General features: G+C 42.2%; 1 protein-coding gene and 1 pseudogene across 2 annotated transcripts; one reads left to right on the forward strand and one right to left on the reverse strand.

Moving 5' to 3' along the window:
- The first annotated feature begins 1,960 nt into the window (after nt 1–1,960).
- Nucleotides 1,961–30,081, forward strand: Asns (asparagine synthetase (glutamine-hydrolyzing)). Of its 2 annotated transcripts, XM_057782080.1 has the most exons (13): nt 1,961–2,121; nt 5,698–5,969; nt 8,968–9,205; nt 12,574–12,759; nt 12,972–13,073; nt 13,436–13,563; nt 14,762–14,888; nt 17,953–18,059; nt 18,747–18,847; nt 19,676–19,757; nt 19,844–19,999; nt 20,447–20,680; nt 29,516–30,081. In XM_057782080.1, the coding sequence occupies exons 2-12, from the start codon at nt 5,721–5,723 to the stop codon at nt 20,654–20,656; spliced, it is 1,686 nt and encodes a 561-aa protein (XP_057638063.1). In that variant the 5' UTR covers nt 1,961–2,121; nt 5,698–5,720; the 3' UTR covers nt 20,657–20,680; nt 29,516–30,081. The 2 variants fall into 2 exon arrangements, with proteins under 2 accessions (XP_057638063.1, XP_057638062.1); XM_057782079.1 differs by lacking the exon at nt 29,516–30,081 and having other exon boundaries at nt 20,447–22,456.
- A 23,587-nt stretch (nt 30,082–53,668) lies between these two features.
- Nucleotides 53,669–58,166, reverse strand: LOC130864145 (protein SET-like; annotated as a pseudogene).
- Between the last annotated feature and the right edge of the window lie 13,923 nt (nt 58,167–72,089).

The raw sequence follows: 72,089 nt of genomic DNA on the forward strand, positions 1-72,089 counted from the left end.
ACAAATGTAACACACCTTTATATAGTTAAATATTCCACAACAAGCCTGGTTTACACAGCAAGCTCCAGGCTGTCAGAACTATATAAAGCAGTGGTTCTCAACCTGTGGGTCTCCAACTCTCTGTGTGGTTAAATGACCTTCCACGGGGTCACATATCAGATATTCTACATATCAGATATTTATATTACAGTGTATAACAGTAGTGAAATTACTGTTATGCAATAACAATGAAAATAATTTTCTGGTTGGGGATCACCACAACATGAAGAATTGCATTAAGGGATTGCAACATGAGGAAGGTTGAGAGCACTGATAGAGAGACCCTGTCTCAACAAACAGAAAAACAACACAAACCAAAAAACAATTTTAACTCACAGAGATCTGTTTGTCTTTGTCTCATGCCTGACTAAACATTTATTATTTGTGTGTGTGTGTGTGTGTGGTGTATACCGCAGAGCCTGTGTAGAAGTTAGAAGAATTCCCTCTCGCACTGTTTGAGTGCTGGGGAACTCAGGTTGTCAGCCATGGCTTGGCAGCAGATTTCTTTATACCCTGAGGCCATCTTGTCAGCCCTCAAGTGCTTTTAAATGGGAAGTCTCCCTCCTCAACTCCCTAGGCAGATTATAAATAAGAGAAATATCTAATTTTAGAACAACATTGCAATGTTTAAACAAAACCTGGAAAAACCTTTTAATTCCAAAAGGAAACTTCATACCTAATAAAATATCCCAGTAGTTAGGCAGTCTCTTGCCCTTTATTAGCAGAATAGCTTGGATAACCCAGCTATTCTGAGTCATCCCCAGGTACAACATAATAAGGGAAAGATGTGGGAATGTGGATGCCTCTCTTCCAACGGCCCCAGTGCAAACGTCCCCAGTGTGCGGCTATTTTGACCCTCTAAGAGATAGACTGACATTCTAGGAATGGAAAAATAAATTTCTCTCCATGGCTACCAAAGCTCTCTCAATACTTTAGGATGTAGACTTTAAGGTCTACCATTTAGTTTCTATGTTCTTTGTTTTAAAGATGAGAACCTAGGAATGGGGTGTAGGTCAGAGCCAGATGACTTCTGTAACAATGCAACCTGTGTTTCATACCTAGACCTTACATACATACATACTACATACATACATACATACATACATACATACATACACGACCCAGCAAACTCCATAAAACAAAGAGAAAGACTATACTCCCCGCAACAAAACAAAACAAAACCCAGAATGAATAAAGACAGTTATAAGATGCGCATATACTATTCTAAGTCACAGTGAAATCCAAACAGAAATTCAAGTCCTTTCCTAAAAGCGATACATCAAAAACTAAATACAAGAAGTCAAATTGAATTATATATGTTTAGAATCCACCCGGTGGTATTCACTTAGCTGGGGAACCAAAGAGGGAAGTCATACATACAAGCAAGGTCAAAGCTGTCTACAACTAGACCACAACCACATTCTTCAGCTCTGCATAGCGAGAGGAAATTTTCACCTGCCTGTAGGGAGAGCATAAAGAATCCTCGTTATACATTTAATCAAAGTGTGTGTGTGTGTGTGTGTGTGTGTGTCCGTGTGTCCTTCCAGCTATTCCTATCTGCATTACAGTCTCATTATTTCACCAAGTATTTATGCATCCACATCTACGTATTAGACACTCTGTTAGAGCACTGGAGACCACAATTAAGAAGGCGGAGATCTACTGCTGCGGGAGCGATGGGACACTGTACTCAACTGATGATGAATCCTTAAAATATCCCAAGTACAGAGGCTTCTAATTGGTCGGGTAGGTAACCTGATGTAACCGGTGAGGCGTCGGACTCGACCTCTGAGGTGAGCCTGCACACAAGGTCACAGCACCTAACAGAACAGAAGCACACAGAACGTCTCCTAGCTCTGGTCCCCAGGGTGCCTCTTCGCGGTGACCTCAGTCCCGCCTCGCGTCGCACGTCAGCATGCGGGCCACTCCCCTGCGCACTGGTTGGGTCCCAGCGACATGATGAAACTTCCCGCACGCGTTACAGAAGCCGGCGGTTATACGGTGAGAAGCAGTCCTTGCGGCTCCCGTTGTGGCTGCGCCGCCTCCTCTCCCCCTCCTCTCGCCCTGGCCGCTAGCGCGCAGGTAAGCGGGACCCAGATGCTCGGCGCGGTGCGCTCTGCACGCCCGGTAGGCGGGAGGATGTTCTGTCCGCTCGTGCACGCGTGTGCTAAACACACGGGCCCCGCGCGGGACAGATGCTGCGCTGCAGCGGGTGCCAGGGCGGGGCTGGCGCGGGGCGATTGTTGCGCACCTGAGACTGAGCAGGCCAGGAAAGCTCTCACAAGAGCGAAGTGCCTCGTGAGGCTGGGCCGCTCCAGACAGGACACAGCGGTGGCCTTAGTCGGGACATCAAAATGTTATTATGTTTTAATGTATGACGTCTGAGCCTGAAAAACTTCGGCAATCCGAGGGCCTTGCCTGGGACCAGCTGGAATCCTTCAGCAGCCACGGTTGGGCGCCCCAGCCTCCTTCTGGGGTCTGGTTGTCGCAGGATCGAGGCTCTCCCTAACTCTAGAGCCGGGGTCTCTAGGGTTGACTGTCTAGATCCGGCTCACTGAACTCCCACCCATCTTGCTGCCTGTCTCCCTCCCCCACTTCAGCTCCATTCGTGCAAGACCGGCCGAGGAGCCATCTGTTTAAGGAGACTGGCGGTCAAGTGCAGAAAAAGGCAAAGGGATTAGCTTGCTTTTTCCTAATAATGGGTAGCTATTCACAGGCCTGGTTTCAGATAGATGTAACTTTTAAATACAAGGACAGGCTTTATTTTTCTTGGCCCGTGGGGCTTACAGTTCTTAACAGTTAACTCTTATCGCTGATTGATGCCAGTACTATAATATTAATTAGAAGTAAGACTTGCATGTCCACAGATTAATTATTGAAATCTTCAAATAAGGAGATCTGTTGAAGTTTAGGTAGATTTTAAATGTTCAGTGCATGGAAAAGGCGCTGTCCAGCCATGGAGCCTCACGACAGGCACTTGCATGCACTGACCTCTAAACACTGGCTAGTCTGAACTGAGATGCGTTATTAACTGTGAAATACATCAGATTTTAATGATTTTGAAAACAGAACTATTGATGTTTTAGTTGTGGGCTTTGGCCTTTAACGTCTGAATTATCCCTCAAGCCTGGTTTTAGTGATTTGGGGAAGGCAGTGTAAAATATAATTAATTTTGATTATTTTGTATTGATTATTTTGTTTGAGGTATGTCGTGTTAAGGTACGTTTAAAATTCATTTCAGTGCTTTCTTTTGCCTTTTTAATGGGGTTTATTAGTGTATTAAAATTGCACACACGGCTCATGTGGACAGTCACAGGGACAGAAGACAGTGAGGAAAATGGGGCACAAGGAGGGCCTTTCTCTGCATGGAAGACTGATTCCAGTTACAAAAGAAATGCTTGAATTTCCTTATTCCTGCTGGAGGGAGGTATTTTAAACTTCTCTTTCCACTTATAAGTGCCTGGCTTATGTTTGTCGTAACAGACAGCGCATTAAAGAGCCTTTGAATGATCCTGATCATCACAATTGATTTTCAAAGCCCACTGTAAGCCCACTTTTCTTTCTTTTTCCTCCTTTTATTATTTTTGTTGTTGTACGAGACAGGGTTTCTCTGTAGCTTTGGAGCCTGTCCTGGAATTCTCTCAGTAAACCAGGCTGGCCTTGAACTCAAAGAGATCCACCTGCCTCTGCCTCCCAAGTGCTGGGATTAAAGACACGTGCTACCATCACCCAGCTTCCCCCCCTTTTAATGAAAATCAATTCTTTTCTCATACAATATAATTGAAATACAGTTTCCCCTCCTATTCCCAGTTCCTCCTCACCTCTTCTTCCATCTAGATCCACTCCCTTCCAGTCTCTCACTAGAAAAGAACAGGTTTCTAAGAGATAACAAAAAAATAATGAGATAAAATATAATAAGATAAAACAAAAACCGTCATATTGACGTTGGACAACACGAGCCGACAGGAAAATACGAGTTCCAAGAGAAGGCGCACGAATCAGAGGTCCACTCATTTACACTTTAAGAGTCCCGTGAAAGCACTGAACTGAGAGCTGTAATTTGTACGGACAGGGCCTGGTGCATAGGCTCTGTGCTGCTGCTTCCATCTCTGTGAGTTTGCATGAGCTTTGCCCACGTGTTTTAGGGCCTTGTTCTCCTGGTGTCCCCGGCCCCTCTGCCTCCTCTTCCACAGGGTTCTCTGAAAGGAGGGATTTGATGGAGACATCTTGGTTAAAGCTGTGTGATTAACCCACTTTTCATTGGCATTGAGTCAAACATTGCATATTAGCAGCCATCGCTCCTAAATCTGGATTTTCCCCCCGGATGTCCAAACCAGACCCATCCTCAGCACAGCATTGTGGAAGGAACTGCACACACTTGCACTTTGTCCTCAAGTTGCTTTGCTTGATTCCATTTTTTTTTTAATCTTTTGAACTGGATTTGCTCAGTACTTCAAAGCTTTGATAGACTGAATATTTCTGAAGGGCTGTTCTGAGTGGCTGAGGTGAGCATGTGTACTGTAGGGTGTTTGTTCCAGGTTATGTTGCCATTTGTTGCATTCTGTGTAGATACGGTATTATTTCCTAGTTGGAGATTCTTTATTAAACTATTTTGAGCTAGTGATACTTGCTTCCTGACCTACAGGGATCTAAGTTGCCCAGTCCCTAATGTTGCTTCATCTCTATGTATCCTGACTATTTTGCTCACTAACCAATGCAGCTTTGAGATAAATATTTGAGAATATTTTTGTCATTGAGGACGTTCTGATACTCAACTTTTCTGTTGTTGAAACTAGACCTCATGTAGCACAGGATGGCCCCGAACTCCTGACCCCCAAGTGCTAGGATGATGTACCACAACACCTAGACATGGCAAATACTTTGTATCCTCAGCTTACAATGGTTGTTGGGGTATCTGATAGGCAAATACTTTGTATCCTCAGCTTACAATGGTTGTTGGGGTATCTGATAGGCAAATACTTTGTATCCTCAGCTTACAATGGTTGTTGGGGTATCTGATAGGCAAATACTTTGTATCCTCAGCTTACAATGGTTGTTGGGGTATCTGATATCAGGCTAATTTTAAATTCTTCAGCACATTTAGATAAGTCACTTCGATGTTAGAAGTTGTGCATGCTTGAGATGTATTAATACCACATGCTATTTATTTCCTTTCTATTTGATTGCAGAAAGTGCAGATAAAGCAAGGGTATTTAATTGTAGAGGCTTCGGAAGAGGCTGTCCTGACATGGAGAACCTCCCGCATCTTGGGTTATTTTTTGAGTTTCTCAACTGGAAAATGCTGAGGTTGGGATCCCTCCTAACTCAGAGCCAGCCAAGTCTGCCACTGATCTTGGGAACGATCCTGGGCTTCAGAGACACAATGTGACCTGGGTGTTGTTGGGTGTAACTCCCACCAAATCTAAGGTGGGAGAGATGTGGGCTTTGGCTGGCTGCTAAGTTTATGTATCTGGTTGAATATAAAGATCACCTGTATTTTTTAATATCTGTAAGCACACTAAGTCAATCTTATCTGCCGGCCAACCTAAAGGAAATTTGCTGTAGATAAAGATGGATTGTGTCCAGTTTTTGGAGAGAGCGGTGTAGGTTTCTGGAATCAAGAGTTGATCACTTAATGAGAACCCTGCTTTTCTCCAGAGCGCCTGCGGCTCTCCGGCAGCATGTGTGGCATTTGGGCTCTCTTCGGCAGCGACGACTGCCTCTCCGTGCAGTGCCTGAGCGCAATGAAGATTGCGCACAGAGGGCCAGATGCGTTTCGTTTTGAGAATGTCAATGGATACACCAACTGCTGCTTTGGATTTCACCGGTTGGCCGTGGTTGATCCCCTGTTTGGAATGCAGCCCATACGAGTGAGGAAGTACCCTTATCTGTGGCTCTGTTACAACGGCGAAATCTACAACCACAAAGCGGTAAGCAGAGTGAAGCTGGGGGTGCCTGGCTGTAATTAAACCTCAGACGTGCTGCTCATGCCGTTGGCATTTTGTGTCGTGCTTCTTGCTTTGTTAACTTTCTGTGTTCTTCCCTCGTTTGCCCTGGTCATGTAGATATGTACAACACTGACACAGAAAGTTAAAATGACTTAGATTTTTAAAAACATAGAAGTGGGGATGCCTATTCAGGTTTTAATATTTATTAGGGCTGTGTTATGTTCTGTGTTAGGGACAGAGGTCCAGCAGTAAAAGGATGGTTGGGTCTATACTGCAGTGGAGCTTCCTCTGTTAGGAGACAGTCCCTGCACGTGCTGTGAACTTTCTGAAAGAGCACGTGGAGAGTGAAGCACACGTGAGAGCTGTTCACAGGAAGCCTGGATTGGGACAGTTGCCTGAGGAAGCAAGACTAAAACTGAGACCTAATCGGCAGAGGACACTGGGCACAGTTGGGAAGAGTGTTGCACACAGGAGGGGACGACATGAGGACATTCCTGGAGTGGGAAGCAGTCTGGGATAGAATGAATGAGTACGGGAAAGGAGGGGCCAGAAAGACAATTTGGCACTCCTAGAAGCGGGGCGGGCGAATCATTCCAAGGGCAGCAGCAACCAAGGACTTAAAGGAGGGATAGAATGGAAAAGCTGGGAGGGGATGTTATTTGTAGCATTATGTAACACAGCCACTGAGACATTTATTGCAGTTCCACACTTAGTAGGGGCCAAATGGTCAAAAGGTGGCAGAGGTGGTGAAGTCTGCGGTGAAGTCTGTTAAGAAAGACTTGGCAGTATTAAAACGGAAACAGCTGTCTACTCTGGTGCCTTGGGGCAGGAGTGGGTGAGGGGATAGAAATATTGATCCCAGAAGCCAGACATGATATGAACCTCTCAATCCAGGATTATTTGACTAGTTTCTCATAAGGAAAAAAATGAAATCTGATGTACGAGCTTGCACAAATATAATCCCTTGCGATATTTGCAAGTGCATTAACCACTTCCCCAACCTTGAATTGTTTCAGAGGAATGTGCGTGGAAACCGATAATTGTTACTCTCTGCCTGTATTTATTTTAACTCTTCAGGCCTGCGCATTCTTTTTAGACTGAATTATTCTAGTACGATACATCATAATACTTTTTCTCTAAACTATGTAACCATTTGTTTCTTAAGAATCAGAACATTCTCCTAGCTAACATTAATAGCAAACTTAAGACTCTATAACATCTAATATCCAATTCATGTTTAAGTTTCCTCAAGTGTCCCTGGACTACATTTAGCAATGTTTATTTTTATTTTTGGTTTGCTTTCCTTATTACTTTGTGTGTGTGTGTGTGTGTGTTGTGCATGTGCGTTCTCGCGCACACATGTTTTAGGGCAGATTTCCATCAAGGTTTAAGCATTTAGTTATAATGTTTCTTGGTAAAATTTGATATTTCTGTGCCTATTCTTCACAGGTAGGGTTTCTATCCTAGCTGTTGGTTGGTCTCATTTCTGAACAAGAGTTTTTATTTGCCAGTTTGCTTGCTTGTAGGAACACTTTCAAATTAGGCTTCTTAGCTGCACCGTTAGTCAATTAGCAAATATAAAAACCTGCTGTAAACAAAGCTAAATACTTGGAGATGGTTCAGGGTCAGAAGGGAAGGAGTGAGGTGTGAGGGATTCAGGTATCATTAAGTCAGGCCAGTCTGAAGTCAGACTAGGAAATATCTTGGTTTGTTTGAGGCTAGGAAACCTATCTTGGTTTATTTTTGAGAGCATTGCTGCTTGTTAATATTGTTAAGAAATTAAAAGTTAATTTCTTAAAAATGTGTTCTTTTAAAATTAGTTTACGTTGTAAGTTGTATTTGCAAGGACTTTCTGCTGTTTTTTAAAATTAGATATCTAAGGAGACTGCTAGAAACTTGTCTAAGTTTAATCTTATATATTTTCAGAAATACAGCATTAAAGTTCTGTCTTCACCTCCTGTTTTGATAACATGAAATAGGATCTGCTGGTCTAGGAAACAACAAAGAGACCAGGGGCCTACAAGTCCCATTCCAGTGTGATTCTAGGGAGGTGGCAGGATGTGGCTGCGTATAGGAGTTAGAATTAGTACTTGGGAATTGATAATCAAGCTGCTTCTCCTTTTTGAATAAATTACCATCGGAAAAGAGAGTGGTCTGATACTCAAATTCTAAAATACTAATCATTTGCAAGTGTCTTAAGGTGTTTCCACCCAGAGAGGTAGGTTTTCAAGAGCTAGGACTTCCTTGGTAGTCCCTGAGTTGGGAAGAGTGGCCAGATGGTAGTGTTGTAGAGGCGGCAGCAAAAGCCTGTGTTTTGACAGCTCTGTGCTTGCTTTACACTAAGGACCACATGTTAGGGCTGGAGAGACCCGAGGCATATTTTCAGGCCATAGATATGCATTTCATCGCCTTCCTGTGGGCGTATGAACTGATGATAAAGCCCATGATCATGTGTCTGTCCCTGTCCAGGGAGATCTGGATGCTGTTCACCCCTGGGGACCAGCAGCTTAGGTTTGGACTGTGTCACTGTAATGGAGTCATTCATTTGGCAGCAAAGAGTGGCAACAAGGAAGTAGCAACTAGTTTGTCCTTTTCCTGTATATCTTCAAGGTAAAAGGCAGTAAATCACCTGCAGATTATTGTTTGGGGGCTAGGGTCCTGGAAGCAAAGGACGACTGTGTGTTTGCAAAAGTACGCGTGTAACCACAGTGAGACCATGGTGCCCTTGGACCCCTTCATGTGTCACTGCCCTGATGCCTTTCCGCGGTACCCTGTTTACAGAATCTTTATTGTCCTGGGTTCAGCTTTTGTTCTGAAGAATTTAAAGAACTGTGAGTTGAGACAAGGCAGATTTTGATAATGCCACAGTTTCCTTTTAATCATGAAAGCACATGGACCGAATATAGAACACAGAAATTCCAGGTCAGGATTATCAGTGGGTGCATAGGACGCTAACATTTTGTTTGCTCCACTTCCTAAGCTGCAAGAGCGTTTTGAATTTGAGTATCAGACCAATGTGGATGGTGAGGTTATCCTGCATCTCTACGACAAAGGAGGAATCGAGCAAACCATCTCCATGCTGGACGGGGTGTTTGCATTCATCTTGCTGGACACTGCCAACAAGAAAGTGTTTCTGGGCAGAGATACCTATGGAGTCAGGCCCTTGTTTAAAGCCATGACTGAAGATGGATTTCTGGCTGTGTGTTCAGAAGCTAAAGGTAATCATGGAGTTTTATTATTCTGGGTTTCTGTTTCTTCCTGGATCATATTGAAAATTCTATAGGTATCAATGAAAAATTTTACAAATGACGTAGATGGATACTCAGTGTGAAGAGGATTTGAAATCCTGACCACCTGTCTCCTACTCTTTCTCTCTCTCTCTCTCTCTCTCTCTCTCTCTCTCTCTCTCTCTCTTTCTCTCTCTCTCCCTCCCTCCCTCCCTCCCTCCCTTCCTTCCTTCCTTCTGTTATACCCAAATCCGTGGGGTCCCCACAAAAGCCAACAAAGGAGACTGAGTCCCATATGTAAAAGCAAAGAGCCTTTATTTTAATCAAGTTTGCAAACTCAGTCTTTCCGTACATCCATCGTATTGGAATATCCCGAGAGCCTTGAGCTCAATTAGAATTGGGTTATTAGAGTAGTAAAGGTGGGGGTGAGGGATTTCTGAGGTTCAGGACTCCTGATTGGCTGACATCTGTCTAGGGGTGTCCTGGAGTGTCCTGGTAATTGTGTACTGGCAGGTGATCCTATCTACAGTGGTTGGAATGTCAGACATTTCCTTTGAATGGTCTGTTCTTGGGTGGGGGTCGGGTGATCTCAGCTTGTGGTTACTCCTGAAGCCAGGCATTGCCTCAGGGTAAACTACTGAGACTCAGGCCTCTTATTAAATTTATCAATGGCCAAGTTCTACTCTGGCAAAGAACTTCCTTTGGGTGACCTGTCCATATTTAGTTTATTATGGCTGCCCCCCTCCCTTCCTCCCTCCCTCCCTCCCTCCCTCCCTCCCTCCCTCCCTCCCTCCCTCCCTCCCTCCCTTTCTTCCTCTCTCCCTTCCTTTCTTTTGTGTTTGTGTGCGTGCTCGCTCATGCATGCATGTGCACATGTAGAGCCCAGACCCGATTATGTCTTCTACCACTCTTCACCTTAATGTTTTTGGGTTTGTTGTTGCCATTGTTCTTGTTTGCTTGTTTTGTCTCACTGTGTAACCCCGACTGTTCTGGAACTAACTATGTAGACCACGATGACCTAGAACGCATAGATCCACCTGCCTCTGCCCCCTGAGTATGGGGATTAAAGGTGTACACCACCATGCCTGGCTCCATCTTAATTTTTGAGGCAGAGTCCTTGACTGTACTTAGAGCTCACTGATGTCACTGATTTAGCCAGCCTGGCTAGTCAGTGGGCTCCAGGACCTCGCCTGTCTGCCCAGTCCTGCACTCCCCTGCACTGGAGTTAGAGTTTACAGAATACTGCTACCAGACTTTGTGTGGCTACTGCGGATGTGAACTCGGATCCCCATGCTTGCTTGGCAGGCACTTTATGGACCGGGTATTTCTGCAGCCCCTGACTGTTCTGGCCACCAGGAGGTGAGCAAGTTTCTTCTGCATGCAGAGTAGTTCTGCCATGGTTTACAGATAGAGCCAAGTGATCATGGACTTGGTCACCGTGGCCCAAATACTTAAGCTAAAATAAATATTCCTTTTAAAATGTTTTATCTTGGGTATTTTTACAGCAACAGGTACTTTGCTAACACACATAGCATTTTCTGTCAGCAAATTTGGTAAACATCTTTTGTCTCCACTAGATAGCAAGTTTTCTATAATGTATCCTTGCCATTTCTTGGATTCTTTGCCACTTAGCTTTCAGATTTAACATTGTTCAAAATAGGATCTTGGTCTGTGAAAGGATCGTCAGCACACTAGTTATAGTTCGGTCTGTCAGCAAGCAGCACAGGGCATTGTGCATCAGTTACCTAGAGTCCTGCTAGAGAAACCTAGCAAAGAGAATACAAAGCAGGATGGACCCCTGCTTCTGAGTTCGAGGCCAGCCTGGTCTACAAGAGCTAGTTCCAGGTCAGCTAGGACGTTACACATTTGGACTTTTGGCCCTAATGGTCCCTTGTTAGGGCACTGTAATCTCACCAGCAGCTGGCTCTCTGAAGTTTGTTTTCTGTACCCTTAGCTTTGTCCTTTCCAGACTGTCTCAATTATCTTTCTATTGCTGTGGTAAGAGGGAGGCCATGACCAAGGCAAGAGCTCCTTTGGGGTCATAGATTCAGAGGGTTGAGTGCCATCATGACGCATAGCATGCAGGCAGGCAGGCAGTGGCTAAAGGCTCACATTTTGATCCATAAACATGGCAGAGAGAGCTAACTGGAAAGAATGTGGGCTTTTGAAACCTCGAAGCCCACCTCTAGTGACATACCTCTAACAAGACCACACCTCCCAATCCTTCCCAAAAAGTCCTGCCCACTGGGGACCAAGTATTCAAACGTGAGCCTCTAGGGCCATCTCTTTTGAAGCAGCATACTGACTGAATGGTCTCACCTGGAGTGCTGTATCTCTTTGCCAGCTTCTAAAAGCTCTCAACACAGTTCTCTGTGGAAGACTCAGCGGTGTCTGCCTCCTTTGCAGAGTGGGCACTGTTTGAGCTCTGCCAGCTGATGAAAACACCAGCTTCCATTGGGTCTCTAAATTCTGTGTACACAGACTGGGCTAAGAAACTCATAGTAAATTTTAACAAGTTTCTGTGTGAAGTGGGTGTTAACTATTTACAGCGAAACACTGGCTTTTGTGTCCAATCATGGTGTCAGGGTAGCAGCTGCCTGGGCATGAGAACTGGCTGAAGACACGTGTTATGTGTGGCTTTCTCAATACATTATATGACAGCTACTAAGAGGGAGGTGCTGGCTTCCGAGCGCCTGAGGGTCATTTTTCTTGTTAAAGGTATGGGAACCATGGGTCTTTTCTTCAAAATGCCTCAGTGATGACGGAAACACTTGATGAGACACCCACGGCATTAACACTTTGATTTCTCTAGTTTCTCAGATTTATATCTCTTCTTGTTTGCTTTCTGGTAGGAAATAGACTTTCCCTTTAAAAGGTTTCATTCGAAGATTTTATAGGCATCTAAAAAATAGGTTTTTTTGATTAGAAATTTCAGGTAGGGAAAGGAGGTGGAAGCTGAAGACGAAATGAAGGTAGCAGAGCCACTCAGTGTGAATAGGATTGTCTCAGAAAATGTTACTGAAACAACTGTGAAAGCATGGGTTAAAAAGTCAAGTCTGGAATATCTTTATCACACGCCATATTCAGAAATTACCCTGAGATGAATTCAGTCACTTTCCTATTGCACCAAATAATTACAAGTCTATGCAGGTTGTGTTGTGTCTCCGCGCCACTCTGACTGCTTCAGGAGACAGATAGGTGATAGGTTTGGGGTAATTATTTCCTCTCCCACTGTTTTATTTGCCTAGTGGATATATACTTGTGTTTAAAGGGGAAGAGAATTAGAGGATATCAGCTAACCATGAAGGCTGCGGAGAAGCACTCAGTTGCACGCCTTACTGTTTTGCTTGCACATGTAGGGCTCGTTTCGTTGAAGCACTCCACAACTCCGTTCTTAAAAGTGGAACCCTTCCTTCCTGGACACTATGAAGTTTTGGACTTAAAACCGAACGGCAAAGTTGCATCTGTGGAAATGGTGAAATACCATCATTGTACGGATGAACCACTGCACGCCCTCTATGACAGCGTGGAGAAACTCTTCCCAGGTGACTGATGTCCCGAAAGCACCTGAGCCATTCACACTGTCTGAATCATTTTGATTCTGAGATCTTGACTGTAAGATCTGTTTCCTCTGATTCGGAGGTGGTGAGATCGCCGCCGTGCCGGCCATCCTGCTGGTGTAGGGACTGCATGCCTCCCCTCAGCTAGCTCAGTCTCAGCTTCTCTGGGGATGCCCATTGCCTTTCTGTGTTGCTAGGTTTCGAGTTAGAAACGGTGAAGAGCAACCTGCGGATCCTTTTTGACAATGCTATCCGGAAGCGCCTAATGACGGACCGGAGGATCGGCTGCCTTTTATCAGGTGAGGCCAAGTTAAAGAAACAGACCGTCATGCTGGGATTTAAGTGAAATGATTTGTAACTGGCCCTCGCTTTATTACAGATGTGTTTAGAGGCTGTATTTGTTTGTGTAAGAGCTGGTTGGTACACATTTCCTTATAATCCTGTGTATTGATTTTAAACCACTTTTTGATACGGTTACCACTGTAGGGACCAGTACAATTTATGTAATATATTCTTCACTCACTAAAATTGATTTCAGTTTATAAAACTTGGAGCTCTTGAGAGCTAAACTCCACCCCACACACTAAGCAGGTGTGTAATCACCTTTGTCCAGTCGGATCTCATGAAGGCACATAACCATCAGCCTGTTCTCATGCTGCAGGGGGCCTGGATTCCAGCTTGGTTGCCGCCTCCCTGCTGAAGCAGCTCAAGGAGGCCCAAGTGCAGTATCCTCTCCAGACTTTTGCGATCGGCATGGAAGACAGCCCCGATCTTCTGGCCGCCAGAAAGGTACATGGCAACCTGCTTATTGTGTAGTTAGAACTTACTCGTGTTTTTAGCTTCAAAATCAAGCAAAAGGGGTCCCAGTTTGCCTGCTGTAACTGGGGTAAAGGTCATGACCAGAAGCCACCTGGGTAGGAAAGGGCTCGTTTGACTTATGGATGCCGAGTCACAGTCCATTGAGGGAATCCAAGGTGAGGCAGACCTGCAGGCAGGCACTGAAGCAGAGGCCATGGACCACTGCCTGCTCCTCCTGGCTCCAGATTCCTCACCTTAGTCCCACCCTGAGTCCTTGCCTTGGTAATGGACTATGACTCAGAATATGTAAGCCAAATAAACTCTTTCCTCTGCAGGTTGTTTCTGGTCACGGTCTTTATCACAGCCGTAGAGAACAACCTAGGGTAGAAATTGGTACCAGGATTGTGGGGTGTTGCAGTGACAGACCTGAGCACGTTGTTTTGGGAAGATTGTGGAAGGCATTTGGAGCTGTGGGCTGGAGAGCTCAGAGTTTGTGTGCTGATGTGGAAGGTCAGACGAAAATGCTGAGAGCTCGGCATGCGGGGGGGGGGGGGGGGGGGCGGTGGCGTGGGAAGTGAGAGCTCGGCACGTGGGGGGTGCTGACGTGGGAAGGGAGAGCGCGGCACGTGGGGGGCCTGGCATGGGAAGTGAGAGCTCGGCACGTGGGGGGAGACCTGGGGTGGGACGGGAGAGCTCGGCACACGGTGGGGCCTGTCATGTGACGTCTCAGAGGGAAGTTTTTATGATACCTTAAAATAAGGTTCTGTGGCTCTGGTGAGCTGAGGCTGAAGGTCAGTTGTGACGAGACCCACACCACTTAAGCAAAACCTTTTCTGAGACAATAGTGTTATTTCTGTTTCTGCTACTGACCCTGGTAATTATTTTAAGTAGAACAAAAGTGATAGACTTTTGTCCATTGGGTACTTTTGATTTTTTGGGACAGAATTTCTCTGTGTAGCCTAGGTTGTCCTGGAACTCTCTTTCTAGACCAGGCTGGCTTCAAACTCATAGATCCACTGCTCTCTGCCTCCTGAGTGCTGGGATTAAAGCCGCACTGTCACCGCCCACTGCCCAGCTCTCTCTCTCTCTCTCTCTTTGCTGTGCGAATTCAGGATGCCTTGAGAGGAACTGACCTACTTCACTTTCAAAAGTAGGACTTTAAAAAGCATGGATTTTTTTTCACAATTAGGTGGCAAATTATATTGGAAGCGAGCATCATGAAGTCCTTTTTAATTCCGAAGAGGGCATTCAGGCCCTGGATGAAGTCATATTTTCCTTGGAAACCTACGACATCACGACAGTTCGAGCATCTGTAGGTAAGCAGTTTCCTTGGAAACCTATGACATCACGACAGTTCGAGCATCTGTAGGTAAGCGGTTTTGTTGTAGTGAAGAGCTTTAATACTGAGAAAGAAGGCAGTTTACAGTGATTTTGGTTTAAGAAAGATTGTCTAAATATGAATACAAGCAAAATTCCTCTAAAGCTATAAATATATATTTTTAAAGACCACGTAAGAATGCCCTTTTCAACTGGAGGAAGTGCTTTCAATGAATGTAACCAGGTCTTTGGAACACTGATATTACAAGGCTAGCTCAGCCTTAAAGACTGCTTCATAAAAACAAACAACAGTCCACGTTTACCAAGCACACACTGCATGCTAAACTTTGTGTCCCACATTTCATGTGAATTATGTATGGCTGCCTCAAAGCCATTCCATCATGGCAATGCAGTGGCCCACACCTGATGGTTCAGCGCCCAAGCGACTGAGAAGGAGGGGGATTCCTGTACATTTCGCGTTTATGGCATCACTATAGGATGGATACATAGTTTAGCTCGCCTTCCTCCCGTTTTCTCTGTATAAAGTGTCTTGGGTGGTATAGCTGAGTTTCGCCAACCAAAGCCGGAAAACACGGAGAGCAATGCTGTGTATTTCTGGACCTGTGGGACTTTGTTGGTGGCATTAGTCTGCAGTGCAGAGCAGGACAGCAGCTGTGCAGACTGTTGCTGGCGTTAGTCTGCAGTGCAGTGCAGAAGCTGTGTGGACTCTGTTGCTGGCGTTAGTCTGCAGTGCAGTGCAGCAGCTGTGCAGACTGTTGCTGGCGTTAGTCTGCAGTGCAGTGCAGCAGCTGTGCAGACTGTTGCTGGCGTTAGTCTGAGCAGGGCAGCAGCTGTGTGGACTTGTTGCTGGCGTTAGTCTGCAGTGCAGGGCAGCAGCTGTTTACCTAGCACTTATGTAGCCAGTATTGCACATAATCTAGAGGTGGTTTAAGGTACAAGAATGTTTCGCAGTGTTGCAGGTTCAGACCTCAGCAATAATGCAAGTGCTTCAGTGAAGTGACTTTTTGTTTGCTTGTGCATATAGACTATGGCTACAGTATACTGTGGTCTGCTAAGTACCTTGATTTAGGATTATCTCATTGCTGTTGGTCATCTAAGCTGTGGGAAAATGATGTGGTGTTCAATTTGCTCATCAAAGCAAATTGAAGCGCGTCTTTTATAAGAAATGAACTTCCTCTTGAGTCCCCACAAAGCTGTCTTAGTTGGGGTTTCTCCTGCTGTGAAGAGACACCGTGACCACAGCAACTCCTACAAAAATACATTTAATTAAGGTGGATTGCAGTTTCCAAGTTCAGTTCATTATCATCATGCCATAACATGGTGTCATGCAAGCACACGCGATGCTGAAGAAGGAGCTGAGAGTCCTGCATCTTGACTTACAAAGGAGACCTCAAAGCCTGCCCCCACAGTGACACACTTCCTCCAGCAAGGCCACACCTCCTAATAGCGCCACTCTCTATGAGCTTATAGCAGCCAATTGCGTTCAAACTACCACAAAAGCCAAATGCAGTAAAATGAGATGTGCCTGTATATGTGTATAGATTATGTGCAAACACTATCATTTTATAAGAAGCTGAGGTATCTGAAGATTTGGGTAGCTGAAGAGAGGCCCCAGAACCAATCCCATATTGAGGGAACAGTGCTTTAATTTTTTTTTTTTTTTTTTGAGACAGAGTTTCTCTGTGTAGCCTTGGCTGTCTTGGAACTTACTATGTCACTATGTCACTATGTAGGCCAGGTTAACCTCAAACTCAACATGATCCACCTGCCTCTACCTCCTGAGTGCTGGGATTAGAAGTGTGTGCCACCACAGTCCAGCATAAGATAGGGGACAGATCTACACTGTAAAACATTTTCCTTAAGGAGCTCTTATGTGGATGCATTGTAAGTACCCTGTCATACAGCTTACCAATTAGTTATTATTGTCATGTAAGCTATACTAGTTTTAGCTGGCGAACTCATTCTGAGATTAGAAGGGGGCCACACATCAGATAGGTTCAGTGTTACTGAGCTTTAAAATGTTAGCTGAGTGAGTAGTTCACTTTTAAACTCACTTTGGAGTACAGTAAACCAATACTGCAGTGATTTGGCCTTCTGAAACATAATTAAATAAGCACATTTGTAACATGTCTGTGGTTGAATTTTCATGGGGTGGAGGCAGAGTTAGGAAGAAGAATAAAGATGAGATCGGAGGGGACGGTGGTGGATCGAGAAGAGAAGTGGGTGCCGAGCCAGCGTGTTCAATACCACACAGAGCCTTAGTCCAATGTGGAATTTGGAAGTGAGCACTGATAATAGAAAAGAATAAAACAATTAAAACTAAGTCATTTTTGTTAGTCAGTCCATTTTTTTGTTACTCTAATGGATAACCCCAGGCAAACAACTTTTTAAAAATGAATTTGTTTTTTTTTTTCTCAGTATTTTGTAGGTTGAAAGCCCCGCAGCATGACACTTTGGTGGGCAACATGAAGGAGAGAGATCGTAGTGAGATCAGAGGCCAAAGAACAGAAAAGCGTTCTGTTTAGACAATTACTCAGGAGAACTAATTTGGTTTCCTCTGGGAATCGCCTTACTGCCTTCAGAGGCGAGATTCTTGAGTACCCCGGTTGCTCTGAGCAGGCCTCACCCACTCCCTCTCACTTCACCATGTACCACACAACCACCCAGAGTCCTTGGGAGAACAAACTGCATCCAAAGTGGTGCACTCCCCTAGCTCTTGCTGTAGTGATGTTAGGAGGAAGCCATGGTAGCTAGGGATTTGGGCACTTCAATTCAGCAAAATTTTGAGGTAGAAAATCTTGCTCTAAGAACATCATTTCAGAACCTGTTTATAAAATATTGCCATGGTTTCTAGGCATATTTTATTGCCTAAGTTGTATCATCTGCGTGTAAATGCCTCCTAAATATTTATGCAATCACTTTGGAAGCTGCTTATATTATCTAAGTCCAACAAGCCGCTCCAACCTGCAGTTGTTTCTGAAAGCCAACTGAGGCTTTCTAGAAGACACGCTGACATCAGTGCCAATTTCTCTTTCATTTAAGGCATGTATTTAATTTCCAAGTATATCCACAAGAACACAGACAGCGTGGTGATCTTCTCGGGAGAAGGGTCAGATGAACTTACACAAGGATACATATATTTCCACAAGGTGAGCACTCTGGAGAGAGACGGTGGCCATGCAGGCTGAGTTAAGAAAAGCCAGGATCACTTGACTGTTCTCTATACTGTCTTTGTAATGAGTAACATTTTTGTGTGTGTGTCTGAATTGATGGTGTCTGTTTCTTTTAGGAGAAAGAAGTCTCAGTAGTATCAGATACTTTTTGTTCTTGAAATTAAACATGAGAATTGCTTTTATTTTTTTATCTATCTATCATCTATCTATCTATCATCTATCTATCTATCTATCTATCTATCTATCTATCTATCTATCTATCTATCTATCATCTATCAGTCTATTTTTGTATTTTTGTTGTTGTTTTGTGCTCACTATGTAGCTCTGACTGTCCTAAAACTCACTATGCAGACCAGACTGTCCTCAAAATCACTGCCTCTGCTTCTCTTGTGATGGGATTAAAGACATGCAACACCAGGCCTAACTGCTTTTGTTTTTTGTTTGTTTAATTGATTCCCGTGGAATTGTGGCTGTTGATTTCCGCACTAAGCACTTTGGAGGTGGACGGATCTGTCTTATAAAACGTTGCTGGCCTCTGAAGTCATATACTCTACCCCTTCCTTACCTTGTTTTCTGTCTTGATTATCTTGTTTAAACGTAAAAGGGAAAGATAAAGGCCTTCTGTGTCAAAGCAAAACCACTCACCTTTCCGTTCCCTGATAGGCTCCTTCTCCCGAGAAGGCAGAGGAGGAAAGTGAGAGACTGCTGAAGGAGCTCTACCTGTTTGATGTTCTCCGAGCTGACCGCACTACTGCTGCCCACGGGTAACCTTATATCCAGTTATAAAGTGAACGGGGACAGGGAGAAACTCAGAATGAGATCAGTTGCTTACTTTTTGTTTCTTTCCAGTTGGCTGAAAAGTATGATTTTTAGTTAAACTTGTCCCTAAATAGCTGGGCTCTGCCCTGGGTACTAACATTGGGGTGGGAGAAAGGGTCTTCTGAGGGTGTGTCCTTAAATCATAAAAGTAACGTGCCATTGACCCAGAGGGAAGGCTGCAGCTGCTCTTTCTGAGCCTTTTAGAGTGTCCTCGAGGGGCAGGGAATGAAGATGCATGAGGCTTGATAAGACTGTATACTAAAGATACATTTCTTTGGAGCCATTTCTTCTTGGCTAGAGTTTTCACGTGTAACTGGGTTTGTTGGGGAATAGAAGACTCATATTGTGCACAGTAAATACCTGTTCAATAATGTAGCTTCTTCTACCTAATCACATTTAGTTGAATAGGTGGGAATCATATCTGCATATCCTGACCAGAGTCACGAGGACTCTATACATGATGTGACATTTGCGTATCTTCAAGGCGAGGCCACTCGTGATTCTTAAATCTCCTTCTCTCAGAGAAACAGTTATTTTTTCCGTAGGCACAGAAGGAAAGAGATAGTTTCCAACAGGAAGCTTCCCCACTAAATGCTGGTGTTATGAGTACAGACTTTAGTAAGCATCCAGTTGTGTAGAGTGGCCGTTAGGAGGCCGGAACATGCCTCTGTAATCTGCGGTGCTCAGCCTGGTGCAGCTGCTGGGATGTACAGGGCAGCTGCTGGGATGCACATGGCCCCTGCCGACCAGCTTTGTTTTCTGTTTTCCTCCAGTCTTGAACTGCGAGTCCCGTTTCTGGATCATCGGTTTTCCTCTTATTACTTGTCTCTGCCACCAGAAATGAGAATTCCAAAAGTAAGTGAATCAGCCCTGGATAAAAACCCCAGACGCCATTGGCTGTGCTGGTGACTTCGCTGACTTTGCTTTTGTATTCATGTCAGAATGGGATAGAAAAACATCTCCTGAGAGAGACGTTTGAGGACTCCAACCTGCTGCCCAAAGAGATTCTCTGGAGACCAAAAGAAGCCTTCAGTGATGGGATCACCTCAGTCAAGAACTCCTGGTTCAAGATTTTACAGGACTATGTTGAACATCAGGTCTGTCTTTGAAGATACTTTCTGGAGCAATATAACAATATAGATTAACAGAGATCTGGGATCTCTGTTTTGTATTTAGTATGAATAGTTGTGTCTATGGGAGACTCACAGTTCCTACCAAGAGCTCCTTCTACGCATTACAGAAGGATTAAGGGAAATGAACTAGTATCCTTAAGTCGAGGTGACATAGTAATTATCACTGACCCTTTTTGCATATGTCTGGATACCCTGGGTACAAATAAATCAAACATTGAGCCTCTAAATACAAAATATGCATGAGAATTTGTAAGCACTCACTGCATCTGTTTATTAGAGCTCGTTTCAGCGTTTTTCAAACTACTGTGTGGCGTAGAGGGTCTTGCTGACTTACAGTATGCCTTAACTTTAGTGTGTGTGTAGCAGAGCAAGTGCAGAGCAAATGGGTGACATTCCTAACTTATCTTATAGGTCGATGATGCAATGATGGCCACGGCAGCCCAGAAGTTTCCCTTCAATACCCCCCAAACCAAGGAAGGCTACTACTACCGGCAGATCTTTGAGCGCCACTACCCAGGTCGGGCTGATTGGCTGACCCATTACTGGATGCCCAAGTGGATCAATGCCACCGACCCTTCCGCCCGCACTCTCACCCATTATAAGTCAGTTGCCGAAGCTTAGATGCTCCCTGAACTCTAGTGCGAAGTAAGTGTTTCTTCTGACTCAGAAGGTAGAGACATTGAAACCAACACAGAAATGATGCAAGCCAGCCACCAACCACTCCGGCTTTTGTGGGCATGGAAAGAAATAAAAATATTACATCTGAAATTCTTCTGGTGGTGGATGTTAACACAACCTCATTAGAGGCAGCTAGAGACGGAGTGGTGGCTGCTGTTTCACCGCCACGTGGATGGCAGTGAGCTGAAGGGGACAGCTGATGATCTTCGCATCTCAATTCTGCCTACCCTCCCAGCAGCTGGCTAGGCAGACATGGATGTGAGTCCTCCGTGAGACCGCATGACTGTTCTGCTGTGTAGGATAGCAATTCAGCTTTTTGCTTATGTATATTGTGGTAATATCCCCTCTGAAGACTTGTGGAGTTGGGGTTAAACTTCTCAAATAGAGTCAGATGCTAAGTTAGGTTTTTGAGGGTCTCTGTGGAACTGTTAACACCAATACACAACACTGGGCATTATGAAACTAGTTCGCATCACACAGCTTTTTCCTCTAAAAGCTTCCTTTATAAGAGCAGGAGCGGGCCAGATATGGACCCTGGGCCATTGTTTATTGATGTTTATTCCAGAGGAATATGTAAGTGTGGTTGGGAAGTAGGAAATACCACTTTGAAACAGGAGCTACTCATTCGAAGGCTTCCTGAGTGCTTCAGAACCACATGCCGAGATGCATAGGGCAGATGGGTTTAGCTGTTAAAAACTTTTGAAAAGGAAACAGTTGGTGCAAGAATTCTTAATGGTGTCAGGTATTTTGGTGCTTGACTCTGAGCACCGGGGAGGCTGCAGCAGGATTCGGAGTTGGAGGGTTGCCTGTCTCAATGAAGGAGTGCTTGACGGGAAAACTGTTGCGGCCAGCTGTAGGCCATGACTTACCGTTTATAATTGTGTCTAAGGAACTGAAGATGAAGCCTTACTTTAGGGTAATATGATGCTTATCTTGAATTCATAGATATTTAAGTATTTGAACTTAGCTTGATTTAGCACTATACGTATTTTCTGCTAAAGTTTATCTGGCCCGGCTATGTGGCATCACAGATGATCGAGAATGTTTACATAGGGCACACCGCCAGCTTTGAGAATGTGGGAAGGCTTCAGATTTCAGCAACAGTGTCTAAGATGTATTATCTTCAGATCCCACTCAGAACTCCAGCACACATAGAGATAGTTAAGCCAAACAGCACCAAACTTGTGTGAGAACCTTTTTGCCCCTCTGCCAAATGCCCAAGAAAAGTGTACTTTGATTCATAGTTTGAGAAGTTCATGATTGGCTTGTTATGGTCACTGGCTACATTATTTCTCTGCCAGTGTTGAGGCAGAACATCAGGGCAGAAAGACCAGTGTAGCACAGCTGTTTACCTCATGGCTGCGGAAAGCAAGAGGAACGAGTTTAAGGGCAGCCCCTGACGATATCTCCAGTGACCCAACCAGGCCTCACCTTCAGAAGCTTCTGCCTTCTCCCAGGATTGCCGTTCAGCTAAGGAAGGCATCGATGGTTGTATTCACTGAGTTAGTCAGAACCTTTATGACTTAACAGTGATTTCATGCACTAGGTGGAGACTAAGCCTACAACCTATAAGCCTTTTCGACGGACTGTTCATACCCAAACCCTAGCGAACAAGGTTGCCCGTGATGGCTACAGGTGACTTACAGATTCTCCACATTCATAGGGTTGACCTTTTCTTTTACAACCTCAAAGGAAGGTTTGAAGAAAGTGCCCCTAGGGTGCTCCGGCTCTTATAAATGAAGCTTTTAGAGGAAAAAGCTGTGTGATGCGAACTAGTTTCATAATGCCCAGTGTTGTGTATCGGTGTTAACAGTTCCACAGAGACCCTCAAAAACCTAACTTAGCATTTGACTCTATTTGAGAAGTTTAGCCCCAACTCCACAAGTCTTCAGAGGGGATATTACCACAATATACATAATGCGGTCTCACGGAGGACTCACATCCATGTCTGCCTAGCCAGCTGCTGGGAGGGTAGGCAGAATTGAGATGCGAAGATCATCAGCTGTCCCCTTCAGCTCACTGCCATCCACGTGGCGGTGAAACAGTGCTATCATGAGTGCCATTCGACAGTTTTTCCTCCTCGGTTTCCTGACCATCCCGATGGCTCCCGTTCCCACAGACTGCTACTCAGCCGTCAGTGTTTCAGGCACCCCTATAACGAAGCATTTCCAGCCGGCACCTTGCCTCTTCAGCCTCCTGGGCATCTCTTGGCATCCTACCTGGCAGAGCTTTGCTTCACTTTGACTTAATATCTGCAACATAAAACCCCAAATTCTCCCTTAGCCTTTCAACAATGGTCAGCATGTTCTTGCACATCTTTCAGTGGAAAGCAGGTGTGTGTATGTGTGTAAAGTGTGTAGGAAGACCTCCAAAGCTCCTAGTACAGGGGTAATGTAAGGAGCTAACCCTGAGCCAGATGGGCTAGCCTCAACCCACTTTTAAAAGAAATTGGTGTGACATTCTGACTGTGACCACGGTGTCAGCATGCTCCTATACTTTATTTGTTTTAGCTTGGTCTTTGTTTTAGCCTTGGAGAGGCCCATGTGGTTCAGAATCTGACTGTGAAAAAACATTAAAGTGGGTCTTGACTAGTTTGCCACACACAGGGAGAAAGCGTTACTACCCAGAGACATTCTGCAACCGGAGTGAGATGATGGTGGGAGACTGTTGTGATCGGTGTCTGTCTCTAATGTGGAGGGAAGCCCCAGCCACAGAGACGGGTCATTTGTAAGAGCTGGCATCTCCAGTGACCAGTCATTCAACATTCAAACACTACCATCCTGCTTGCCGGTGAGCGAGGAAAGACTGGACCTCTGGGAGATCAGCTCATAGTCTGAGATTTCCATCTGGACCTTGCTGTGGTGCCACAGGTTAGCAGTCTTGGCCTCTGGCCATGTTCCTCATTCATAACCCCAGAGCGCAGTGCTTCTCAGCAGTGTCCAGCTGGGGAGGCAGTAGCTCTCACATATCACAGCAACCGCAACCGCTAAACACTGCCACCTTTGTTCACACAGGGTAAGTAAGCTGCCAGCCTGAACGATAAGCTGGGCAGTAAGGATTAGCCAGGCTGTTTGCTCCTGGTGTCTTCGTGGCAGTCCTCTTTCTCCAGTGTATTGTCACCACTGGGAATCTTAAGGGAAAGGTTCCTCTGGGCTACTGCAGTGGCAAGAACTGGGAAAGCGGGCATGCCCCCAGGTTCCCATGACAGCTGAGAAAACCCTCTTCCTGCAGTGTATCACACTAAAGAGTTAGTATTCATTAAAATTGTGTGCCCATCTTGGCTAGCAGAGGGCTTTGTTCATTGGTGGTTCTATAACCACTCGGGTCCAGGAAGACATTCTCCCTCCATCAGTCAGAGAGGAAGAGAATGATGAATCATGGGCTGAAACACAAAGCTTACACGTGTTGCTTTGGTTCACTTTCCAAACCAGTCATGTGGCAGCACTTAGTCCTCGTGTGTGTGTGTGTGTGTGTGTGCATGTGTGTGTGCGCACGTGTGAGTGTGTGTGCATGTGTGGGTGTGTCGGAGTATCAAAGCAAAAAAAAAAAGTGTTTTGGAAAAAAGCCCCCCAAACCCACTAACCCATCCCCTGGTCACCAAATAGTTCTTTCCTATGTATAACCTACACTCGCCTTCAAGAGTGACATGCTGCGGATTCTACTCTGTTAGGGCTTGAAACCCAGATTTCGGGGTTTCTGGGTGTCAGGCTGAGAGGGAGGTGAACAGATAACTTCTTCAACTTTCTGCTTTATACTAAAGAAACATTAGAGCAATTGCAGCAGCAACAACAGAACATATACCACAATGTTGTGGGATATTTGCGCACTGTGTAACATTATATTGCTGTGACTGGTTTAATAAAGAGCTGAACGCCAATAGATAGGCAGGAGGTGTAGGTAGGACTTTTGGTCAGGGAGAGGAAATAAGAGCTAATCGATATGCCGTGGAGATGTGGAACAAGTCAGGCACGCAAAACGGGAAAGAGGTAAAAGGTGCGTGGTAGAACATAGATTAATATACGGGCTAGTTTAAGTTTTAAGAGCTACTGAGCTAAGGCCGAGCTATGAAAGCATCCGTGTCATTATTTGTGAGCTGGCTCTAAGGAAAGTCCAATTACACCACAGTGAGCAACCAGGAAGCATGCTGAACTCTACAGCAACATTGTGCCCTCCCTGCTGCTCTGCTGCCGGAAGAACTTTGCCTCTACCCTGGAGTGCCTCCAGTAGCCGCCAGCAGCCGGAAGAACCCCATCTCTAGCCGAGAGTGCCTCTAATAGTGGCCAGCAGCCAAGGCGTGCTGGTAGAAGGCAGAGGAAGCTGGGACAGCACCTGTGCATGGCTGAGAAACGGGGCTTGACCGTGTCTAACAGAAAAGCCTGCTGGGCTCGCGTGATACAATTTTGGTTCCCTAGATGAGACTTAGCAGCTATAGATCCTCCTGTGTGCCAAGGACTGTCCCGGAAGCTACAGACTGATCATCAATGCAGTCCTGTGCCATGTTCTATTGAGCTTACCGACGACTTATGGATAAGGAAAGTGATGTACAGTAGCAATTGTGCTACACAGCAGTGTCACGTGACTGATAGTAAATGAGGGCCATGGTGGGCTGCAGTGTCACGTGTATGATGGTAAATGAGGGCCATGGTGGGCTGCAGTGTCACGTGGCTGATGGTAAATGAGGGCCACGGTAGGCTGCAGTGTCACGTGGCTAATGGCAAATGAGGGCCACGGTAGGCTGCAGTGTCACATGGCTGATGGTAAGTGAGGGCCACGGTAGGCTGCAGTGTCACGTGGCTGATGGTAAATGTTGGACTGCGGGTTCCAGGAGTTTGGAAACTTTCTGTTCTGTGTGACATGGCGAAGGATTAGAAATATAAACATAGAAAAATACTATTCCAGTTGATATTGTAACGGGAGTGTATATTTTATTTTGTGAATAGTAAATTATTTAGCAAGTCAACTGATTTAAACTTATGGTTATTCTAGTTTTCTAGTGGATAATGCACACGTACATTTGTAATTTAAATATTGTATGAGATAGGTACTCTAAATTCTGGCTTGATTTCAAGCCGTTCCTAGCTGGCAAAAGCACTAGGGAATTTGAAATAATTCAAACAAAAGCTTTGGGAAGAAAAGCCATATCTACATACTGTTGGAATTTTTAAAAAGCAATAAAAAAAGCTTTTGATTTCTGAGGACGAATGGTATAATACCCAGAGCCACAAGGTGGCAGCTCTGGTGTATCTCTCTTCAGGCAAATGTTTGGAATTTCGCAAAGGCACTGGCAGAACCAGCATAAGGAAACTTATATGTTGCCTTGAAGAGACAGGACGTTCATTTCATAAATGACAACACAGAAGTTCCTGGTGTGCTGTAAGCAGTTATGGAGCCAAAAGCACGTGACTGTTTGCTGTACAGTGTTGACCGCCTTGACAGGTTACTCTGTCTAGGGTCTGTAACCCGCCTGGCTGGTCAGTTATTCCAGGGTCACGGAGAGGTACCACCTGAAAGACATGGGCTGATGAGAGGAAGGAGGCTAAGCATATTTGTCGAAGCCTCTGTTTATTAGAGTCATGGTTACAGCTTATATAGCCCCTGGATGAGGAACTTGGGGGGCTGGGGCACGGGATCTTGCCACGTGGTCCACGCCCGTCACGTAGGCCAAGAGGTTACGATTGGTCAGGTCACGATTCCTTGGTCAGGAAGTCACAAGTTGACCCACCTAGTTCTCTAGATAGTTTGAAATGTGAGGCGGGTTCCTTTAACAGATAGCTCTCTATTAACAGTTAATTTGGGTGTGGGATAGGCTTTGTCAATAAAACTATTCTCAATACAATTGAGAAGTAGAGCTCTCTACAAAACTCACGGCGGTGCTTCCTGTAAATTTTGGGGGTACATGGCTCCTGACAGTACAGCTTATGTATTCATTTCTTATGATCTCTCTTTATCTGCCATCCTTAACACAACTTGTACAAAGAGAGTCCATGTAAAAATAGAGTCCCTTGCAGTGTGTGTGTGGGGGGGAACTAAGCACTTTGGTATGGCCACTGTCTATTAAATAACTACCCCGCTCATGTTCATGAAAGCCACACTGGCTAAGTGCATCTGTATGACCACCAGTGCATGTGTGTGCATACTCACACACACGCACATGAAAGAAAACTTACAAAGAAGACAAAGATGTTTGGTGTGTGTTGGAGGCAGATAGAGCAAAGGATGTGGACAACCCACACTGCCTTTTATTTGATTTGCTTTTGCTTTTGGAGACAGTCTTGCTGTGTAACATGTTGGTCTTAAAGTGTTATCCTCCTGCCTCAGCCTCCTGAGTGTGTGTCAACATTTCTAGCCTTATTTGCCTCTGAAATGAAGTAAAAGACCTACACGATGCCATTTCCAGAATCTCACACTCTTATCCTCAGCTCTTCTCAGTTTATGCAAACACAGCTAAAAAACAAACCCAGCATCACGCCCTTTGCACACAGTGCAGCTAACACGTACTGCATGTCTAATGTTGGTTAAAGATATTGGTCTGTGCAACATCCTGAGATAAAGGGGAAGAAATAGCTGAAACTCAGAAACAGAAGATGGTTCCTGTAACCAATGGAATCTTCTGCCTGATATAATGGACACCACAGAAACTTCCTATATTACCGGGCAATTTTCTGACGTGGTTAGACGGCCCATAGAAACTTGATGAGCCCTCAATCAAGATGACCATTCTCCTCTGAAAAGAAAGAGAGAAAAGGAAGGAAGGGAGAGTGAGGGAGGAGGGGGGTAGAGAGAGAAGGGAAGGAAGGAAGAGGAAGAAAGAAAGAAAGAAAGAAAGAAAGAAAGAAAGAAGAAAGAAAAAGAAAGAAAAGAAAAGAAAAGAAAGAACCATTAACATTAACCTTGTATTTATGGGTTTGAGCGCATGAGCTACAGCTTTAATGGAGGTGTAGATGTTGAAGTGTAAGTGCAGAGTTTGGAAGAACCCTGAGGACACAGACATGCTGGTCTGTGTCAGGAGTGAGAAGAACACAGCTGAAAAGAACCGCTAGTGAATAAAGGGCAGGGTAGGCAGAGCATCCGTTGACCAAATCAAACAAGCTCACAACCTCTGATGAGACAGGCTGAATGCAACTTTAGCTTGATTCTATGGCATTATCATTTGATCCATCACATTATGTTGTAGTTAGCACTCAGATTATCAAGACTGTGGCTCTCTAACCCTAGCAGAGTAAGACCATATTCAACTGAATCTTTCACCAACTCTTGGGTTGAAAATTTTCTGTCATTCTTAATATGTGAATTGAGTATGTCTATGTGCATCTGTAGTTAGACAATTTTCTTGGTTATAGATTCAAAGTCCCAACCTCAGGAAATAACGTGTAAACACCTTTGTCACAGCATCTTGTGATGTGACATGCTACAGACTCAGGCAGTGTTTCAGAGCATTGTTCTCAGTCAGCATGAGAGAGTACTGTGCTATGCCCTGTGCTCCTTCCCAATTTTGTGCTTAACCTAGATTTAGTGGTATGAGAAAATGAATAACTCAGAGAGAGATTAAGGAAACAAGCCAACAAGGAAACCAAGAGTCCCATATGTAAAAGCAAAGGGCCTTTATTTTAATCAACTTTGCAAATTCAGTACCACGTATTGGAATAACCAGAGAGCTCTGAGGTCAATTAGAATAGGGTTTTATAGTAGTAAAGGTGGGGGTGAGGGGTTTCAGAGGTTTTAAGACCCCTGATTGGCTGACATTTGTCTAGGGTGTCCTGGTGAATGCATTGGCAGGTGATCCTATCTTCAGCACTTGGAACGTCAGGCATTTCCTTTGAATGGTCTGCTCTTGGGTGGGGTCAGGTAATCTCAGCTTGTGGTTCCTCCTGCAGCCAGGCATTGTCTCAAGGTAAATTATTGAGACTCCGGCCTCCATTCAAATTCATTGATGGCCAGAGTCCCAGGAGATAATGGTTGGATGTAAAGAACTTCCTTTGGGTGACCTGCCCAGACTTGGCTTATTATGGCTGGCCCCCACAAAGTGAGGTGGGGAATCATGAATTTTGTACTGGGCAACAAGACTTCTGATGGCAGTGAGGGATTTGTGAGGCATGTCATCTGTCAGTGTCACAATGTCACCATCATCTGGCCAGAAATTACATGCTCAGTTGCTGGGAGGGACCAGGCTGCAGCCAATGATGAAGGGCACTCAGCCTGTCCTCGGATCCAGTTCTTCCAGGTACCTGTCATGTATTGCAAGAGAATCCAGAAACACGGATTTCTGTGAAAGTTTTGTTTTAATTCTTAAGTATTGATTAAAATGTTAAAGGACTCAAGCCAAACAAATTGTCCTGTGTGTTGACAATAATATTAGTGTCTGACCCTGAGGCCTGTTAACTAAAGCAAAGCCTTCTGGGAATTCCTGACGGGGAGTTCCTGCTCCTTAGGGAACTGCTGGAGAAGGGTATAGCCGTGTGTGATGTTGGCCGTGTTCACTCTTGGGGCACCTGCACTACTATGAATCTGATGTGCTAATCTAGGAAAAGCACAGAGTGGACAGAGCATCAACAACATCCCCGCACTTTCAACATTAATATCTACAAATATATAATGACCTTGATATAAATAATAACGCGAGAACCAGGTTTTCTCCAGCTCTCTAATACACATAATCTTGTAGTGTTTGTGTGTTTCTGCTTTCACACTGGTGTGATCTTCACTACCTAAAGTGTTTCTTCGTTGTCCTAGATGTTCTGATTGCGCTCTGAGCCATCCTTGACACGGCAATAATGCATTCATTCGTTTCCTTTTATATTTCAGATTCCCTTGGCCTCACTGTGACAGTCTGACAGTATCTCATGATATGGCAAAAGAAGAAACTTCAAGAAAGTCAGTGAACTGGCCTACTTGGACTTTGTTTACCATTCCAGAATCTAACCCTAGTCTTTCAAAATTTGGGATGGGATGCTTCCTTGCTACCGTGTTCATAATCTTAGTATATGCCCACTGTCACCATTCTATAGCAATGTTGAAGAATTAGTTCACTATGCGTGTGATTGAGTCAGGTGTCTCAGGGCAGGAGAAGCCATTCCAAGCTTCCTGGGATGGGTTGGCTGCAGGTCTTATTGGTTTACTGACTGTTGGGGGCATTGAAGGAACAATGAAGCTCAGGATATCCAGGGGCAGGAAGCCAACCCAAACACCTCCGCCTGAAGCAGCGGAGAAGGTGACTCTTCAGAGAAAAAAATCTCTAGAGGCTACAGCTTCTTTCTCCTGCCCTGTGTGCATTGTGATGTCTCCTATGGGCAGCTCCACACTCTAGGAAGGGGATCATGAATAGAGCACCTACAGGAGATGGTGGTTTTGCCCCATTATAATAATTGGACAGAGTTATAATGATGATATGTCAAAAGACAAAACTTCAAAAAAGTCAGTGAGCTGACCTAACTGGATTTTATTTACCATTCCAGAATCGCGTTTTTTTTTTTTTTTTTTGATTTTTGAGACAGGGTTTCTCCGTAGCTTTTTGGTTCCTGTCCTGGAACTAGCTCTTGTAGAGCAAGCTGGCCTCAAACTCCCAGAGATCCGCCTGCCTCTGCCTCCCGAGTGCTGGGATTAAAGGCGTGCGCCACCACCGCCCGGCTTCCAGAATCGCTTTTCATCTAAAAGCTGTAGAGACCCTCTGTTGGGTTTGGCAGACCAGTGGTTTTTTTAATAACAGTCTGAGCAGAACAATGCGGCAGTGCACGCCAGAACACAGGTCTGTCAAAGACTGGTGATTTCCAGTCACTACGCCTTGAGGGTTAGGAGGAGGATTAGTAAATTACTCTTCTTAGTTACTTTCTGCTGCTGTCATAAAATACCGTGACCAGAAGGAACTTAGAAAAGAAAGACCTTGCTTTTTTTTTTAGTGTGTGGTCAGGGGTAGCAAAAGCTGAGAGAGCTTATCTCTAATGGCAAACCGGAAGCAGAAAGAGCAAACGAAGTCGGGAGGGGATATGAACTCTCAACACCCATTCCTAGTGATGTACTTCCTCCAGCAAAGCTGTACCTACTCAGGGTTATACAGTCTCCCCAGACAGTGCCTCCAGTTGAGGACCAAGTGTTCAGATTCGAGAACCTATGGGGGACGTTTCTCTTCAGTCCACCATAGTGCTTATCAAGTTGTTTACTACCTGTGCTTCCGGGAGTTTGCGTACCATCGGACCCTCGCCTTTCTCAGAAGTTCAGATAACAACTTAGTCGTGTGTGACTTTAGCATGAATGACTTCAGTGGGTCAGTCTTTCAGCATCCACTGCAGAACCTTGGTCCAAATGGCCTCCTATAAAGTTTTTCTAGTGTAGATCACCAGCTCTCCTCAACTAGACTACAAATCTTACTCAATTCATTTTTATGTTCTCAGTGTCCAAGTTCATGGAAAGAACAAATGTCCACGACATGACCAAGTAAATGAGGAGCGAACCAGATGAGCCAAACTTCACTATAAACAATATTCAAGGAGACCGTTTGCCAGTCTGCCGAACAGCAGACTATCAAACAATTTATGTTTGATAACTTATGCTAGAGATAATGGCAACTCAGGGTGACATCTTTTCCAAGATGACTAGAGCTGTCGCATTTCTGAATTTCAAATCCTGGGTACGAAGGAAGCTTTGGAAATCAGGGCACTGCAGCTGCTGAGGCACGTTAGGATAGCGTCAATTCCTGCACCTCATTCTCCTACGCAGTGCCCTGTAGCCTTGTGATGTTACAATATGGCCACTAGGTGGTGCTCATGCTTGTTGTCTTTTCTAGGCAAGACAACCAAGTCCAAAATGTTCCAGTTTGAAGGCAAATAAACCCTCCCTCAAATACTGACTACAGTACTGACATCTGTTAACAGTTCAAATAATACCTCGGGTAAGAAAAAAGAGAAGATAAGTGTCTAACAGCCTTTGCTATGATAATTTTGCGATTTGAGTTTCAGTGTAATTGGCACTGGAATTGTATCCTCTTAGGTGTGTGTGGAGGCGGAGGCAGGGGGGAGTATTATTCCCACTTACTGATTCGTCCATCCAGATACAGTGTGTGGTTCCTAAGTTCTCGTCTTACTTTTTCTGTTTGTTGGTTGGTTGTTTTTGTTTGTTTTCTTTTGTTGTTGTTGTTTGTTTGTTTTTCAAAACAGAATTTCTCTGTACAGCCTGACAGGACTGGAACTCGCTCTTGTAGACCAGGCTGGCCTAACTCAGAGATCTGCTGTCTCCCGGCCCCCACACCCAGTGTTGGGTAACGGTGTTTGCCACTGCTGCCCTGCCCGGTTGCTTTTGAGCCCCCTCCACTCCAGCTGGTGAGTCGACTCTTGAATGAGTTCAGGTTATGACTAACAGCTGAGCATGACAAAGAGACAAAATAGCTATAGCCTGACTAAAATCTTCCCCTTTAAGATTCATAAATTTCTTTTTAACTGAGTTAAAGCTTTGCCTGTGATGGACTATACTTTTTTAATATCACAAAAGTCATACATATGCATTGTATAAAACCAGAAACAATAAAGAAAAGAAAAACATGATTCATCTTGGTTCCAAGAAATAGAAACAGAAATAATTGGACAACATTGTTTGTTGGAGACACACTGCTTCGCGCGTGCGTGCGTGCGTGTGTGTGTGTGTGTGTGTGTGTGTGTTTATGTGTGTGTGGTGCCTACAGAGGTCACAAGAGAGTGGTGGATGCCCTGGAAAAGAATGACTCTTAGTCATCACCTGGGTGCTAGAAACCAAATCTGGGTCCTCTGCAAGAGCAACAAGCTCTCTTCTTAGCCATTTTTCCAGTCAGTGCCATTGGACTATGTATTTTAAAAAACACTATCATGTTTTCCAATACTGTTTTGTATCTTGCTTTGTATTTTGTGTTTTCCTGAATGGCGTAGTTAGAATATTTTTCACATCTTCAGTTCTCCAAAAACACATTTTAAAATTTATATTTTATTTCCTGAATATATAAAATTAATCTATTTTTATTTTAAACTGCATAATATATATTTTGTAATAAAACAATAACGTAACTGACAATATTTCAGCCAAATCTTTGCTCACATCGACAGTGATAAGCTGAGTTTCCTAAGATGGGGCTGGAGGATTAAGTGATTTGCAGCCTGGTAAGGTTTGCTATTTCTTCTTACACTTTTTGCATGAGGCCTGTGCGGATCTGTCTCTACTCCCACCATCAGTGAACATTGCCATTCAAATATAGTTTTCAGTTCTAAAGGTAAAACAGTCCTTGAAACTTTAATTTATTTGTTCTTACTGTGTGCATAGTTTATATGGAATATGTAGGGTGTGTGTGTGTGTGTGTGTGACAGCACATGTCTGGAGGTCAGACGACAACTTTCAGGAGCTGGTTCTCTCCTCCCACCAAGTTCTGTGACCTGAACGTTGTCTAGCTGGCCCCACATATATTGCTTTGACTACTGACATAGTTGACTATACTTTCTAATGTTTCTTAATATTTTTTTGCGCTGCTTTGCCGACTTTCTTGGTCGTATTTTTTTTTAAATTGGTATTAGTTTTTTTACTGTTATGAAGAGATTGAAATGTATTCGTTATTAACTAGCTGATCATATTTATTATGTTTTTACTGTGTTTCTGTCATATAGAATTTAACATCTTATGAATGTAATAGCTTTTGCTAAGGTTTCTCACTTAGCAATCAGAGGAGGCAAGAGAGAGCATTTTATGTTTTCCTTTGTGTCCCTAGATTACCATTTCTCCAAAGAATCTTTGCCCAAGGAAAATAACTGGAAATTATTCAACTCTTATTGGGAAAACTTATCAAGTTGGAGAGAGGCAATACTGTTTCCCTGGGGGCCACTTGGGAATATATAGGAGCACTTTTTTAACTTATTGTTGTCTGATTAGATCTATCAGTATTTCTGTCAGGATTCCAGAATAAGGAATTGTGCATCCCCAGTGCTAACAACAGTCCCCACTAAGGAACACTGAGTTAGATTATTATTCAAAGACACCTTTAAAATTTATGTTTGTTTGTTTTGTTTGTGACTGTGATTGTTTGAGATAGAATCTTGTTATGTAGCCTAGGTTGATCTTAACCTTGTGATCCTCCTGCCTCAGCCCCCTGAGTTCTGGGGTCACAGCGTATAGTATCTAACTTGGATTAAAAATAACAAATTCCTTTCTTTACAACATTTGAAAGCTGCATTCCAGCTTCTGTATCAGTGATTCTCAACCTATGGGTCGCTCTCCTTTGGGTAACTGAATACTTAGGGGTCACCTAAGACCATCGGAAAACACTGGTGTTTACATTATAATTCATAACAGTAGCAAAATTACAGTTATGAAGTAGCAGCGAAAATAATATTCTGGTTGGGGTCACCTCAATGTGAGGACATGTGTTGAAGTGTGGCAACATTAGGAAGGTCGAGAACCGCTGTTCTGTATGCCCATGTGTTTTCCTCAGTGTATTTGTAAACTTACTGGATACGAGCAAATACACCAGTGTTGTCAAAGTAGCAGCTGCTTAGTTAAGTGTGAGCACTGTCCTGTCCTTCAGCATGGGAATGGTCATCAATGTGACTTAGCCAGTCAGTTAAATTATCATTTTCTCAGAGAGTGTTGCAGAGGGAGTTGAAAATACATTGTTATCTTGGTAGTTACAGTCTTAATGCTGCCCCCACTCCAGCAAGAAAACACTACCTGCTGGGCACATTTCTACTTTCCATTCTCCTAAGGCTTTCCAGTCCCTATCTGCTGTGAGAGGTGGCAGCCTCGGCCATGCCAGTGCAACTGCTTGCCTCCCCCTGTCCTTTTCCTCTAGGTGCTGTTTGTTCCAGTGAAATGTGGAGGGCAGGAAAGAGCCAGCTCTATTTTTATCTGTGAGTACATTGCTCTTGGAAATATAATTATTTTGTTCACTTGAAATTGCCTTTGATCAAACAACAAAGAGGTATAAGCCAGAGAGGATTTTTTTTGTTGCCTGCAGATGGCAGCAATTATTAACTTGTCATTTTAAATACAAGGTGTTGGTTTCTCCAGTTCTAAAGTGCTATATTAATGCAGGGTTGATTGTGTTCTAATAAAAAATTAAAGATGCACACAACACATTTGAAGAAGAGAATTGTGTGGCCGCCTCGACGGGTCACTCTGTCTAGGGTTTGTAACCCGCCTGGCTGGTATTCCAGGGTCACGGAGAGGCACCACCTGAAAGGCATAGGCTGATAAGCAGGAAGGAGGCTAAGCTTATTTGTCAAAGCCTCCCTTTATTAGAGTCATGGTTACAGCTTATATAGCCCCTGAATGGGGAGCTTGGGGGCTGGGGCATGGGGTCTTGCCACGTGGTCCACGCCCATCACGTCCAAGAGGTTACGATGGGTCAGGTCAAGATTCCTTGGTCGGGAAGTCACAAGGTGACCCACCTAGTTCTCTAGATAGTTTGGAATGTGAGGCAGGTTCCCTTAACAGAGGCTCTCTATTAACAGTTAATTTGGGTGTGGGATAGGCTTGGTCAATAAAACTATTCTCAATACAATTGGAAAGTGAAGCCCTCTGTAAAAACTCCTCACGGCGGTGCTTCCTGTAAATTTTGGGGGGACACGGCTCCTGACAGAATTGAATTTACACACTTGATGCAGTGTCATTTAAAGTACTATAATCAGAAATGGATCACAAAAGGCTTATTAAATTAATACACTTCCCCCATCAGACAACATATTGAAAAGTGACAAAAGAGTTTAAGGACAGGGTTTGATTAATGTTAGCCTGTGGTTAAGCTCAATTAATGCATGTTAGAAAATCACATTTCAAAATATGTTTAAAATATTATAAACTTTATGATCTTTAATTTTGGTTCCACAACAGCAAATAACAGTGATGCTAATTGTTCTTTGAGAGATACCAATGAGATGTGTTCTGGAATGCGGACACTAGGCAATCAGGTTACAACACCAGTGCCTCTTCGTTTTCTGTCATGTGAGCATATGGATAAAGTGTACAGTTCCGATGCCATGAGGTAGAGTGGAACTGACTGCAGAACCCTGGGAAGCATCCACTAACATGGACAAGAGAAATTGAAAGGAATTGCGTGAAGGTGCATTCAACAGGTGCGTCTTTCAGAAGTAACAAAGGGCATGGCAGTGCTGTTGGAACCACTCCCATCCCAACTTTTGTTGCAAAGTAGTTTCCTCTAAGAATGGAACATTACATCCTACTGGATGCTCATGAAGACTAGCAGTAAACAATTCCAAATAGCTTCAGGAACCTCCTGAAACTGACAAGATTTACTGAGGCCCTCCTCTCCAAAGCTTATGTAAAGAGTAAAGGACATTGTTGTCCCTCTCTGAAGAGTCATGCTTCAATACGACTTTCAACAGCCTGGAAGAAACAGAGACCAGCGGAACTGCTGAACCAGAGGAAACAAAGAACAGGCAGGTTGCCAGGAAGGCGCTTGGGTCAACTGGGCCACCAAGAAAGGACACTCTTCAACCTGTTGAGCTGGTTGCAGGCTGTGAAGTGTGCTTTGTGTTCCTTGCTTTGTGAGCTGTCACCCATGCTGGGTAGACTTTGGGGATGCAGCTGTCTTTGAGTCATTTCCACTTCTGTAACCCCTCACCCATATTTCATTAAGTAACCCCAGTAAAACTCACTGGCTTACCAACTTAAACTTTGGTGATAGCTGTACTTTGGTCTTGTGAAGGGCTCCATATCTGGGGTGATTTGTGTTGTGTCTCCATAGAATAAGCCTGGTATACAACATCATTAAGTAATGCATTACCTCCAACATGGGCTAACAGCAGACATGATGAGAGGTACCTCATACAGCTATGAGCTTTCACAGAATTACATATCAAGAGTATGTAGAATATGTTGAAGATCATGTGCCCAGATGTAGGGTTTAATAAGTTTCAAAACAGAGAAAATAGAAACTTTGGGACTATGCTTGGACCCAGGCAGAAGTGATGGACTGGCTATAGAGATAGACTACTTAAACTGGAGGCTTATGTCAAACTCCACGGTGATGCTTGTATTCCTATCATCATAACCACAAAGCACTATGTAAAGGTCAGACTAAATCACATTATTGGCATAAGTCTAGACATCTCTCAGACATACTGGTACTCTTACTAGAAGTATTCAGAGGAGGCTGGATGATACCTCAAGAGGAAATGTATGCATTAGATATGGACAGATTAGATTTGTATCCTATAATTACTTTTTTGAAAGGACCATTAAGAGAGGAAAATGAGGGCCAAGTATGTGAGAGGGATGAGCATGAGTATACAGTACTGCCAGCTCTCTTCACTCCCTCCAAGCTGAAATTTCATTTATTTGGCTAGTAGAGATTTACCAAGCTCTTTCTCTGAACTGACATTAGAAGCCAGCAGTCTCTCAAGCCTTTATCTGGTTGGTAAATTATGATAATTAGAAATAAAACAAAGACATGCAAACCCATAATTTCACTCCTATGTGAGTAAAAGAAAATCTTGAGAAATGGAGGAACAGAGGAGAAGAACTTGGATATAGAGCCTAAAGAAATACACACAGGACATGATGCTGTCTCTCTAACGCTCTGCGCCAGTGGGCTATAGAACCCTCCCAGACATACTGAAATGTGTTTTCATTTTTGCCTCTTCTAAATACTTTCTAATTTCCATTAATTGACTTGTGGGTTTATTATAAGTATTTTATTTGTTTTTCCGGTATTCAATCAAAAAATTCCTGATTATTTTCTGTTGATTTATTAATTTATTTCCACTGTTTTATACATCACACTGTAAATCCTTTAAGATTTACTGACCTTTTAAAAATAATATGCTTAATGTATAATATATGCTTATATGAAAATTTACACAAAGAAAATTTAAAAAGAAGAAATAATTATATAGAATGCAATTTCTTGAACTTAGGTAATCACTAAGCGTACTGTCAGGTTAAGTAAAACTAATTGCCTAGCTACTGTAATGAATAGTTTAACATATTATGTGATTTTATTATCACCAAGAGTGTTTGGTGGCAAGTTTCCTATGATGAAAACACAGCTTCCGGCTTCGTTCAGGCTCCATCCTTCTTTACTGTATGCTTTGTATTCAGCTGCCTGAAAGAACACAAATGATCACACAGAACACTCCAGATGTTGAATTGGAAAGTGCTTTTCTACTTAGCTTTTATTTCCTGGGCCCAATTACATGGTCCAACCTAATAGCAAGGACAGAAAATGTTGTTTAGGGGTGTTCAAAGGAAGAGGAGACAGAAAGACTGAAGAAGAATCTGGAACCACTGATAAAGAAGAATTGAGAACAATTGATAAAGAAGAAGGATCTGGAACCATTAATAAAGAAGAAATATCTGGAACCATTGATAAAGGCAGGCATGTATTAAACTTTTTGAAGTTACTGGTTTCTTTCATCTTTAAACCAAACCTCAAGCTTTCTTCCTGTGAGATGGCAGAATCATGCACAGATTCTGTAGGATAATTCTGTAGGATTGCTGCTTGTCCCCATCACCTACCTATCAGATGGTCTGAGCTTTTGATATTTCCTCTCTCCTATTCTAGCTTGCCCAAGTCACTATAAGCAAAGACACAGAACCATTCCTCCCATTGGGACCACACTGAAGCACAACAGACAGCTAGTAGTAATGTAACTAGCAAAACTTCATTGAGAACTAAGATGATCGATCAAGTCAGAATTCCAGTTTGATAGTAAGGATGGCCAACTTTGCTCTTTCGAAATTTCAGCAACTAAGCCTTGAAATAGAACCCTGCACCTGGACAGTTCCTCCATACTGACCAGAACTAGAAGTCTAAGCCCATCCCCTATCTTCAATTTCTTCCTTTCTGCAGAAGCCTCTCCCCACACAAGCAAATCAGACAAATGGGAAAAAAAAAAAAAAGCAGAAGGATTCAAAATTATTTGGTGACTGAAGAAATCTTTTACTTGAATGAACTGAACGATTTTAACCCCATAAGAGTCAATGCTTCTCATAGTTTTTTCTTCTTTTGCCTTTCCTTTGTTTCTCTAAAAAGCCTTAAATAATTTCCCCCAAATAGCAATTTTCTCTCTGAAATGCACTTTCCTTTCCCAGAATAACAATCATTGTTTTGTCTTTGTTTATTTATTTGCCTGAATCCCTTTGAGATTCCCCCCCCCACACACACCTCCCTATGCCAGTACCTTTTAATAGCATTCCCACAACTTTTGGAAATTGTTTAAAAAGTAGATGGAAATCTGAGCTATTGATGAGTCCTCAGGAAAACACAGCAGATGCTTCACCATGTGTGCACACCAGGATTCCCTAGGGGGCTTCTAACCCTCTTGGTTGTCAGACCTCACCCAGGCCAATTAAATTAGAATGGCGTGGAGAGGCACATAGACCCCAGTTTGCTTTTGGGAAGTGCTTTACATGACTACAGTGTCCAGCCAGGTTTGAAAGCTACCAGCTTAAAGAGAGATCCTTCTTCAACTTCAAAGAGTTACCTTTTTAGATGATGGCCAAATTGCAGCAGGATATATGTGCTTTCAGAAGGGAAGTACGAAGTGTACCTTTAGAGCCACTTCTCTTGGGAAAGAGCCTACAATTTCTTTGGACTGTCAGTGTTTGAAGACTTGACACTGGGGTATGATGTATTGGCTTCCAGATGCAATTATACTGCCTTTTCTCCTTGCGAGTAATAGCATCAACCGTAGCAATATCTTGGCTGTCAAACTCGTACATCTCAAAGCTAAGAATAATTCCCATTACCAGTAGGATTTTATCTAGGGGTAATTAAAACATTTCATCATAAATATCACTTAAAATAGAAGACATTTTATTAAGTTTTATTATGTTTCTCATGATTAAGGTTATTAGACAGCTAGAAAAGCTTTTAGGGCCATGAGGAGAATGAGAATGATTAAATGGCTTGCAGAACTCCTACTAGCTCACCCCACCCGGTGTATTAACACACTCTCAACTTCACCCTTAGCTCTCTGAGTGATGGCTTCTCGTCTGAATGCTGGAAACCATCTAAATTCCATCTGTTGGTAAAGGCTGAAGAAGCACACACACACGCACGCACGCACGCACGCATGCACGTACGTACGCACGCACGCGCGCGCACACACACACCCCTTCATTCAAGGTGTCTTTGTAAATAACCCCCCAGACGAAAGGCTGAAGGCTGAAGGGCTCCTTCTGTCATCTGCGGTACCCATTCCTTCATTTTCTCCAAAGTACTAATTCCCTTTAGTCTTCTACATCAGAAAACCTTATTTTTCACTCTTTATTCCTCACAGTCTCTGTACTCAAGGGCTACCGAACGAACATTTTTGTTGCTTGGAACATCTTCTAGATTTTTAGCATCTTCGATTTTTGCATTTCAACTACTTTCTCTGTGGGGGTGACCAACTGGTCGCCTAGTAATGAACTTCTTGCCTGTGTCTCACTTGTAACATCCCCTGCCTTGTATAATTAAGCCTATTTTTCTGTGAATTTTGTCTTCTTGACTTATTTTCACCAAAGCCATGAGTTATAAAATCCTTAGCCTAGGTACTTAGGACTATCCTCTGACTTTCCTGTGCCCTTTTTATAAACCAATACCCACTTGTGCCACCAGGGTAGAATCCCTGCTGGAACAGGAATGAAGGAGAAAGGGAAGAGGAGTTGATACAGAGTTATTAGATATTTTGAAAATTGCTTTCAATGCAGCCTATTTCCCCGAGGACGTAATTCAGTTGATTGGCACAAATGCAGTTCATTTATCCCCCTAGAACCGACTGTTCTGTGCCTTAAGAAATCACTGACATTTGTCTGGTTGTAAAGGGATGATAGCAACTTCTTACCCTCTTCCAGGCCTTGTGAGAGTGGACAGCCAGAGATGATAATTGACCAATTAGCATTCAGGGGGAGTTCATGAGTACAAAAGATGTTTTTGAATTCTGTGCAAAGTTTATCCATTAAGAGCCAGCCTTCCCACGTTCGCAGATGGCATTCAGGGTGGTCACGTGGCGAGAGAGCTCCCTTCAGCTGTCTCTGCTATAGGACAGTGGCCAGCCTGCGGTCCTGCAGAAGTGGTGGGACTTACATCAAGTAACTGGACTTTCACTTCATAACTACACGTTTCTGCCCCTTTGATCCACTGGCTTCGTCTGTTGCTGCACTAACTCAACATCAAGGATGAGCTGCTTCTGAGCAACAGAAGGGTTTGTTCTAGGGACTGGAAGGCCAAGCCCAAGATACTGCTGACTCTGTGTTTGGTGAAGACCTGTTGTTTATAGAGACTTCAGCTATTTCACATGTTGTTGGAGAGGGAATTCTGGCCTTTGTCCCCCTAGTAATGATATTAATCCGTTTTATGGGGTCTCTACTGTAAATAAAACCTGAAAAAAGTTGTTCTCCAAAAACGTATTGACAGACTAGAATGTCAGTGCTGTGGAGAGAGCGTAGTGTTGTAGGTCTGGAGGCTTCTTCCTCCCCTGAAGTCGCTTCTCACCGTCACACGCAGCCATTCCTTGCCCGCCTGCATCTGAACTAACAGCTTGTGAGTGATAAAAACGTTTTGGAATCTATTAACTTAACAGACCACTGGCTTCTCCCAACCCCCAAACTCAGAATGCTATCAAATAACACCTTGGGCCTATAGGAAAGCCCCCCCTGCTGTAACTGCCTCTATGATATGCCTGCCAATGTATTTAAAATTGACTGGTCTATGAATTTTTTTTCTGTAAAACTATAAAGCTTCATGAAACTGTTGAGAAACGGAATTTGGGGTTACCCAAATCTGAGTTTCTGGATCATAGTCACTCAAAATATCTCTAAAATAAACCTTCTCTTATTCCCTGTAAGATGGGAGCTGTGGTTTTCCTGTCGGCACCACCATCATGAGTGACCACCAAAGGCTTTTCCTCCTAATGCCATCCCTAATGCCATCACACGGAGACTGCATTTCACACGACTTGGTGAGGGGATTATACAAGCATTCATTCTTGATCGGGTCGTCAAATCAAGGACAGATGAACTGTCACCCCAGCCGACAGCTTGACTGAATTCACTGCTATACTCTGGAGGCCTAAGCGACAGCAGGGACTCTGGTCTGTTACTGATGCTGCTGCAAAGTGGGTGTGTCAGCACTATTTGTTCACATTTCTCATTCTGTTTCATCTGGCACCTCTGCCTTCTACTGTTTATTTCAAAGACCACCCAAGACATCGGATTATTTTATTTTAAGTATTTTATCATGTCCATCTAATACCTAAAGTGTAGATCATTGACCACAAATGGCAAACAATAGCCGGGCGGTGGTGGCGCACGCCTTTAATCCCAGCACTCGGGAGGCAGAGGCAGGCGGATCTCTGGGAGTTCGAGGCCAGCCTGGTCTACAGAGCTAGTTCCAGGATGGGCACCAAAGCTACAGAGAAACCCTGTCTCGAAAAAAACAAACAAACAAACAAACAAAAAAAAACCAAATGGCAAACAATAAGATTTTCGGCAACAAGAGCTGAGTGTGCAACGGCCAAAAGACCATTCACAACTAAATGTGCAAGGAATCCAGTACTTCAGACAGTACTGACCCATACTGTGTCACGTGGCTTCACTGCAAGCTTGGCGCTAACCACCGGGAAGACATGTTCCACCTGCTGTCATACCATGCAAGGCCAGCGAACACTGCCCGGAGAATGTGGCTCAGATTCACCACTATATTGTGATATGAGTTATAGAATCTCTACTATAAATAAAGTTTCCTGACCTTATAGAAATATAGTACTTCAACTATGAAGAAAAGATTAATATTTTTAATATTTTCCTCCCATCATGTCTTAGTATCTAAGGATAAAATTAGTGTACATCGATTACACTGTGTTAAAATATTTGATTTTAAAAATGATCGTTTGAGAAGCTGACCAGTTTCATTTAAAAAGTCATTAATTTTGTCTTGGGATTAGAACAGAATGGCTGGCAGGCAATTTCTTTTCTTTTGTCTTTTTCTTTCTTTTTTATTCATGTATTTATTTATATCCCAGCCACAGCCTCCCCCTCCCATCCTTCCCTCCCTGTCCCTCTCCCTCATCTCCACTCCAATCCCCAATCCCCTCCTCTTCTGTCTCTGTCGAGGGAAGGGCAGGTCTCCTTTGAGTATTAATAGAACAATGGCATATCAAGTTGCAGTAGGACTAAGCACCTCCCCATGTATTAAGGCTGGGCAGGGCGAGCCGGTATGAGAAGTAGGGTCCCCAAAGCCAGTAAAAAAGTTAGAGACAGCCCCTGTTTCCACTGTTTGGAGTCACATAAGAGGACCAAACTACACAACTGTCACAAATGTGCAGAGGGCCTAGATCAGTCCCCTGCAGGCTCCCTGGTTGTCAGGTCAGTCTCTGTGAGTCCCCATGAGCCCAGGTTAGTTGACTGCATGAGACTTCCTGTGGTGTCCTCGACCCTCTTACTCCTACACTCCTTTCTCCTGCCCCTCCGCAGGATCCCTGAACTCCACCTAATGTTTGGCTGTGAATCTCTGCATCTGCCTCCATCAGTTGTTGGATAATGCCTCTCTGATGGCAGTTGGGCCAAGCACCAGTCTGGTCACAGGAAACAACTAGTTCAGGTTACTTATCCATAATTGCTAGGAGTCTAAGCTGGGGTCCTCCCCATAGACTTCTGGGAGATTCCCCTGTGCCAGGCTTCTGCCTGACCCCCCAAAGCTGCCCCCATAGTCCCCCTCCATGCTCCCTCAACCTGATCACTCATGTTCCCATTCCCACTTGCCCTCAGTCCACTTAAGAAATCTTTGCTATTTCCTGTTCCCAGGGAGATCTGGGTGTTCCCACGTCATAACAGCTTTAATTGTAATCTTAGCCAGACCCTGGAAACAACCTAGATATCCCTCTATCAAGGAATCGATTAAAGAAAACGTGGTACATTTATACAATGGAGTATTACTCAGCTGCTAAAAAAATGACACCAGAAATTTTGAAGGCAAATGGATGGATCTAGAAAAAAATCACCATGAGTGAGATAATCCAGATTGATAAAGACAAACATGGTATGTACTCAGTCATAAGTGGATATTAGCTTTAAAATAAAGGATAACCATGCTACAGACCCAGAGAGACTAGGTAACAAGGCTGACACTTTATTTCCTAATACCCTTTTGTTATTTTGTATTATATATTTATATGAAACAGTATACGCACTGAGGATAATGCTTAGTATCCTATGAGAAAAAAAAAAATAAGGGCATGGCTGCTTCTAAGGAGTTGAGGTTTTTATTGTAGATATAAGGAAGAAGCCAGGTAGAGGCAGACACCTGGGAGAATCCAGAATGGACATGGTCACAGACTGGACTAGGCCATGTGAGGAGATAGGGGAAGAGAGAGGGAGAAAGGAGAACAAGAAGCTAAGAGCCCAAGAGACCAAGAGATCAAATAAAGGCTCATCATAATGTCTGGATTATATAGGAACTAGCAGCTGGAGCGAGGGCAGCCCAGGCCCCCTCCCCCCCACTGGAGAGGTCAGGATAGAGAGCTCAGTATGCAACATCTGGAATGCGGAATCTGAAGGAACACTCGGGGCTGCAACATTGTAGCAGCTCTGGAGTAGTCTGCAGTTGACTTGGAATCTGCTGAGACAGATAAAGACTAGGGACAGGGTGTAAAGTCAAGGACCAAGAGATCAAATCATATTAAAGCTCTGAGCTTTTGAAATCTTAGTATAACAATGGCATATAGCACACCGATAGAAAGAAATCCAAAACATTTTCATTGTTTGTATGTCTTAAAACATTTCCTTAGACCTTTATAGCTTGCATTTGCACATCCTAAAACCCGTTTTCTAGATCCTCACAACTTACTTAAGCTTTGACACCTTTCTGCCTTTACATTTATTTATTTATGCCTTAAACTACTTCTCAGGCCCTCATAACTCATACAAACTCCAACCCTTTTTATTTTCCAGGAAGCACAAGTGGTTGATCACTGAGAGCAGTCATGGCAAACCCAGTGCCTTAAAATACAGGAATAAGGTCTGAGTTAAATGAGGTAAAGAGGCAGCTGCAGCCTTGGGGATGGAGCTGGTTTACTTGTTATAGTCATTGGAGATCAGAGAAAGATATATTATAGCAAGTATAATTCAAAGGCTTATGTATCAATTAAAATGAAAGACTCACCTCTGCCTGGGAGGTTAGTTACCCTGGGCTCCTGTGGTCTTTGACTGTTGCCCAGGGCAGCATTAAATCTTCAGCTACCACTCAGAGCTGCCTCAGTTGGACCTGTTGGACGCAGAAGGTCTTTGGGAATATTGGCCTACCTTGATTTAGACAGATTAGGGCAGTCAACACAACTGTGTTCACAGTTTGTGTAGGGCCAATGGCCAGTGCTACCACAATCCAGGTGAAGTCTTATGTGCCCCATGTCTTCTTTGGTGACCTGAGGGTTGCCTCTAGGAGCAGGCATTTCTGTCTGTCATGGGAAGCTTTTTAATCAAACATTTTAAATGTCACATTCAGTAGATCTCTGAAAAATTTAAGGATCATCTAAGTATACCTAAGTTTTAAATAATTTTGTTTTTGCTTTCGGTTTAACCTTGAAAACATATATGGAAGGCTTAATAAAGCTTGTCGTCAAATGAGTTACAGCTCAAAGTTAGGAGCTTTTATCAAGTTAGGATTTTTTTTTTTTTAGCTTTATTCTTGTTAAGTTTGAGCTTAAAAAATTGAGTTTAACATTTAATTGAAGATCCTTTGGCATCAAAATAAAACTTTAAACCATAAATGCAGTCTTTAGCGAGATGGAAACTTTACCTTTCTGATTCTTTTATAGTGCACCATTATAGAACATCACAGGTTCTTGTATGACTCAGCTTATCCAAATAACTAAACTGAACACAATGAGCAAAAACAAAGAGGCTAGGTAAATATCTAAATAAAGTTAGCAAAGATAAAGAGTTTAGACAAATATCTTCAAGTCAGTTACTGTTAACCTGAGCAGACCTTAGGAATTTGCAAACCTTATTTATCAAATATATCTTACTTACCAAATACATGTTGTTTTATTTAAAAACTTTAGAAGTCTGGTGTTGAACACAGTTGACCAAAAAAATAACTAGTTAGTCATACATTTTTATGTATGTAACAGTTTTGTTAACCTAAGTATGTCTTTATAACCTTAGAAATTTATCTTCATGCCGGGCGGTGGTGGTACACGCCTTTAATCCCAGCACTCGGGAGGCAGAGGCAGGCGGATTTCTGTGAGTTCGAGGCCAGCCTAGTTTACAAGAGGTATTTCCAGGACAGGAACCAAAAAGCTACGGAGAAACCCTGTCTCGAAAATCCAAAAAAAAGAAAAAAGAAAAAAAGAAGAAGAAGAAATTTATCTTCATATAAAAATCCATCCAGATCTGAAATATTTTGGAGGCCTGTTGCTGTCTCCTTAGACTGAAAAGCAGATAAATAAGAAGCCAAAGGCTCAGTCAGACTAAGAAGTTTTATAGGTTCTACCTTAGTTGGTTTGTACCACGTGGTCATCTTGAGATGGTGGTGAAGTCACATGGCACGTGACCCTTTAACCTGAGAAAAGATGGCTGCCACCATGTGGTTGTTATTTAAAATTCTGAACAAGAGCTGAATCACATGTGATATGTTGCAGCAGTTTAAGATTATTTAGGTACAGGTTTTTAAGTATCATCATTTTTTTTAAAGATTTATTTATTTATTTATTTATTATGTATATGGTAGTCTCCGTACTCTGCCTGCAGGCCAGAAGAGGGCACCAGATCTCATTACAGATGGTTGTGAGCCACCATGTGGTTGCTGGGAATTGAACTCAGAACCTTTGGAAGAACAGGCGGTGCTCTTAACCACTGAGCCATCTCTCCAGCCTAAGTATCATCATTTTATTTCAAATTTTAAGCCAAGTTTTTGTTGCAGTTTATAGATTTTGAAACATAACCAATACTGAGATAGAATTTACAGCATAGTCTTAAGAGATTTTTTTTTTCTTTGAGAAGAGAGCAGAGAAACAGTACAGACAAAAGAATTTTAAAACTGGGAAGTAGAAAACCCTAGATCAAAGGTTCTCAACCTACGGGTCACAACTCTCTGGCAAAGCTCTGTATCCAAAAATATTTGCATTATAATTCATAACAGTAGCAAATGTATAATTAGGAAGCAGCAATGGAAATAATTTTATGGCTGGGGTCTGTGTTGAAGGGTCACAGCAGTAGGAAGGCTGAGACAACGGACATTTGGAAATGTGGAACAAAGCATGTTTAGATATGAGAGATTGATTTGGGGATCACGCTTAGATATGAGAGATTTGGGGATCATATGTTGCACAGTGGCAGAAGTTGTTACTCTATGAGAGAATTTGAAAATCAAATGTGCCAACTTTGACTGTTGACCTGTACCGAGGCCAAGCAGTATGTCGTCTGACAGGGTGGGCAGGGAAACCAAACTCCACTGGATGTGGGGCTGGCAGTTGTAGGGACTGTGGCTCCCAAAGGGAGTCGAGAAAAAGAGATGAGTTGAAGCGGATAAAGTGTCGTAATAAGAATTTTCATGGGGGGGGGGGCAGTGTTCCCAAGTGCAATGAGAAACTTGTCAAGAGAAATGTTCCAAATAACAGAGGAGAGTGTGTCCTTCGTCTTTGTGACTGGGGCCCAGTAGGGGCAAAGGGAATTGGAGCCATCAGTGTGGCTTTTGTAGTACTAGTGGACAAAGCAGGCAGCTCCGGGTGACTGTAGACGAGGAGAGATGAGCGGCTATGGCAGGTAGAGAGGCAGGCTGGGAGCAGCTTTTGGAAAAGAGGAGGATTTCAATAGAGGGGGAGGGAAGCGAAGGACGGAGAGACGCCCAGATGTGTGGTAGTTCCAGGAGCCAGAGACACTTCTGGGGTAGTGGGAGAGAGTTGGATGATTGGAGCAGTTTCAGGGGCTGGGGGAAGAGTAACTCAAGAACTGTGCTCCAGCATTTGGAATAAAATTTGGTGGGTGGCAGAAGCCAGCAGAAACAAATGATCCATACGCACCTTAGGAAAGTCTAATCAGCAAGTTGTTTTGGAGCAGCCGAGTCCATTGGAAGGGACCTTGTTTAGGCCACTTCCAGGTTTCTACAACAGATGAATGAAAAAAAAGGAAATAAAAGGAGGACATGACTGCTTCTGAGGGGTTGAGATAATTTTTATTACAGACTCAAGGAAGAGCATAGGTAGAGGCAGAGACATGTGGGAAAATTTGCAGTGAACATGACCAGCAGACTGAACTTGTGAGCAGATGGGGAAGAGGGAGAGGAGAGGGAGAAATGGGAACATGGATCCAAGAGGCCAAGAGACTGTTATGCCCAGATCTGTGAAGCCCCCCAAAAACCAACAAGGAGACCTGAGTCCCATATGTAAAAGCAGAGTATTTTAAGCAAGTTTGTAAACTCGGTCTCTCCGTGTGTCCAAAGTATTGTGTAGGCCCGTAGTTCTATATGATATGGCAACCAGGCTATGAAGCCATAGTTCCCCACCTGAGTTGGTTACAAACCCTTCCAGATAGGCTGATGTTACCCTAACAAAAAGCTCAGGATATGCTGCTCCTTGCTTTGTAATTATGTCAATGACCTGAGAAGAGGTGTCAATTCCAAGCCAGTGACAGAGCTGCAGACGTGACAAAATGGGCATAGAAAGGTGTGGTCAAAGAGGTAGACGTGACTAAAAGCCATTTACCTGGTTACCTAGGAAACAGAATGCTAATGTATTTCCCCCTCAGTTTATGTTTTGATATATAAGGTTGTTTGGAGAATAAACATGAGAAATTCTTCAGGATGTGAACTCAGGACTTCATGAGGGATCATGGACAATCTCTCTCCTGATAAAGCCATGGGAGTTGTGTCTTTATTCCTGCGTCTTGGTGCCGGTCCAGAGAGAGATAGTTTATGTTGGGGTCTGGTCCAGACAAATAATTTATGGTCCAGGCCAGCACCAGACCCGGACAGTATTGGTGTAATTGGAGAGCCCAGAGCTCAGTTAGAGTTGGGTTTTTATAGTAGTAAAGGCAGAGGTGAGGGGTTTCTGAGGTTCAGGACTCCTGATTGGCTGACATTTGTTTAGGAGTGTCTTGGTGAATGTGTGCTGGCAGGTGATCCTATCTACAGTGGTTGGAACGTTAGGAATTTCCTTTGGATGGTCTGGTCTTGGGTGGTGCCTGGGTAATCTTAGTTTGTGGTCTTACCTCAGGGTAAACTACTGAGTGAGACTCGGGCCTCCATTAAGATTATCATGGCTGAGTCCTACAGAGACCAAGAAACTAGAAAAGGGCTGATAGACAAAATGGCTGAAGTTAAATGTGGAAGAGTAGCTGGGAGAAGGGCAGTGCAGCCCCTAGGCTGGAGAATTCATGGTATGGGGCCAGGTATGCCAGCCAAGAGGATCCTGTAACAGGTAGGGACTAAGGGATGATGGAAGAATCTGGAGAGCCAGTATCCACTTAGATATCTGTTAATAGCCATTTGTCCCTGGTTTGAGACCTAACATAACCAAGTTTTAATTTAATGCAAAAGTAAACAAGCATATTCATGTCAATACTGCATAATTTTTTTTAATTTTTAAAATTTTATTACATTTTGTTTAATTTATTCAGTGTGTGTGTGTAAGAGAAAGAGAGAGAGAGAGAGAAAGAGAGAGAGAGAGAGAGAGAGAGAGATCAGGAGGGTGAGAGGGAGAAATAGAGAAGGCAACTAATATTTTATTATGAAAAATTTAGGCAGAAAAGACGAAATGACTTTGGAAACTTTAACAGGTAGAACCATATTGGGTGGAACTAGTCCCTGGGGGCTTAAACTGGAGCCACAATAAATCTTCTCTGTCTTATGTTGCTTTATTAAGCATTTTGCCATAGCAACTAGAAAAGAAATGAATACACTATTCTATCCTTATGTTTGTAGATCTGGTGCCTACATGGCACCTTTGATTGTTATTTGTATTTCTCTTGCCGAAAGTGACACGGTAAATGTATTTTTTTTAAAAAAAATATTCTAATATTAGTTTTCATAAAAAATTACCTGTCTTATCAAAGTTTTCTAAGTTTGGTTCATTTTTGCCAATAGTGAGTAATCACTAATGGCTTTGATTGCTCCTGTTTGACTTTGGCATCCATCATAAACTTGGAATTTTGAAATGAGAGACTTTCACAAGCTTCCCAAGCAGCACCAGTGTCTGGAGACTACGCGTTCAGAAATATGAACCTATGTGACATTTCTCATTCAGACCGTGACCACAAGCAGGAGCAACCAAAGCCTTAAGTGTACAGCCACCATGGAAATCAGTGTGGTGACTCCTCAGCAAGATGGGAATAGATTACTTGAAGATCCAGCTATGCCACTCTTAAGCATATATCCAAAGTATGCTCCATTCTACCACAGGGACCCTTGCTCAACCATGTTCATTGCTGTTGTATTTGTAATAGCCAGAATTTGGAAATATCCTAGGTGTTTCCCAACAGAAGAATGAATTAAAAAAATGGCTACATTTACACAATGGCGTTTAACCCAACTGTTAAAAATGAAATTCACAGGTGAAAGAATGGAACTAGAAAAAAAAAAAACTCATCCTGCATGAGGCATCCCAGACCCAGAAAGACAAATATGATATGCATTCACTTACATGTAGCTATTACTATTAAGTTAATGATAACCAAGCCACCATCTGTAATCCACAGAGGTTAGGCACAGAATAAGGTACTATAGGTATAAAGGGAGATAAAATAGACAGTTAAAGATGGATACTGCAACTGTTAGAAGGTTGGGGGCTTGAATGGGAGGATCTAGTGGGGAAGGGAGAGGAAGCTGAGGGAGGGAATATGGAGGGAGACAGCTAAAATTAAGGGTCACTTGATGTGTAGTATGGAAACAAAATACAGTAGAAACTTCCTAAAATATATACATACATGAAGGTTATCTAAAGGTGCCAAATAATGGAGGGAGACTAAGTCTCAACTGACTACCTCTTGTCACTAAATGAAACTTCCAGTATTGGAACTGGGTCACATCCAATTGAACTGCTGACCAAATGGTGGCTCTATGGGACACCCCAAATAACCCAGATTGTTGTCAGGATTGCTCTCCACAGATTGGCACCAAGGCCCCATTGATAAAGACAACATTCACACAACTCATTAAACATGGAGAAGTAGAGTTGACACATAAATAGAGCCTTCACCGCTACATTCTAGCTTCTTTGGTAACAGAAGGTACTCTGAATGCTACCGGAAGAGAAATGCAAATACTAAGTCAGCCACAAACCCTTCTACCTATAATGATGTATCACTTATAAGACATGCTACAGCAATGGTGGTACAAAGCTTACGAGAGTAACCAACCAATATCAGATTTGACGTAAAGTCCACTTCCATGACATGGAACCCATACTTGACATTGCTTGGGTGGCCAAGAACCAGAGACCTAGGGTAACAATAAAACAAAACAAAATGTAATGCTAAAATGTCTCCTAATGACATTCTGCTATGCTCATAGATATGTGCCTTGTTTAGCTATAATCAGATGACCTTTCTCCTGGTGCAGATGAGAACAAATATGGGACCCTCAGCCTGACATTACACAGAGAGTGAGAGACCAGAAACACTCAACTCTAAATGTCTCCATCAAATCCCTCCCTTCAGAGCTCAGGGCAGAGGAGGCAGAAAGGGTGTAAGAGCCAGAGGGGTTGGAGGATGCCAAGAAAACAAGGCCATCTAACCTCTCTACCCTCTTCTGCACTCATACAGATTGAAGCATAATACATAGAGCCTGTGCAGGTCCTGCTCCAGGCCCTCTGTGAATATATTATGGCTTCAACTTTAGCTTTTTTATGTATTTCTGAGTGTACAAATGAGTGGGTCTCTGGTTCTTGTGCCTTCTCTTGGGCTCTTTTCTTTCTGTTGATTTGTTTTGTCCACCTGTGATGTGATAGTTTTTATTTTATCTTATTATATTTCATTTCATCATATTTAATTATTATCTCTTAGAAGCCTATTTGTATTCTAATGAGAGACAGAAATGGGGGGATCCGGAAGGGAGGGGAGTTGGGGCGGTACTTGGAAGAATAGAGGGAAGGGAAACAGTAATCAGGATATATTATGTGAGAAAAGAATCTATCTACAACAAAAAGAAAAAATAGAAAAAAATGGGATTATCACAGAAGAATCACCTGCTTTCTATAAATGACAAAAATATATTAGTTTTTCATATTAAAAGTTTAAAATATAAAATAAAAATATTACCTTGAGATGAAATTGTGTTGTCTATATACATGTGTCATAGCTCATTTTTCATATTTATGTATCTATGTATCCTGTTTTGAACAAAAGTGAGCTATAAATTCTAGATATGATAGGGCAACTAATCTAAAGCTTAATCCCAAATTACTCATAAAAAGGCTTTATTTAAAAATTCCTACCTGGGTCATGCACGTACAGATGTATTATTTTCATCTTTTATGCCTAGATTTTTTCTTAATAAAATATTAGATATTAAACAAAATTTATAAAATAAGTAATAACGGAAGCTTTACAATACAGTTTTTCTCAGTAACTCTTGTATTAGCTGGTCTCTCTCTCTCTCTCTCTCTCTCTCTCTCTCTCTCTCTCTCTCTCACTTTTTTGATTGGTTTAAGTAACTGGATTTTTTACACTTAAAATTTTTACCATTAGTTAATTATTCTCTCTTTTTAATCTTTACATTCTTTTGTTAGAGCAAGATTCCTGGTGATGCAGTGGTCTGTTTACTAAGCACAGTCCTGTGCAGCAATGGCACACTCTCCATCTACACAGATGTTAGTGGCACTTTGGTCATTGATGGAGTCATTCTGTTTATAAAGCTCTGCACATCAAAAAGCTTTGAGCAGGTTGTCCAGTAGTCATCTCTGAAAATGTGGCCTTAATTGTAGCTCTATTTTACAGCACATTTTCAGAGATGACTACTGGACAACCTGCTCAAAGTAAGTGCTGTCAGCATATCCAAGTAACTAAAGGGCCATTTAAAAAGATGCCCGATTGAGATGATCCAAATCCCCTTAACTCAATCTGCAAAGCCTTGAGGTCACCCTGTAAAGTATGTATAAAAAAATACAAAGTTAGGGAGACAAAATTTAACATGATGTCATTGGGCAGGTCAAACTTGGACGGCTATATTGAGCATCTGTTCTGGCAGAAAAGCATCCGGTCCTTTGTGTACCCATTGGTTTTATTGTAACAAAGCAAGTTGTACACTTCAATATTTAAAATGAGCATCTTTTCCTTCCAGTAAAAGCCAAAAATAATTAAAAATAAAGTTATGACAGAGAATGTCAACTCCATATAAAACCCTTCAAATTCTACTGATCCTCCCATTGAGAGGCAAGGTTCAGTCATCATCAGGAGAGAATATTACCTTACAACTGTTGTCTTCAACTGCAAGGATAACAGTTGAACATCACAATCAGATGTGCCAAAGGAGAAGCCATGTTGCCACAATGCCCACTTAACCCCCAGACACCTCAAATCCACCCTTGATGGCCTTCTATACCCTACTTTTCTTCTTACTAAACAAGGGAGAATAGACAGATACATGTTGGTAAGTGCTACCTGTATTCACGTGGAGAAACAATGTAATCTCCAAACCCAATAAACAGAAAAACGGAAAAAGCTAGAACTCTAAGCATTACTATAGGGGCCTGGCACCCTCCGGCAGAGCCAGGGGAGCTGGAAGGCTTTTCTTATTTTCCACAAAATACAGTGGTGGTGTTAAATCCATAATTTGAGACAAAAAAGGCTAAAAATGAATTTAGAAAAGAAAAGTAGAGATTCTTTCCCCACTGTATTTTGCTCAAGGTATTTTTCCCAAAGTAAGTTCAGAAACATGGTGTTGAGAGACCTCAAAAACAGGGTGACTGAGCACAAGAGGGATGGGGTAGGGAATGACTGCAACCTGCTCTCAGGGGCTGGAGAAAGTTAAAAAGTGAAAAGCAAATAAAAATCAAGGTTGGAATGCACCCATCTTCTGTGCTAGTGATCCTTGCCTTCATCCTCCTCTCCCTCCTCCCCTTCACCCTCATCCTCACCCCCTTCATCAATACCCTCCTCATCGTCTGCCTCCCCATCTTCCTCCTCCAGATCAAGAACCACATATTACTGCAAGGGATTTGGCCAAATACCATCTTTGATGCCCTCTCCTAGCTCATCCGCACCTGCGTGAGAATGGTCAGTAAACCGGCCAACCAGCTCTCGGGCTCTGCCTGCTGCCTCTTCCTGCTGGCCTCAGTCTGGGTTTGACTGGAGCATTTTGCCAAACCCTTTCCAGATTTCCATTTGATTTCAGTGAACTTTGAAGATGGGTCACCACTCTGAGTCAGATGGAATTCTTTGGCGAGAATGTTCTTTTCAAAGTAAGAATTTTCATCAAAATAAAAATCTGTTCAGTAACCTGATTTAATGTCTTCAAATTCTGTCGCATCTGTTATTTGGGAAGATAGGACATCTTACAGCTTTCTGTAGTTTGTAGCCTTTAGCATCAGAACCCATATGTCTTGTGCACATGATCTGCATCTGTGCTGTTGGATGCCCAGGTCTTCAGTTTGGTTTGCACTTTTCTGTATAATTTTACTTCACTTCTGGTCAAACAATGCAGGGCCTCCTAGTCTTCTTTCCCAAGCAGAGCAGACACGTATGGATACCTAACAAATGTTGCTACCCCAAAATCTAGGATTTGGGCAATCAATTCTGACCTCTTTTGAAAAAATGGTTGGCAGAGTTTGTTAAATTTTTGTTCAACTTTCAACATTTCCTCACTGGCTTTTTTATTAAGTCTACTGTTTCATGTTGTATGTCATCAATATGTCAGTTGCTTCTTGCCGTTCTTTTCCTCCCTACTGCAGGCCAGGGGAGCCGGCACGTCCTTCAGTTTTGGGACAGGAGCCTGTCTGTATTTCTTGAACTGAGGAAGGAGCATGGATTACTGTCTGAGGGCACAGCACAAGGGAATGACCAGAAGCCAGAGGCCAGAACCCGATGTTCTCAGCAAAAAGAAACTCACAGAAACCAGTCAATTATTCTTAACAACTTGTTCCTGATGCTCTTTAAGGTGGTTGCTCTTTTGTTTTGTAGTTTTTTGGCAGAATATTTAAAATAGTTGATTTTTATTAATCAATTTGATTTAAATTTGATGTAATCAATTTTGCTGCTTCATTGTACCTGATAAATCTCGATACATGAATTATTCACCAATATTCCTTAGAAACTCTGAAATGTCATGCACATATTTCTACTTTGATCCAACAATGTATAACATGGCAAGATTATATGTCCAAGATCTTTGCATTTCTAGTGTGAGCACATGGCCTACTGCCTTGTGTGTTTGGATATATTTGTTTATCTCTGCTTTGTTGAGACTTAGGTTTTCTTTGTGAGTTATGTACATGTGCACTTGGGAAACAGCGTGATGCTACCTAAGTGCTTTTCATTTTTGCTTTTCTTATAGCTGCTGAGTTTTGAAGACTGCTTTGTTATTTGGGAAAGTAGGATGTCTTACAGCTTTTGTAACCTGCAGCTGTTAGCATTAGAACTCACACGTTTTTGTTCTGTCTTTGTGCATGAGACCTGCGCCTGTGCCAGGTCTTCAGTTGTGTTTGCGTTTTCCCAGTGTACGTGCTTCTCCTTGTGTATCCAGCTTTTATGAATTACCTTGAGTGTGTTTTGATTCCTTCTGTGTCAATCTGAGCCTTTTCAAGCACGTTTTTATTATCCTAACAGCAGTGTGCACTTCAGTAGACAAATGATAACTACACCGCACAGAGAAACCCCAGCTCTTCTAATTCTGCTCTCCAAGGACAACTGCTATTAGCATTATGCTGCATTTCATTTAGTTATTTTCTGTCCCTTAAAAAGTTTGTTATGAAATAGTTCTACTTTATTTGTCACCTATTTTAAACAGAGTGTTATTTTCAGGGAATAAATTGCACTTTCTACCTGTTTTCAGAATTTCATTCTGTTCACCGTTTCTGTGTTCCCACATCCAGCTATTCATAATGCCCACTCATGGATTTGCACTATAGTTCAGACTAAAGAGAAAAACTCCAACTAGATGTTTCTGAAAACTTCAGTTCTATAAAGTTTGTTGTCATGCAGAATATATTCTCTGATCTGCTTGGACTAACGTCTACTAAAGAGGGTCAAAATGAGCTGGGTGATGTGTGATTGAGGCTTTAAACTTCGAATATTAAAATGAAAGGATAGCTACTAATATTTATCTCAGGATGACAGACTTTAACCCAGGGTGTTTTGAACAAATCGGGAGTATAAGTACCATGTATATGTGGGCTCCATCCTTGGGACGCCTGTAGGGTATTCCTCTCTCTCTCTCTCTCTCTCTCTCTCTGGCTGTAGCTCGCTGACCATTTCATTGTATTGGACAAGACTCTTCTGCTTGCTTTCAACACTGATGTGGCCTTGATGTTCTTCAGCTTCCATTCTAATCTTCATGATGATGCAGATAGTTCAAATGAATCTTGAGAATTAACCCATGGAACGGAGACATTGGTGTTAACAGTTTTTGCTGCTGTTGCATACAGTCCCGTCTGGTTCCCAACAGCCACACCAGGCAGCTCGCTGCAACTCCAGTTCCAGAAAATTCACCATCCCTTTCTGGTGCACATAAACTTATGCTAGCATGTGCACATGCACACACACATTGACACACACACATTTACACACACACACACACACAATAGAAATGCTACTCCAGCATTGTATTGATCTGATTCTTGGAACAATGTGCTTAATCCCTTCCTCAAATATTTATATGATCTTTGTCAAGATCTTGTTCTATTATATTCAAAAGGCACATTGAGGTGCTTGCAACCACATCAAATGTTTCTTTGTTTGAGGAACATTTGGGAACCCAAAATTGCCTGATATATTGATACTCTCGATTCCTGTATACTCAGCTTCATAAACCCAGATGAGCACACCAGTTTTTAAAGATAATCACAGTTTGTGGTTACCTGATATAATAATAGTATTAATAGTTAAAATGCCAAAGATTAATAAGACCAGCTGAGCATGGATGAGCCAGTTTTCTCATAACTTGCCTGGACATTTGTACCACAGGTCACAGCTTTCTCAGTGTTGATGTAGTTCAGGTTCTCATCATTAAAGAAATCCTGAAAAAACTTCTGATTGGTGTTATGGGCAAAGTCACAAAGAAAAGAGGAAGAAGAAAGTTATGAAAGCCCTGGTACTATGATGATATTATATCATGCCAAAATTACCTCTGTAATTTTGTGTATCTCTTCTCACCAAGCTGTAGATAGATTTTTTTTCATTTCTCACTTATGAAACATTTGGTCTTTGGCCTAATTGGTTTATTAGAGAAGCAAATAATCAAACCTTTGCCTAATCCTACATCTGACAGCAAAAGTCACATTTTGATATTAATTTTGACTAGCCCTTTGCAGTATCAGCGTCATTTGTATCTCTTAAGGGAGCACAGCATCAATGATGGCAGAGAGCTCAGGTCTACTGATGGGAGACAACTTCCTAGGAATACCTTGTATCAGTGCCAGCTCCAAGTTCTTCCACTTGACTCAGGAGACGAATGGCTCATTAGAGGTAGACATAGAAGCCAGAGCTACTGTTGTATTCAACAAGCAGTATTATTATTTTAACACAGAGAATATGGGAACAGATTTCCTGTTCCCCGCTGCTGCTGCCTTTAAGTCTGGTATAATGAGGCTCTTCATGCTAGCTCTTCCTCTCTCTCTCCTGATTTGGAATTCTCCGAAATTGAATCAGTAGTGACTTGAATTCATTTTGATGACTGGCCCAAAGTGAAGCTAAGGAGACGAGCCTTTGATAATAACAACAGAGTTACAATTGGTGACACACGCCTGGGAAATAACCATCCTGTAGGCAGGATGTTGACTTTCAAACATGAGTTCTTATTCTATATTTCCCGTGGGATCAAACTTCTTTGTTCCAAGGAAATGATGCTTTCTCACTGCCTAAGATCAATTGCAGACCAGCGCTGGATAGCTTTTATAAACTCCAGGTAGTTGGCTTTGTGCAGAGGCTGAAACTCTCATCTCTGGTGCCTCCTGAATGAATAGGTATGACGCAAGAACCTTGAGTGACAGCTCTCAAGGAGCAGAAGAAGTTCAACATCAGCTTCCTCATGAAGTGAAACCGTGAAGTTGATTTTAACACTGATGCCTGTATTAAGACCTTTCCTCTTTCCCAAGTTTTAGAATCAAGTACTGCATACTTGTGTGGACTTCAGTCACTTGGGAAATAAAGCCAACAATTCACAAATGAGATCTCATAAAATTAAACAACCTTGGTACAGTACAGGAAGCAGTTGGTCAAGTGAAGTGACGGCTTCTAGAAGCTCTTAAGGAGCAAAGAATGATGAACGAAGGCCCCCAGCTTGTTTATTTCATAGAGTCCAGGGTCTCCTGATCAGGGAATGGTCCCACATACCAAGATAATCCTCTAGGACGGGAATCCCCATCCCGTCCACACACTTCACCCCTAGTCAAGTTCAGCCTCTGAACTACCACTGTGAGGCTAAAAACCTCCACCTCTTGCTTCCAAGGGCTCATGATCATTTTAATAAAGTGCCTTTGGTCCAACTTTAAACATCCTCATTGTCTTTAAAAACCCCAACACTTTCAAAATCCAAAGTCTGTTCACCATGAACTCCTATATAAGGAAAAAATAAATTACATATTTTCAAAAAATGGCACAGTGTAAAGATCATATTTCTAAATGGAAGATCCCAGGAACAGCAAGGAACAGTTGTACTAAATCCTGCAGCTCCACATCCTAGTCCTTCATCTCTGCTGCCCTCAGCACACAGTCCTTCCTGGGCTGGCTCTATTCCATGATGTCATCTTTCCTCAGCGCATCTCTGGTGGTCTTGGGATCGCCATAATAGCCTCCCCTTGTCTTCACAGCTTCACACAGTTGGCTCCCTGGGCCTCCATGCAAGGATGTTAAGGCATTTCCTACCTTATCTAGTCTCTGATATCATGAACTAAAGACTCCTCCACACTTTCAACCCTCATCTCCCATGCTTGCAAAACTACAGGGACCATGCCTCCATGCTCTGCCAGCTCCAGAAGTGTCAGCCGATCCCCGCTGGCCCACAGGTGTCTGAGCTGACCCTGATGAAGCATGTGCCCAAGCAGTTTCTTTGGAGGAGCTTGGAATCCCTTCAGCTTAGGCTTTCTTCCCAAATGAATTTGGGTCATCGTTATGGAGAGCCTCTGGATGGGTGGGGCTTTGCCCTGGGAACAGCTTTCCGGTTGTCTCAGTGCAGAATAAAAGGTTTCTCTTTAGTGATGATGATCTTTTAAAACAATTGCAGCTGCTTTCTCAGCGTCAATCTCATATTCCTCTGTTTTGAAATTTTATCAGTCTATTATTTTTAAGTTCAACTTTACTTGGATTCTCAGGACACAGAAAGAGTGGAGCCATATTTGTAGCTGTAATATGATGAGACTGGCCCCAAGCCCAGTTCCCTCTAGAGTTCTTGCTTTCCTTTGAAGATTATGTATAGCGCTACTGCTGTTGTGTTTCTCTCTCACTATTGATGGCCTTCTATCACAGTGGGGAGGGGATAGTATCAATGCACTGTGTGTGTGTGTATAAAATGCCCATTGTACATATGTAACATAGTATTGTATAAATTGAGAATACACAATGAAATAAAAAATAAAGAGCTATATGGCAAAGTTGACTTTGAAATTTAGTCTTTTTTTCACCATTCCTTTAAATATTTGATGATAATGCATATAAGATTTTCTGAGGTGTATATATATCTATATATTTGTTTATATTGCTTGGTATCATCTACTTGTGTTTCTCACTCAGACTTCTGTTGATCCGATTTACCTGCAGTGATATGTGTGGTCTACTACATTCACTGTGGCGTAGCCTTCTATTGTTTGAACAGATCCGAACTGATTCATTTTCCCATTTGTGTAATGGTATGCTATTAGGATGTTTCTGTTTTTATTATTATGAACAATGCTGTTGTGATCATGAAAGCAAAGATAAATGCATTTAATTATATTGCATTGAAAAAGATCTTAAGAAAGCAGAAAGGGCAATTGGTGAAATGTATTTTCAATGCATATAGCAACCAGAGGACTAGTATTTGGGAATCATAAGAAACCTATATGAAGCAATAGGAAGAACATAAAGACAATAACAATCAGAAATAGTTATGGAATAATTTACTGAGAAATAGAAGAGTCAACTTGAGTGGCCAGCCTAAAAGTGGCAGATGTCTCACAGCGCAAACCCAGATTAAACTTACATAGTTATACCTATTACACTACAGGGAGAAGAGAAAAAACCATGCTGAGTTCATGGGGGTTGATGAAAACACATTTCTCATGGCTTGGGGAAGTTTAGATTGGTACAATTATTTTAGAGAACAAATTGAAACAATCGGGTCGAGTCAAAGGTAAATATATACATGCAGAGAAAACTCCTACCAGGGTGTCTGGAGAGGTCTGTGATGGACTCTGGTCTTCTGACTTGGGTCGTGCAAGGCACATCATTCGGGTGATTTAGCCACCTCTGTCTCTAATCACGAGCATGCTTTGACTTCTGTGTGATTTTTGTTTGCTTGTTTAATTTTGTGCTGGGATTGAAACTTGGCACCTTGTACATTCCTGCAAGTATTCTCACGAGGCTATGTGAGGGTTAAGGGGTGAGGGGGGATTCTGGGTATTGCCTGAAATCTGAATTCAACAGTAATTTTTCTGCCTGGTGTCATCTGTACATTTTAAAATAAAGTTGGAGTGTAAAAATACCCTACAAATTTAAATTATTTCTCTCTCTTTCCCCTTTACTCCTCCTCTGACATCTATTGTGGGCAGTTGGGCAGTGTAGTGTTCTAAAGTAGAGGAGTCAGAGCGGCTACTGGTTATTGCTTTTAAGTTTTATTTTTAAAGCTTTAAGGCACAGACATCTGTGCCCTTATAAACATATCTACCCAGAAGGCAAGTAACAGTTTTTCAGGGAGCTTCCCATCATCCAGGTGAACCTACCCTGTTTCCTGTCATCTCCGTCTAGTCCTTCAGAGGATGCTCTGTAATAGGTGGTGAATAGCAACCCATAATGCACTTCTACCCTGTGCATCTCCTGGGCTTTTATCTGGGGAGAGACAGTAAAGGCATCCACTTAGTCACTGGAAGGAAATGAATACACAAATACAGAATGGTTTATGAAATTACTGAGCACAGCCAAGAATAATTCCCCAAGGTTCCCTCTCTCAGCTTCTAAGAGTCAGAGGAAGTAAGAATAAGAAAATATGATGGGATGATAGCAGAGGCATTTATGTGGTCCTCTGTGTGCTCTGATGTATTGTTCCTAAAACATTGCAGGGGAAAAATAAAACGCATTCTAAAGTTTTTCCCCACAATCCCTAACGCAGTATGGTAACATACAGAGGAAGACCAGGAGTTCAGAGTCACTCTAGATGACACAGTGAGCTGGAGATCAGCCTGGCCATAACGAGTTCCTGTTTTAAAAAAACAAAACTTCAAACCCAAGACAAAAATTAAAACTTTTTCCTACTTATGTAGGGCAGAAATATTTTTAAATCTTTGAAATTATTCTCTGGTAGTTTTTAAAGTGAGGATCATATCCAGGCTTACTCCCAACCTCCAACCCCGCCCCCCCCCCCCCAGATTCCTTTTCCAATCTGCTTCTCTGTGTCAAAAGAAGAAACACAAAACAAAACACAGAAACAAATATTGATTTCATTTGTTTTTACATATCACATACAATATCACAGATGCTGAAAAAATCTGACTTTGACATTCCAAATATTCACCAAATTTGTGATCACTTCCTTCTCAGTTAGAAAGCTGGATTTCTGTCTGCTAAATGAGATTTCAGAAGGTGCAGTATCCAGATGATCAGACTTGCTAATAGTAGAAACCCTGCAGGCAAGTAATGTCTTCTATAATTTGTATCACTCCATTACTGATGAATAATCTTTTCAATAATTTTGGAATTAATAACTCAGATGGAAGGCATCCTGAATTTTCTGCCATGATAGAATGATGTCTATATGGAGCATACCTGCTTCTACATGCTTTGCTGTGTGAATTTTTTCTGCTTTGTGGGGGAACAAAGGGACAGACATGTTCTCTCCTCTTCAGACTTTAGGGATGGTCGTCAGAATCCGGAACAACAAAGAAGTTAAGCATGCATGGCAGAGAAGAGGGGGAAACAGAGCAGGCAACACTTTCCTAAGTCGTGCTAAAATATTTTGGGTGTCCGCCACCCACTGAGACCTCTATTTCCCTCCCCTGCCAGAGGAACCCATCCCACGGGGCCTAGGGAGGATGCGCCTCCTCTGCTCCGATATATTGCATGTTGTTGCCGCTCTAGAGCTGGGCCTCCACCCAGCATTTAATTTGGGTGCCAAGATTAGTGATGCAGCTCACATGCAGGAAGCACAGAATACTTAGTACTCATATCATGTGGACCTTTGGGGCAGGCGAGTTAGCTGCAGAGATGGGCAGGAAATGAGGTGTAGTGTGGTCTAAGGTAAGGATTCCAGCTCCAGGACACTGGAGTGCTTATGAAGACGGCCTTGCTTGGAAGCTCAGGGAACTCCATTCTGACTGAGGGAAAGAGAGAGGATGGGCTAGCTCCGTCTGTTTGGTCTAGTTTGTCCCATGGGAACACGGCACATTCTAGGTCTTCTTGAGCGACAGCTGCAAAACATGGAAGGCGGAGATCTGCCCACACCTGCGAGACTTACGCCACTGGGCACCTGAAGGGGAACGTAGGCTCTTCATTCAGGGGTGTGAACTGAGGAAAACCAAAACCTCAAACACTGGCATGACCCCTCCCAACCCTTTTCTTAGCTCCCTTTATAGCATTTAAAATTTCAAAATCAAAGCTTCATTTATAGTCTAGAGAGACGGCTCAGTAGTTAAGAATACCAACTACCCTGCCAGAGGACCCTGGTTCTATTCCCATCTCCCACAAGGTGGCTCACAACCATCTGTAACTCCAGTCCCAGGGGCGGGGGGCAGTTCTCTTTCCTGGCCTCTGAAGGCACTAGGCACTCAACAGGTGCACAAAACATACATACATACAATAAACATACATACAATAAAAAATTTAAAGCTTATTTTCTTTTGATTCAAGCTGATTCAAATGTCCATGGCAGTGTGAACGTTCACCTTCCATCAGCCACTTAAGGAGAGGCTGTGCTTCCACTGTGAAAATGGAAGGCACCCTCAATGAGCTCTTTTGAAGGCAGCCTAAATGGAAAGAACCAGTTCTTGATATAAAGACATGTTCAGCGTGCCCATGGCCAGGTAGCACCACTGTGGCAATTCATTCCAGCAGGAGTGGAGATGGATGGGAGACACAGGAGATGGAGTTATTGGAAGTGAGAAAGGGGACAGAAAAGGGAAGTGAGTTTGTGGTCAGAGCGAAAGGGTCGGGCACATCACAATTTGACTAGCTCATTACCCTAGCAACCAAGTCCTTGATTAGGGGTTTTCTGTTTTCAAATTACATTTTAAAATATTTGTTTATTATTATTTTATGCATATGAGTATTTTACCTGCACATTATCTAAGTGAACCATATGTCTGGCTGAGGCCAGAAGAGGGAGCCAGGTAAATTAAAACTGTAGGTACAGACATTGTGAACCACCATGTCTGTACGGGGAACCTAACTTGGTGCTCTGTAAGAGCAGTAAGTGCTCTTTGCCGTCTCTCCAGACCCTAGACGTACATTTTTGAATTAACTGTCTTCAATGAACATAAATTTTTAAGACTGTTATTTTAGGTTATCTTTGTTCTTTTAGGCTAATTTCTGTTTCAGTCTGCACATTAAGTAAGGGCAACATTACTCTGAGCAACTAGAACAAAAAAAACTTCCCTACAAAACATCTTTGCAACATTTCAGATAAACCAACTTTCCCAAAAATGACAGCATCCTTTAGGAGTAATGGAGGAGTGTTAGGCAGCAGAAACCTGAAGATGATGCACTGTAGCCTCGTTTCATCAAGTGCTGGTCCAGCTCTGGGGATTGGGCACAGAAAATACAAGGAAACAGCTCCAAGGGTGGCAAGAAACACTTGGAGTATTTTGTACTTCACTGTTAAATAGAGCTGTAGATATTTAGGCAGAATATCAAATCAGAAAGCTAGAGTTACACATGAATAAGTGCTATTCAAGGAAAGTCACTCAGCAGACATCAGCTGAGGCTCTGTTAATGAGAACAGTCAGTGAGTGCTCGTGCTGGGAGAGATGTTTTATTAATACCATGGCATTGGTTTCAGACATGCCTGAAAAATGGCTCTCAGAACATCCCATGAAGCCGAGGTGGACAAACGGAAAGTGTAAAGAGCTGGTACAGGCTGTCTGCAAACTCCTTTGGCTGGTACCTGGGTGAACAAGAGTTCACTGTGGGGCGGGTGGCTGGGGATGGTTCAGAGGGACTGGTATTGCTTGGAGACAAAGTCGACAAAGAAGAAGCAGGGCTCCAGGTCAAGGACAGAAGACTGCAGCAGGAAGCAGGGGTGTGGCACATCTGAGGGGTCTGATTGAGCCTTACCAAGGGCTTTAATAACATCTTGTTTTGTTCACAGTGCTCTAGTATAGACACAATATATTTTATCTATAAATAAGAATTATTAGAGACAATCAAATGCAAATAAAATGTAAGAGTTTGGTAAAGATCCATATTCACACAGATAAGCATAAAAAATAATATACACATACCTCCAGAGGTAGGCACAACACTGAAAATATTTGCTATTGCTGCTTATGCTGTCATGTTTCTGTGACATATGTGAGTATTTATGCACAGCATCTAATATTGTTTTACATTTTTCAAAAATTTCATTAAGAGTATGTGATTTCTGCAAGGAACTTTTTCCCTTCAACTGCATGTTGCTGTGGTTTAGTAATTTTAAGTATTATGAAGTATTTCACTGACAAAATATTCCACAATTCTTTCCTCATCTTCCTATGGGTGGCAGTACCTCAATTTTCCTAGTTAGAGTTCGAAGAGAAGCCATCTTGAATCATTGAATTTGTGTGTCTAGAATTTTCAAGATAATTACATGAAAGGAATTATTAACTTATAGGAGTTATTTATTTCGACAGTAACCCTCATGAGTTATGTGCATGACAATCAGTCCTTTCTCTTTTAACCATTTTATTAACCAATAGATAGTGCTCAATGGTGCTGAGTTTACTGCTGAATTCTGCTAGGTTTTTAAACTTCAGAGATATTCTTCCAACTTCTTAAGTTTGGAGTCTTGATTTTCCAATCACATAGCAAACACTCAATACATTTATAATTTGTTGTTGAGTAGAATGTCAAATTTTGCAAGCATTTCTTTTATTTGGTTAACCAACTGTCCCAACGAGATGGTTGAAGCATTCTCCCTCCACAGATCTGTGGAATAGCCCGTTCCTATGCGGTAGTGAGTTTGCTGCCACTGTCTGGACTATGTATTGTATACTTGTCTATCTCAATGCCAATGCTATAAGCTATGTTTATTATAGCTTGTAATAAATCTTGATATTGGTATATGTTGTATCCGAGATTAAATAAGATAGGCTGGCAAGAACCTTTTTATAAATATTTCCCTCTAAGAGTTAATTCTCTTTTTGCAAAATTATCTTGATTTTTATTTGCCCATTGCTTTCCCATATAAGTTTATGAGGTTAGAAAATTGCTTAAAAAATAAAGAGTTTTGTGTATAGTTAGAAGCTTTAATTAACCACAGGAAAAGGTATGAGCTAGCAATGCAGTGATTTAGGACAGCTAAAAGTCAAACTGAATATGCTAGCCAAATACTAAGGATTCCAGGCTACATGTGCTCTCGTTAAATGCCAGGGAACAAAAGATAGCACAACCGCTTTAAAAGCCATTTTGCTATTTCTTACAAAAATAAACACCCTTACAACACAGCCAGCCGCTTCACATCTTGGAATTTACTCAAAGACATTGAAAACATTCTCATACCAAAAAACAAAGAAAACATCATGAAATGAGTTTGTTAAATGTTAAAACTTGGGTACAATAAGTAGATGATACAAAATAGAATATTGTTGACCCATAAAAAGGCATAGAATATTTGGACTTTTTTTTTTTGTTGTTAAAATAGCCAGTCTTAAAAAGGCTACACATTTTATCATCTCAACTACAACAGATGACATGCGGGGGAAGGCAAATCTGTGACAATGTCAAAGGTCAGCCGTTGCCACAGGGTGTGGGGAAGTCAGTAGGATGGATATAAGAGTATTAACGGAAAACTAATTTTCAAGATAAAGTAATGAGATGTGAATAGAGTATATTTATTTGTAATAAATATACTTCACATATATGCCTATAAAATCTATATTAAAATTATATAGTTTTTTATAAAAATAATTTTCAGAATAAAGTAATGTGTGTTTCTGTATGTTGGCTAGATCTTTTATTAATATAAAAATATTCAATACAGGATACTAATGAAGGAAAGGAGCTTTTTTATTTATGTTTTTTGAGGTTCAAGAGGAAACCATTAATTTATTTTCTTATTTATTTATTTATTTATTTATTTATTTATGATTTCTGCCTCCTCCCCGCCACCGCCTCCCATTCCCCCCCCCAATCAACTCCCCTCCCTCCCTCATCGGTCAAAGAGCAATCAGGGTTCCCTGCCCTGTGGGAAGTCCAAGGACCACCCACCTCCTTCCAGGTCTAGTAAGGTGAGCATCCAAACTGCCTAGATTCCCACAAAGCCAGTACGTGCAGTAGGATCAAAAACCAGTGCCATTGTTCTTGACTTCTCAGCAGTCCTCATTGTCCACTATGTTCAGCGAGACCGGTTTTATCCCATGCTTTTTCAGACCCAGTCTAGCTGGCCTTGGTGAGTTCCCGATAGATCATCCCCATTGTCTCAGTATGTGGGTGCACCCCTCGCGGTCCTGAGTTTCTTGCTCGTGCTCTCTCTCCTTCTGCTCCTGATTTGGACCTTGGGATTTCAGTCCGGTGCTCCAATGTGGGTCTCTGTCTCTGTCTCCTTTCATAGCCTGATGAAGGTTAATATCCAGGAGGATGTCTATATTTTTTTCTTTGGGTTTACCTTCTTATTTAGCTTCTCTAGGATCACGAATTATAGGCTCAATGTCTTTCATTTATGGCTAGAAACCAATTATGAGTGAGTACATCCCATGTTCCTCTTTTTGGGTCTGGCTTAACTCACTCAGGATAGTATTTTCTATTTCCGTCCATTTGCATGCAAAATTCAAGAAGTCATTGTTTTTTACTGCTGAGTAGTACTCTAATATGTATATATTCCATACTTTCTTCATCCATTCTTTCATTGAAGGGCATCTAGGTTGTTTCCAGGTTCTGGCTATTACAAACAATGCTGCTATGAATATGGTTGAGCATATACTTTTGTTGTATGATAGGGCATCTCTTGGGTATATTCCCAATAGTGGTATTGCTGGGTCCAGGGGTAGGTTAATCCCGAATTTCCTGAGAAAGCACCACACTGTTTTCCAAAGTGGTTGCACAAGTTTGCATTCCCACCAGCAATGGATGAGTGTACCCCTTACTCTACAACCTCTCCAGCAAAGGCTATCATTGGTGTTTTTGATTTTAGCCATTCTGACAGGTGTAAGATGGTATCTTAAAGTTGTCTTGATTTGCATTTCCCTGATCGCTAAGGAAGTTGAGCATGACCTTAAGTGTCTTTTGGCCATTTGAACTTCTTCTGTTGAGAATTCTCTGTTCAGCTCAGTGCCCCATTTTATAATTGGGTAGATTAGTTTTTTACGGTTTAGTTTCTTGAGTTCTTTATATATTTTGGAGATGAGACCTTTGTCAGTTGCGGGGTTGTGAAGATCTTCTCCCAGTCAGTGGGTTGCCTTTCTGTCTTAGTGACAGTGTCCTTTGCTTTACAGAAGCTTCTCAGTCTCAGGAGGTCCCATTTATTCAATGATGTCCTTAATGTCTGTGCTGCTGGGGTTATACGTAGGAAGTGGTCTACTGTGCCCATGCATTGTAGTGCACTTCCCACTTTCTCTTCTGTCAGGTTCAGTGTGTTGGGACTGATATTGAGGTCTTTAATCCATTTGGACTTGAGTTTTGTGCATGGTGATAGATATGGATCTATTTTCATTCTTCTACAGATTGACATCCAGTTATAACAGCACAGTTTGTTGAAGATGCTCTCTTTTTTCCATTGTATACTTTTAGCTCCTTTATCGAAAATGAGGTGTTCATAACTTTGTGGGTTAAAGTCCGGGTCTTCTATTCAATTCCATTGGTCGACTTCTCTGTTTTTATGCCAATAACAAGCTGTTTTCAATACTGTAGCTCTGTAATAGAGTTTGAAGTCAGGCGATCATTTATTGTATAAGATTGTTTTGGCTATCCTGGGTTTTTGGTTTTTCCATATAAAGTTGATTATTGTCTTCTCAAGGTCTGTGAAGAATTTTGATGGGATTTAGATGGGAATTGCATTGAATCTATAGATTGCTTTTGGTAGAATTGCCATTTTTACTATGTTGATCCTCCCAATCCAAGAGCAAGAGAGATCCTTCCATTTTCTGGTGTCCTCTTCAATTTCTTTCTTCAAAGACTTAAAGTTCCTGTCAAATAGATCTTTCACTTCCTTGGTCAGAGTTACCCCAAGATATTTTATGCTGCTTGTGGCTATCGTAAAGGGTGATGCTTCTCTGATTTCCCTCTCTGCTTCCTTATCCTTAGTGTATAGGAAGGCAACTGATTTTTTGGAGTTGATCTTGTATCCTGTCATTACTAAAGGTGTTTGTCAGCTGTAGGAGTTCTTTGGTAGAGTTTTTGGGGTCGCTTATGTATACTATCATATCATCTGCAAATAACGAAAGTTTAACTTCTTCCTTTCCAATACAAATCCCCTTGATCCCCTTGTGTTGTCTTATTGCTATTGCTAGAACTTCAAGCACTATATTGAAGAGGTATAGAGAGAGTGGACAGCCTTGTCGTGTTCCTGATTTTAGTGGAATGACTTTGAGTTTTTCTCCTTTTAATTTAATGTTAGCTGTCGGCTTGTTGTAAATATCTTTAATTATATTTAGGTATGACCCTTGAATCCTTAATCTCTCTAAGACCTTTATCATAAAAGGGTGTTGAATTTTGTCAAATGCTTTTTCAGCATCTAATGAAATGATCATATGGTTTTTTTCTTTCATTTTATTTATATGGTTGATTACATTGATAGATTTGCTTATGTTGAACCAGCCCTGCATCTCTGAGATGAAGCCTACTTGATCATAATGGATAATTTTTCTAATGTGTTCTTGGATTCGGTTTACCAGTATTTTATTGAGAATTTTTGCGTCGATGTTGATGAGTGAGATTGGCCTGTAATTCTCTTTCTTGGTTGGGTCTTTGTGTGGTTTTGGTATCATGGTAACTGTAGCTTCATAAAAGGAATTTGGCAATGACTTCTCTGTTTCTATATTGTGAAATACATTAAGGAGTATTTATTAGGTATTAGGTCTTCTTGGAAGTTCTGGTAGAATTCTGCATTGAAACCATCTGGTTCTGGGCTCTTTTTGGAAGGGAGATTTTTGATAACGGTTTCTAATTCTTCGTGACTAATAGGTCTATTTAGATCGTTCACCTGGTCTTGGTTTAACTTTGGTATATGGTACTTATCTAAAAAGTGTCCATTTCTTTTGCATTTTCCAGTTTTGTGGCATATAGGCTTTTGTAGTAAGATCTAATGATTCTCTGAATTTCCTCTGTGTCTGTGGTTATGTCTCCCTTTTCATTTCTGATCTTATTTATTTGCGTGTTCTCCCTCTGTCGTTTAATTGGTTTGGATTAGGGTTTGTCGATCTTGTTGATTTTCTCCAAGAACCAACTTTTTGTTTCATTGATTCTTTGAACTGTTTTCTGTGTTTCTATTTTGTTGATTTCCACCCTCAGTTTGATTATTTCCAGTCTTCTACTCCTCCTGGGTGCGTCTGCTTCTTTTTTTTCTAGAGCTTTCAGGTGTGCTGTTAAGTCCCCAATGTATGCTTTCTGCGTTTTCTTTAAGTGGGCACTTAGTGCTATGAACTTTCCTCTTAGCACTGCTTTCATCGTGTCCCATAGGTTTGAGTATGTTGTCTCTTTATTTTCATTAAATTCAAGGAAGACTTTAATTTCTTTCTTAATTTCTTCCTTGACCCAGGTGTGGTTCAGTAGTTGACTATTCAGTTTCCATGAGTTTGTCGGCTTTCTGGGGGTAGCATTGTTGTTGCCTTCTAACTTTAATCCGTGGTGATCTGATAAGACACAGGTGGACACTGATATTTCTTTGTATCTGTGGAGGTTTCCTTTGTTACCGAGCATGTGGTCAATTTTCGAGAAGGTTCCATGAGCTGCAGAGAAGAAGGTATATTCTTTCTTATTTGGGTGGAATGTTCTATAGATGTCTGTTAATTCCATTTGCTTCATTGCCTCCAACAATTCTCTTAATTCTCTATTAGGTTTCTGTTTGATTGACCTGTCCATTGGTGAGAGAGGTGTGTTGAGGTCTCCTACTACTAGTGTGTGTGGTTTGATGTCTGCTATTACTAGAACTATTGAGTTCTAGTAATATTTTTTTTTTACATAAGTGGGTGCTTTTATATTAGGGGCATAGATATTCAGGATTGAGACTTTATCCTGATGAATTGTTCCTGTTATAAGTATAAAGTGTCCATCTTGATCTCTTCTGATTGATTTTAGTTTGAAGTCAGTTTTGTTAGAAATTAATATGGCCACACCTGCTTTTTTCTTAGGACCATTTGCTTGAAAAACCTTTTCCCAACCCTTTACTCTGAGTAGATGCCTGTCTTTGTGGTTAAGATGTGTTTCTTGTAAACAGCAGAATGTTGTATCCTGTTTTCGTATCCAATCTCTTAGCCTGTGCCTTTTTATAGGTGAATTGAGACCATTAATATTAAGTGATATTAATGACCAGTGGTTGTTTACTCCTGTTTTTCTTATTGTTTTTGGTGGTAGAGTTTGTGTGTCTCCCTTCTTTGAGTTGTGCTGGTGAAGGGTCGCTAGATGCCTGAGTTATTGTAGGCAGTGTTGGCAATTTTGGATTCCTTTGGTTGTGATTTTCCTTCTATTACTTTCTGTAGGGCTGGATTTGTGGCTATGTATTGTTTAAATTTGTTCTTATCCTGGAATGTCTTGTTTTCTCCATTGATAGTGAACGATAGCTTGGCTGGGTATAGTAGTTTGGGTTTGCACCCATGGTCTCTTAGTTTCTGTAGTACCTCTATCCAGGACCTTCTGGCTTTCATGGTTTCCATAGAGAAGTCAGGTGTAAGTCTGATCGGTTTACCTTTATAAGTTACTTTACCTTTCTCCTTTGCAGCTCTTAATATTCTTTCTCTAATTTGTATATTTTGTGTTTTGATTATTATATGGCAAAGGGATTTTTTTGATCCAGTCTATTTTGTGTTCTGTATGCTTCTTGAATATTCAAAGGAGTATCTTTCTTTATGTTGGGAATGTTTTATTCCATAATTTTGTTAAAAATATTTTCTGGACCTTTGAGCTGTGACTCTTTTCCTTCTTCTATCCCTATTATTCTTAGGTTTGGTCTTTTTATTGTTTCCCATATTTCCTGAATGTTTTGTGATAAGAGTTTGTTGGCTTTGCTGTTTTCTTTGATCAGAGTGTTTATTTTCTCTATGATGTCCTCAGAATCTGAGATTCTTTCATCTATCTCTTGTATTCTATTGATTATGCTTGTTTCTGTAGTCTCTGCTCATTGACCTAGATTTTCCATATCCTGCTGGTCCTCATTTTGTGTTTTCTTACTTGCTTCCATTTCAGTTTTCAATTCTTGAACTGTTTCTATTACCTGTTTGATCATTTTTTCTTGGTTTCCCAGGGTATCATTTACGTATTTACTCATTTCTTCAAACTTTTTGTTATACTTCTCATCCATTTTTATAAAGGCATTTTTTACATGTTGTTTAAGGGACTCTATTGTTTTCATAAAGTCGTTTTTTTTCCACTTCTTCTGTGTTAGGGTGTTCAAGTCCTTCTGTTGTAAGATCATTGGGTTCTGGTGTTTTCATGTTGTTTTTCAGATTGTTGCATGAATTCTTGCCTTGGTACCTGCCCATCTCCTCCTATTGATGCTATCTAATGGGTTTGATTTAATTGTAGTGGGGCGATCTGCTCTCAGTGTGGGCTTTACTATTTCATGCTTGGCCCATCCCGCATCCGGTCTCCCTTTTTTCAATGGGGCAGATCACATCCTGCTGCTTCAGTGGTCTGGGCAACAGTGGGCTACTTTATTTTCTAAAACTATGTTGCACACCTAACACAGTGATTTTGAAAAAAAAAATGTTAGCAACCCTTACATTGAAAGGAGAACAATATGGATCTAGCCTTTAGGGGG

This window comes from Chionomys nivalis, chromosome 1 (genome assembly GCF_950005125.1).
Source record: "Chionomys nivalis chromosome 1, mChiNiv1.1, whole genome shotgun sequence".
Classification (NCBI taxonomy): domain Eukaryota; kingdom Metazoa; phylum Chordata; class Mammalia; order Rodentia; family Cricetidae; genus Chionomys; species Chionomys nivalis.

Bases quoted from the DNA above. Each gene is read 5' to 3' on its own strand.
- Asns (XM_057782080.1), top strand. From the start codon at position 5,721: ATGTGTGGCATTTGGGCTCTCTTCGGCAGCGACGACTGCCTCTCCGTG. The intron at 12,760-12,971 runs GTGACTGATGTC...CTGTGTTGCTAG, and splicing joins CGTGGAGAAACTCTTCCCAG to GTTTCGAGTTAGAAACGGTG. The intron at 13,074-13,435 runs GTGAGGCCAAGT...CTCATGCTGCAG, and splicing joins GATCGGCTGCCTTTTATCAG to GGGGCCTGGATTCCAGCTTG.